The following is a 61,811-nucleotide window of genomic DNA, read 5'->3' as shown; positions in this document are numbered from 1 at the left end:
GGCTGGAGCAAGGACAATGGGCATCCTGTGGTGATGGACTAATTGGCAAAATGTTGCCTATGGCAACTTGAAAGATGGAAAATGGCCCTAATAAACTCTAGAAAACATATGATAAGAAGACCTTCAGACAGAATGTTGAAACTATGGCTGCATTTTTTCTAACCAAATGTCCAGGGAGAGAGAGATGAGCAGAAGGAGGAACTGTTCAGCCTACAGGCAGAATCTGGAGGGGACACGGGAGCCCAGGGATGTGCTGGTTTGGCAAATATAACGGCCTCTTACTCCCGTTTTTTTCCAGCTGGTAAACATTTCTCAAAGTTAGAGGAGGCCGAGGGCAAAAGCCGAATCAACGGTATGGCTGCGAGAACCCTCGCTCACACCCCTGAACGACATGAGGTAAATCCCAAAGGACCCTCTGAACTATTGAGGACTCTCTGAGAATATTAAGGATGTTCAATACTTCCTCAAAGTATCACCCAAAAGACCTTGATTGTCCTGCCACGATCACGGTGGCACACCACAAAGTTCCCTGGTGTCGATGGCTTCATGTGCGTTGATCACTTGAATACAAGAGGAGAGGAAATGAACCCTGAAATGACTCAGGGGCTTGCCCTGTCAACGACGATGGGGGGTGGGGCGGGGCACGCCAGCACACCCGCCCCGAGACAGTTACTGCACCTTGCTCGTCCTGCCACTCAGCGGCATGCTGCTGGAAGGCCTCTGCAGCCCTTGGAGATGGCACAGACGACACTGAGCAATACTGCGCCAGCTGATGTGCTGGGAGACTCTGAAGACGACAGGTTTCGAGGGAGGCCCAGAGCAAGAACAGCCTCTGTCTGCAGCAGGTTCTGGCTGTAGTTTAAGTGGTCGTAGGACCAGTAGATTCCATGGTGCTGGCGACATGTGTTGTAAACGTGCATGTCATGTCTTGCAAACTCCATTTAAAAAGCTGCAGTGGCCCTGACCAGTGTGGCTCAGTGTTGGCGTAGTCCCACAAGGCAAAAGGTCGCTGGTTTGATTCCGGTTCAGGGCACATGCCTGGGAGATGTCCCCGGCCAGGAAGCAGCGGGTTCAGTCCCTGGTCAGGGCATATGCGAGAGGCAACCAATCGATGTTTCTCTCTCACATCAATGTTTCTCACCCTTTCTTTCTCCCTCTCTCTAAAAATAAGTAATAATAATAAAATCTTAAAAAAATAAAAAGCTGCCATGTACCCCTCAAGGTTCTGCTGCATGGCCATGCCTGCAACAGTTAACACTCTCAGGAGCAGATCGCAACCAGGGACGGAAGGAGAGTTGGCAGACAAATATCCCAACGTCCTTGCTCCTTGCATGGGGCAACTCTGAGGTCTGTCCAACACCAGCTCCCAGGGCTCCCTGATGGAATAAGACCCTGGTTCCTCACAACTCACCCTTTATTGGCTTTCATCCTTTTTCTCCCACGCCTCTGTTTCCCTGCTGGTGATCCTTTCCCCAAATGACTCCTGGTGCTCTAACCCTTGTCTCAAGGTCTGTCTCTGGAAGGATCTAACCTAACCAACCAATGGCTAGAATGGAAAAGATCTTGCTCATCTTTGGCTTCTACCCAAAACAGAGCTTTAAAAAAATTTTTTTCCCCCAGTGTGGAAAATTCCTGTGACGTAGTGCTTTGGTTTACTGATAGTTTGATGAGTTTTCTGTCGTATTGCCAGTGTATAATATATTCTCTTGATCACCGTGAAGGTCTGCCAGAAGCTCCCAAAGTATCGGAAGAGAGGTAGGCTGATTCTATTTGCACCGAGCTTTGGGTCTGGTGGATACCAAGAACTTCCACCCCCAGATGCTTTCTGGTAGATACTGTACCAAACGTTGTGCATTAGGTTATGTAAGCCTCACTTTACAGGTGAGAAGGTGAGCCTTAGCTCAGAGGAGTTAAATCACTCCCCTGAATTACATCTCTGGTCAGTGATGATCTGGACTTTGATTCTGAGACTGTCTGGCCCCAGCTTACGCTCAACCTAATTCTACTTTCCTCATGTCAGTAACCACAGTTTTACTATTTAATAGACAGTGTATCCTTCTTTTAAGAGTAAGTCCCCCTGCTCAACTCTACTTGCTCTCCCCTCCTGCCCTAAGAAGGCAGGGGTGCAGTAAAGAATTCTGGACTGGACAGTATTTACAGAGAAGAGTCAGGACTGGAAGCATGAGATGGGCACAGAAGTGGTGGGGATCCTACCACAGCTGAGAACCATAACAAGACCACAGAGCTCCCCCAAATTGCATCTCTCTGCCAGGTGACTTGGGCTTTTCAAGATATGGGGGAGTTCTACTTCAGTGCCTTAGGTGGGAAATGGAAATTCCTAGTTAAACAAATAAATGAAAGAAGACAGAACCCACTATATATATATATATAGTTATAGTCATAGTCATAGTTATAGTTATAGTTATATATGTATACATGTATATATGTACATATGTGTATATATATCATTCTCTATATATATGCTAATAAAGATTATTAACATCAGTAATGGAAAAAACAATAAACACACTTAGGAAATCTCATATTTATAAGTGAATTTCAAAGATCAAATGTTGGTTTGAATGATTCTGTCTATTTGCCTTGACGAACAGTAACTCAATAAATAGTGTGTGTATGTGCATTGTGTGTGTGTGTTTTATACTAGTTTCCTGGGATGAGAGGCAGGAGAATAGGTGTGAACACACTTCTATTTATTTATTTATGGTCACTAGTGGCCTATAACCAGGGCACAACCTTCTAGGTAAACGTTTAACTTTGGAGCATTTGTAGAAGATGACTCAATAACTTTTACATTTTTTTCTTTTCATATGTGAACCCTATCACTTTAGGTTTGTAGCTTTGAAGTCCATGCACTCAAATACAGGTGCAAATAAATTCCCTTATATTATTTACAGCATGTGATGGCTTACACCAGGGCTTCCTAGTACAAAGGGAGTTGTCAGTTTTGCATCTCCAATTAGTTCCTGCCAACCCAGCCACTAAAGCAAATTCCTTTGTGCAACAGGTTCCCAGGCGTGACCTGGCGATTGTTTTAGTGGCTTTTCAGTGAAGGGTGACATTTGTGCCGCACGCCCTGCAGACAGTCCATAAATATGTCAACATAAATATGTTGACTGTCAACAACCCACATAGAAAAAACCCAAACACGGGCCATTTCGATAGTCTCTTTTCCCTCACAGTCTCCGTCTGAAGTGCAGGCATCTGTAAACACTTGAGGTGAGCGAGGTGCTGCGGCAGTGGAGCAGGGTTGCCCACTGAAGCACTCTGGGAAGGCTTCCCGTGTCCAGGACTGTATGTGTACCTGGGATCTGCCTGCCCCCACATGAGGGGGGGGGCCGCTGAGAGAAGTAATGACCCAGCAGGCTAAAAGGGCAGTTTCCCACCTACGTGAGAGAACCTGGTATTGGTACAGACACTTCCATTTTCTGTGTAAGGTGTAGGTCTGCTCTCACCTTGGCATTGTGGTGGATACTTCAACATTGTTGGTATCTGCTGTATGTAACTTGAGACATCTTCTCCTGCTTTTCTTCCCAAACACTGAGCCATCCTGTTAGATATAGCTATATATCGTATAGCCATATTAATATATATATGTGTGCGTAACTCTTGCTATAGGTGTGGTGTGTTGAGTGTCACCTGAGGGTCACAATCATTTGGGTCACAAGCATAATAAAGACTATTCACGTGCAAACTGGAATTCAGTAAGATAGCTCTTGATGGGATTCTAGAGTCAAAATAAAGCTTCTGTTTTTTACTTTGAGAAAAGTTCCCTATGCACAACGGGACAAAGAACTCCCGGGTGGCAGGAAACAAGAGGACGCCTGCAGATGGGCGCCCGCGAACAGGTGCTGGGGAAAGAACCCAGGTGATATTCGGGCGAGTGGCTGGGGCTGCCATGTCTTCCACGTGGCGTCAGAAACCTCTACTTTGAAGTTACATTCTTCACATTTTTCTAGTTAAGGAACCCTTTTTTTAAAAAACTTGCACAACAGGGTGTACCTCTTTTTCAGAATGAAAAACTAGAATGTTTCGACAAGCTCTTTGTCACTGAGAAGAAAGGTAAGGAATTGCTCACGTACATCAGCGGAAGTTGCAAAGTTATTTTCAAGCGACTGCTCTCCCTGCCTCCACTCCGGAGCCACCTAAAAGGAGAGACATGTCTCTCTGCTCAGGGCTTTGATTTGAAAAAAGTCGTCTAGGCCCGGCTTCAATCATAGGGTTAATTCTCATTATCGAGGCAACGTCTGCCACCTGGTGGTAAGAAATAAAATGCCATTAGCTTTTTCTCATCAAATCTCTATGTTTAATTCCATTTTTGCAAATCCATCCTTAGGCTTCGAGGTGGGGCTTGTTTCTTTGCCACCAGCCAAAGGCTCCTAACTGGTAATAATGATATTGACGCCTTGGAGAGAATTTGTCAGCAATTCTCTGCAACCGAGCCATATTAAACCAGCCTGGAAGTGTTTTAGAACAGCTGGGAGGGAGAAACAAAGGTGAGGAGGGACTGGTAGGTGAGGGTTTCCCTAAAGAAAGTGAGCATAAATGCATTCACTTGTACGCAATCATTCATGGAGGCACTACTGAGTACCCAAACCTGTGCTGATTAATTTACAAATAGAAATGTGTGAGACAACTGCCCTGCGCCTTTAGTGACAGTGACAAGGAGTCGAGTGTACAACCGGCTTAGGTGGGGAATATAAACCAGGTAATTCTGGCTTCCTTGGGAAGGGTGAGGGGAGCAGGAAATCATGGGGTTGATTAGGGGGAGTGCTGAGTCTCCAGCAAGGAGACACAAACTGGGCTAACTCTGCAAGAGGCCCACAGTTCATGGGGGACTTAGCCTCTTGTCCAGACAGTGTCTGTCCATCACAGACAGTGAGGACACCCCAGTGCCCTGGGGAACATGGACTTCCAACGACCTTCCCCAGCACTGCAAAAACTTCCATTCTGCCCTGGCTGGTGTAGCTCAGTGGATTGAACACGGGCCTGTGAAGCAGGGGGTCACTGGTTCGATTCCCAGTCAGGGCACATGCCTGGGTTGCAGGCCAGGTCCCCAGTGGGTACACATCAAACACATTGATGTTTCTCTCCCACTCTTTCTCCTTCCCTTCCCCTCTCTCTAAAAATAAATGAATTAAAAAAAAAACAAAAAAAAAACTTTTGTCCTTTTCTCTTTCATTGGCCCTTACCTTTCCTTCCCTCTGGAACCTCAAAGTGTGGTCTTCACGGCTGTCGTCCCCCCACCCCCGCCCCGGGGGAAACTCAGAAATGCAAATTCTCAGGCCCCTGCCCCAGACCAAACGAATCCGACACTCTGGGTGTGTTTTAACACTCCCCACTCCGGGTGAATGTGATGCACGCTCAAGTTGGGGAGCCACTAGTGGAGAAAACCGTGTGCGTATGGACCGGGGGACCGTGGGGGTGGGGTTCAGGTAAGGAAAGGAGCAGTGGACCCTGCAGGCCAGTCTAGTCAGCTCCGCGGAGTGTGACAGAAAGCCGAGGAACCGCTACAAAGGGAGGTGACAGTCGCTGCAGAGTCTTTGGCCAACTCAGTTTGTCGCTGGTGTCTGACACTAACCCCCAAATTCGCCCTTAGAACGGTTACGGAACAAGATCTTCAGACTGGAGACAGGACTCAGCCTCCACCTCACAGTCCTCCAGTGAGAGAGCCCCCCAGTGTCCAGAGCGGGAACGACCAACCAGGGCTGCGCCCACTGCACCCAGGCTCGGCTCCAGCTCTCTCCACTTTCTCCCAGATCCACAGAAGTCTCGGCTCGCCTTCCTGGCCCTGTGGTGCAATGGGGAACCCTCCAGGGGCCGGTGTCCCCGGAGTGAACGCGAACCCCATCAAGCCCCCGGAGGCACTCTGCTCCCTGCTGCTCCCTCCTGTTGGTGGAAGGAATACTACCTCCGAAAGAGAAACGCTACGGAAGCGCACAGTGTCGCATCGCGCACGACACACCACGAGGCGGGCGTTATGCCTTAGTATGTTTCTCTCACCCTCCCCGCATCCCGTCTGTCTTTGCCTCCCTCTCTGGCATTTCTAGCTCAAAATGGGCACTTAACAAATAATGTGAAATAAACAACTGAAGCATGCTTCTGCTATCTTCCATATTTTTTACCAGCTGCTGCCAAAAAGTGCCAGCCCAGAGCCAGGGGCGCAGACTTCGCCAGTCTGTTGTGAAGAAACCAGTTTTGGGGGGACGGGGGCGCAGTACTAGGCTTACGCAGGCAGCTCCCTGCCCTCCGTGCCGCATCCCCACCCTGGGCCCCACAAAGAGCGGAAGCCGGGGTGGGGGCGAGGCTCAGTATTGCCAAAGACCGGGTCACCTGGGCCAGCAGTCCCTCTAACTCAGCTGCAGACCGGAGGGCGGGCCTGAGTCCGGAGCAGAGCGCCAATCTCCCCCTCGCCCCCCGCCCCGCGCCCCACCTCCGGGGCCCGGTGACTGTCAGGCCGCATCTGCTCCAAATTTATAGCTCCTCCTCGGGCCGTGGCCGGCCTCTCCACGGCCTCTTTACCAAGTGCAGGCCCAGCTGAGACCCCTCCCGCGGGGAGCGAAAGGACACACCACCCCGGCCCCGGGCTGGGAGCGGGAGCAGGAGCAGGTGTGAAGCGGGGTTCGCAGCAGAGCGCGCGGTCACCCTCCAGAGCACCGCGGAGACCCGGCTTCACCCCCGCACGCAGACAATGGCGCGGGGGTCTAGCCGAGGGCGGCTCATTACCCCGACCTGCCTGGAGCGGATGATGGAGGAGGCGGGAGCGGGGAGGGCCGACCGCCCCAGCGCCTTGCGCAGACCCCAGGGCGGAGCGCAGGAGCGAGCAGGGGGTGCGGCCCGACGGAGGACCCAGCGGATCTGGGGCCAACACCCACCTCCACCGAAACCCTAAGGCCAGCGCTGACCTGGGCTCCCACGGCCCGGGAAGGAGGACCGGGGAACAATGCGAGATCTGCGGGGCCCATTGTCCGCCTGCACCCCGCGGCCGTGTCCCCCGCGCGCGCCGCACACTAGTGCCGGGGGGGAAGGGTAGCTGACTGCGGAGGGAGCGGGGGTGGGGTGCGGGAGCTCGAAGGGGGCGGGGAGCTAAGAAGAGACCGCGCAGACACAGCAGCTAGGGCTTCCTCCAACAGCCTCCCAACGCCTGTGGGTAAGGGGGGCTTCCCCTCGCTCCCCTTCCCGCCCCCAAAGCTCTGTCTACTCAAGTCGAGGGCTCTCTGCACTGGCCTGAGGTCTTGGGAGCGGAGATCCCCGCCTTAATGATTGCTTTTTCGTGGGCAGTGCTGCCTTTGTTTGGGCTCTGGGATGCTGAGGTAGAGGCGGGCGTTCATTAAACAACAAAATAACACCTAAATTTATCGCACCTAAAAGAGAGAATCAATTTTCAAACTCCCCAACTTTCTCAATGATTTTTCTTCATTGTCACGGACAGTGTTCAGATTACTGTAGGATCCACATGCGTCCACAGAGTGGAATGTCTCTTTGAACCGGACGTTTCCCCCTTAGTCTCCTTTTCCCTCACAATGTATTTGTTGAAGAAGCGGGGCCATTTATTCTGTAGAACTTCTACAGCCTGGGTTTCATTGGGTGTAACCCTGCAGTGTCATTGAACGCGTCCTTCCGCCTCCATACTTTCTGTGAATTGGTTGTTAGGCATAGAGGCTTGACTAGTTAATACTGAACTTTTTTTTTTTTTTTTGNCACACCACCCCGGCCCCGGGCTGGGAGCGGGAGCAGGAGCAGGTGTGAAGCGGGGTTCGCAGCAGAGCGCGCGGTCACCCTCCAGAGCACCGCGGAGACCCGGCTTCACCCCCGCACGCAGACAATGGCGCGGGGGTCTAGCCGAGGGCGGCTCATTACCCCGACCTGCCTGGAGCGGATGATGGAGGAGGCGGGAGCGGGGAGGGCCGACCGCCCCAGCGCCTTGCGCAGACCCCAGGGCGGAGCGCAGGAGCGAGCAGGGGGTGCGGCCCGACGGAGGACCCAGCGGATCTGGGGCCAACACCCACCTCCACCGAAACCCTAAGGCCAGCGCTGACCTGGGCTCCCACGGCCCGGGAAGGAGGACCGGGGAACAATGCGAGATCTGCGGGGCCCATTGTCCGCCTGCACCCCGCGGCCGTGTCCCCCGCGCGCGCCGCACACTAGTGCGGGGGGGGGGGGGGGGGGGGCGGGGAAGGGTAGCTGACTGCGGAGGGAGCGGGGGTGGGGTGCGGGAGCTCGAAGGAGGCGGGGGAGCTAAGAAGAGACCGCGCAGACACAGCAGCTAGGGCTTCCTCCAACAGCCTCCTAGCGCCTGTGGGTAAGGGGGGCTTCCCCTCGCTCCCCTTCCCGCCCCCAAAGCTCTGTCTACTCAAGTCGAGGACTCTCTGCACTGGCCTGAGGTCTTGGGAGCGGAGATCCCCGCCTTAATGATTGCTTTTTCGTGGGCTGTGCTGCCTTTGTTTGGGCTCTGGGATGCTGAGGTAGAGGCGGGCGTTCATTAAACAACAAAATAACACCTAAATTTATCGCACCTAAAAGAGAGAATCAGTTTTCAAACTCCCCAACTTTCTCAATGATTTCTCTTCATTGTCACGGACAGTGTTCAGATTACTGTAGGATCCACATGCGTCCACAGAGTGGAATGTCTCTTTGAACCGGACGTTTCCCCCTTAGTCTCCTTTTCCCTCACAATGCATTTGTTGAAGAAGCGGGGCCATTTATTCTGTAGAACTTCTACAGCCTGGGTTTCATTGGGTGTAACCCTGCAGTGTCATTGAACAAGTCCTTCCGCCTCCATACTTTCTGTGAATTGGTTGTTAGGCATAGAGGCTTGACCAGTTAATACTGAACTTTTTTTTTTTTTTTTTGCAAAAGCACTTCACAGGCACTAATGTGTCAGGAGTAATGTCTGCTTTTCTGTGCTGTTGTTGTTCTTGTTGTTGTATTAGCACCCAGTAGTGCTCGTTGGACACACCCATTTGTTCATTAGAAGCTGCCGAATCCTGGCCTTCTATCCCTGTGATCCCATTGTCATGTGTGAGCTGGAAAACCTTCCTACAGAACACCTGCCGCCAACTGTCCATCCCGAGGTGCAGTTTGCGTAGGAGAGGTGGGGTCAACAAACTGCTTCTTTTCCTTTACTCATTATTTCTCAAAATTGTGAGTTGGTTCCCTAGCATCCTCTAGAGGTGAACAATGATGATTTTAAAAAACACCCTTAGGAACCCATGGGTTGAAGTATATTGGATGTGTTTTACACCAAGCATGTTTTGATTTTTTGGACATTTAAAACTAGAGGAGCTATATTAAAACATACGGAGCTGTGGCTCAGTGGGCTGGGCAACGTCCTGGAGACTGTAAGGTCGCCTGTTCGATTCCCTGAACAGGTGTATAAGAGGCGCATGCCTGGGTTGTGGGTTCACTCAGGTGTATGAGAGGCAGCTGATTGATGTTTATCTCTCACTTCAATGTTTCTCACCCTCTCTTTCTCCCTTTCTTCCTTTCTCTCTAAGAATAAACAAATAAAATCTTTTTTAAAAAAATTACCGAGTTCTGGCTTCTCCCCCAGACGACCTACCTGGCAGTCCCAGCTGCTCCAGCAGGGGCAGAGCCAGCTCTGGCTGAAGGGCACTGCCCTCCTCAGTGGGTGCTTGTTCTCACCCTGCAGCTGTGAGTGTGTAGCCCGGGGCCAGTCTGCGTTTAACCTCACAGACTAGAGCACTGATGGAGTTACCAGGGCGACAAGGCACGTCTCCCGGGAGGAGAGCTCCAGTCGGCCTCTGCCTCGCCTGCAACTTGGGTTGAGTCAGAGACCTTAGACCACCTGAGAGAACCGTCCCCCAACCCCCAAAACACCCATGGCAGAGGGGACTTGAGAATACTCCCAACTCCTCTTTCTCCCTTGCCTCCCACACCCAGTCAGTCACCTCGCCTGCTAATTAGCTTCTCTGCCTCCATTTCTGTCCCCCTCCAATTTATTCTTCTCACACATACAAAAATCCAAAACATAAGTCTTATCATGTCACTCTCTGGCTTTAAAATCTGTCAGTAACTCCTCATTGCTCTAGGTTAGATGCAAATCAGCGTTTCTGGCCTGCCTCACAGGGTCCCCCGACCCAGCCCTTTCCGGCAAGGCCTCAGCCTCCCTCACAGGCCCTCCGTCCAGACCGCATTATCCACACAGTGCTATCCGTGTGTTGTCCTTGCATTTGCTATTTGCTTCTGTGAGCACCCACCCCTCCCCCAGCTAACTCCCACTTACAGTGTAAGTCCCACTTCAAGCTGAGGTGTTCTTAGGAGAACCTTTCTTGGGGTGCCCTGGCTGCATTCGAGGTCCCACTCAGCTTCTCTGGAGCGCCCTGTGCTTTCTTTGAGAGCAGCACCTCACCTGGTGGGTTTTTTTGTTTTGCTTTTGTTTTTGTATTCGCTTTTTCAAGTCAGGTTTGTTTTTTCTTTGATCTCCCTCCTGGGTGATGTAGGAGCTTCCTGAGGCCTGATAGGCACCATGTCTTTATCTCCAGCACCTGGAACCATAGCGGATTTGATTAGTAAATGAAATGAGACCAAAGAACTGAAGGTGAGTGATCTTTTTTGGACAGAAGGAAGTTCCCCCTTCCCTTGTGGGAAGGGGACTTGATGCCAATGACCACACCACAGTAAGCTCGCCGACAAGTGTGGGGAGATGCTGGGACTGCCTGGGGCTGATGTAGCTTCCCAGGAACTGAGTCCAGGGTCTGCGGCCCTGGCTGAGTCACATCATAGGCCCTGCCTTGGCTGGGCCATCCAAGGACTGGAGTGTGTGTGTGTGTCTGTATGTGTGTGCCTTGTGTGTATTTGTGCATGGGTGTGTGTGTTTCTCTCTGTGTGTCTGTATATGTATACATGTGTGTTCCTCTGTGTGTACATGAGTGTGCCTGTATATGTATATATGTATGCATGGGTTTCTGTGTGTATATATATGAGCGTGTGTCTGTATATGTATGTGCTTCTTTGTGCATGCACTTGTATATCAATGTGTGTGTACATGTGTGTTTGCATGTATGTGCACATGGCTGTATGTGTGTGCTGCAAGTGCACATGCATATATGTGTCTATGTTTCTCTGTGTGTGAGTGTGCAGATATGTATGCACACGTGTTTCTGTGTATATGTGTATATGTGTGCATGAGTGCCTACATGCATGCATGTTTCCGTACGTGTGTATATGAGTGTGGGCAGCACCTTCCTTCTCCCGCTGGGAGGATAATTAAAGCACCAAGCTGCAGAGCTGGCAGGCAGTATTCCCCAGGGTGCGTTTCATGGGGTTGATTAATGAGGCCAGGGAGTTAATGAGGAGAAAGCTAAACGGAGGGAACTGAGCAGTAGAGCCTCTCACAGACCCTGGGGGGGTGGGGGGCTCCGAAGGCATCTCCACCCTCTCTTTTCAGGGAGGCCAAGCTCAGCACACAGTGTGAGGGCTCTGCATGGCCCTGGCCCTAGCCCAACAGAGCAGGGGCCACCGCCTCAGACTGGCCACAGTGGGACCCCACCTTGTCTTTCTCTGCAAGCGCCTAACCCCGGGGAACCAGAGGAAGAAGAGGCCCTTGCCACCTAAGACGCAACAAAGGACCTCAGGAGACTGCTCCCTTCTTTTCACCTGGGGGAACAGTGGCCCCAACCGGCTGCAGGTTTCAGTCCCCCCCTGAACTGAGAACCAGCTCTGTGGTTAGTGAGTAACCTCAGACAAGTCACTTCGTCCTTGGAGCCTCGGTTTCTGCACCTGTCAAATGGGATCATACTCCTTACCCCACTGGTGAGAACTTAGCGCACACCAGACCTTACTCTAAACATTCGGTGTGTATAATCTCATTTATTTTCCCCAGAAAGTCTAGGAAGGAGGCTTTATCATTATCATCTTTATTCCATAGGTAAAGACTTTGAGATGGGGAATGGAACATAACCTGCTTGAGGTCACCCAGCCACGTGCTGGGGGTGACCCCAGAACCCATGTCCTGACGCCGTGGTGACAGTTTGCAAGGTGGCTTTGAGGGTCCAATCCCATGACCCACCAAAAGGACTTTGTACATTGTAAAATGCTAAGTAAATGTGAGAAGACACCACTATTATTATTTTTCATCCCTAGCTTTTCAAGTGTTTGTAATATTTGTAAAAAGATTTTATTTATTCATGTTTAGAGAGAGGGGAAGGGAGGGAGAGAAATATCAATGTGCGGTCGCCTCCCGCACACCCTCAGCCAGGGGGCCTGGCCCGCAACCCAGGCCTGTGCCCTGACTGGGAATGAAACCGGTGACCTTTAGGTTAGCAGGCCTGCACTCAGTCCACTGAGCCACAGCAGCCAGGGCTCACTTTGAGCCCAGGTGAGAGACAAGGCAGTGAGGGAATGAGCCCCTGAACAGGGAGGGGACAGCAGTGTGGCCCCTCCGACAGCCTGTGGTTTCTGTCCTATCCTTAGTGGCAGAGCCTTGAAGACTGTGACCTCTCCTGAGCTCCCCACTTGCACCCCTCAGGGCACACGCCTCTGCGGTCAGACTGTGGACACAGGAAATGGTCCCCATGTCCCCAGAGCAGTAGTAGCCTCGATGTCAAAGGACAGAGCATGGGGCCACGGGACGGGGCTGAGTTTGGACCACAACCAGGTTGCAGGAGGAATCTTCGATTGCCCCGAGGTGTGCACCTGGGTGAGATGCTTGAGGACGCCAGCCTCACCTGGCGCTTGGGAGTAACTATTGCACTTTCACGCATTTCACAGGATGCTGTAGAAGGACAAACATAAAGCTTTGCATGTGGAAGGCCGTTGTAACTTTGTGTTGTGCTCTGTATGTAGAAATGGTTGGAAAGACGGTTCAGGTCACTTCCCGGGGTGTGCTGGGGCTTTCCAGCAATAGGCAGGAGGGCACAGAGCCTGGGCCCCTGGTGAACACACCTCCATCGCCCTGGCACCCTGACTTTGGGGTCCACAACAACTCACTGATCTCTGGTCAAGAGCAATTCGAGAATAGGAGCCCATTAGCTCCATAAAAGTCTTGATGAGTCTGAAATGCCCCGATTTCCTCGGGCTGAGTTCCTCCTGCTGAATCAGGGAAATTGAGGCTGCCTAGGACAACTCAAAGCCACTCTGTCTGCCCCGTTGTCAGACCCCACCAGCCTCCCCAGCCACCACACTCCTAAGCCCTGCACCTCACTAGTGTTCCCCCCCCGTGCCCCGCCCCCCCCCCATGGCTGGCTGTGGAAGAGGGCCAGCACTGGCAAAACAGGGCACATCCCTGATTTTCTCCAAAGAAGCTAGTGCCTATGGAAACCAATATTTAACATCCCCATTTACATTGAAAGCGGGATTCTGATTATGAGATGGTAATGAGGGGATTAGCCAGTGGAGAGAGCCCCCCTGCCTGGCACCCCCTCCATCACCCTTTAGTGGGCTGATTCCTGAAGGAGATGGTGTGGGGGAGGGTGCGGGCACTCCTACTGGGACAGCATCAGAGATGCCAGAGCAGGGCAGGGGTCCTTCCTGACCCCTTACTCATGCCTGGAATCAATTAGTCCCAGAAAAGGTGATGGGTGAGCTAGGAGACCCCTGACAGGGGTGATGGGCAAGCTAGGAGACCCCTGACTCCGAGGGCCCTCCTGTTGCCTTCCCCCAGGCTGGGCTGAGGCTTCTGCTCTCTGAGTTTCTCCAGACAGGGCAGGTTCATGTGACCGCGCTGCCTCCGAGCTAGAGGACCGAGGCCATGCAGGTCTCTTGGTAGAATTTTTTCTTGGCTCCAGGCTTCTCTGGCTTAACCTCAAACCCCATCCCCTCCACTAACCTCATGGTTCTCTGAAATGGCATCCTGGTTCTCCTTGTCCCTGGCTGGGCCTCTTAACCAGGCAGCAGATTATCTCTGGCTCTTCCTTTGGGATGGAGGGTAGGGGAAGGACGGAACCCAAGGGGGTCACCCATCCTGAGGCCCATTTGTTGGTGGACAATTGCGCTCCGACGCAATAATTCAGTGTGTGATTGCGGTCACGCCCCCCCCTTTTGTGCCCCTTTCAGAGCCAATCTCCCAGGCCCAGATGGGTTAATCCATAATGCAGAAGAGCAAGTAATTGGCTGTCAGCCCGGCCCCCTCACCCCTTCCCCTATTAGTGCCACTGCCCTAATGAAGCCCAGCTTGGAGAGCCCCCTTCTCAATGAGGCGCCAGCCCCAACCCAGCCAGGCACACATGTGTCTCCACTGCTCTGCCTGAAGCCTGGCTCCCCTCAGGGACCTCCAGCCCAGCCTCCCCGGGGTGACCCAGCTGCCAGGGCTGCAGCAGCCCAGGGGGAGGCTGTGATGGATGGGAAGGAGTTAGTTAATAGAGCCCAAAACACATGGGCCCTGTCCCCACATCCACCCTCCCCCTCACACACACACACACACACACACACACACACACACACTTTTGCAGCTTCCTCTGACAGCAGCCCCGGCCCTCTGAAAGAGCCCGTGGGATATTCCCACTTCCACCTCCATCCCAAGCAGCCCGAAGTAGGACCTGAGTGGGAGGTTGTGAAGCTGCTTCTTAGGACAGTGGCCCAAGTCATGGCTGCCACCCCAACCCCAACCTCTGCTGATTTAAGTCCCCTTGTGGGTTGGCTCAAGGCTGTGTTCAAAGGTATTCCCGGCCCTCAGTCTCCATGTCGAAACTAGTTTGGAATCTTACTAAGAGGTTTTCTTTTCCTCAATTCTCAGGATCCATCTCTGCTTCTGATCCTACTTCTATTCCTGCCTTGTTTCCAACCAGTTCTTGACTTAGAGGCAGAAGTGGAACCGAGCCTCCAAGATGACACACGGATCTACAGACCAGAGCCCTTATCCTGGCTGGGAGTCTCCTCATCTTGTCCTAGGTTTCCTCATTGGGTTTTGAGCTCCGTGCCCTGGGAGGATTCAAGCTAAGCCTGGATGAGATCTGTTCACAGAAAAGAGGCCTGGGGAGGAGATTTGCACAGGAACCTACCATTCTCTGAGTCCCTGTGCTTTCTTCCTATTCCCACTTCTCCGTTCCCTCCTGCCTTCAACACAAAGAGCGCCGCTGACCATTCTCCCAAACCAGAGGAGAAGGAGAGGCGGGGCATGGCCTGGATGTGAGTTGCTCCTGGTGCCCATGGCGGGCAGGAGCTCTGAGTACCAAGGAGACCCCTCAACCTACCATCCATCTACCCTGCTTTCTCTGATTAACCCTCTAAAAACAATACTTTTATATTTTCCATTATTAATTAACAAAATAGTTTTTAATGGGAGCAAGAGAAAAAATATACATATTTTTTACATATATACCTTCACACTTCATTCAACCATTGGTTATACTTTGGTTGACTCACGCCACCCCCACCCCCCATTTTTACGTGCATCTCGGACATCATCCAGCACAACTGAAGTATATTTGTTCAATGTCTCCCATGTGCCGGGTGTAGTGCTGACAATTTTTCTACCTGGATCATAACTCCAGATCCATTCCTAACTTTCCTTTTCCTCTTCGAATGCCAGGTTATTGCCATGGAGTAGATAAACCTTCTCATCATGGGATATCTGGAAATTCTCACACTTAGAGGCAGGGTCTCTGGGCCTCTGAAGATGGAAACCCACAAGGGGTACCAAAGCCACCACAGGCAGCCCCTTTATGACTGAGACCATGGGGAAGAAAATAAGGCCCCACGCTGATAAGTGAAGGCAGGGCTCAGGGGGTGGAGGCAGTGACCCTGAGAAATGTCCAGCCCCATTGTTGATTCGATGGGGGAGCAGCGCTGAGTGGTGAAATATTCAGAGGTTGCTTATAGGGAAGGTTGAATATTTATGAGCTATGCAATCAAGGCCTAGGCGGGAAGGCTTTATACACAAACAGGCAGCAGGATGGGGGGAGGGAAGCTGGAAGGAGAGCCATGCGAAGGAAGCAGTGGGAAAAGAAGAGGAACACAAGGAAGGACGTGAAGGAGAAGTTCCCACGACTTGTCAGAATAGTACTTCTCTGCCTGACCCTATCATACGGTTGCATCCTACCTGTTGTATATAGATGGGAGTGAGCTCACGTTGGGGCCGAACTTTTCCAGGTCCCATTGCGCTTCTCCGTGGAAGCCCAGAGACACCGTGGAGTCATCTTTACTTTAAGGAAATGAGCCCCAGATACGAAGCCCTTGGTGATGTAGGAAGAGCAATGTGGGCAGAGGGACCCCGAGGCAGTGGGCCCTGCAGATACTGGAGGTGGGTACTGGAGAATACAAAGAAATCTGTGAGCACCCACACAAGCAACCTAGAAGGCACAGAGTGAAGACTCAGTGATGGAAGGTGGAAAGCCTATCATATACGCATTAAATGCAAAACCTTTTTAATTTGAATGCATATCATCAGAGTCCATGTAACATTCTTTTTAATTGAAAAATGAAACATCTTTTGTTGGATGCAGGGGATTTGAAGATCTTAATTGGTCTCTTCCTTTGTGGATTTGGTGCTCACCTACAGAGAGAGGGAGAAAGTGGGGGGTGGAGGCAGAGAGATGGAGACAGAGAGTGATTAAAAATAGAATCTATTTCTGACTTCTCGGAAACTGCAAAAGTGCCAGGAATTACAGAAGGGAGCAGATACAAAGAGCAGCAGGTTTAATTATTGATAGGTAGCAGGGACTAAGGGACGTAGGAACTAAAAACAGAATGGTAACAAAGGATCCAGAGGTCTTAGCGGATTATCCGCAGCAGAATGGTTGTGGAAGTCATTCTGTTACTAGAATTATACGTAAGCGTAGAATGCTGGGGAGGAGGTGGGTCAGGGGCTTCCTTCTGCTGTTCTCAGATGCAGGCCTTTCACAGAGATGCGGGGACAAAGCACACAGGTGGGGGGGCCGTACTGAGTTTAAACCCCAGGTCCCCCGTTTAATAGCCAAGTAACTTTAGGCAAGGTCCTTCACCACTCCGTGTCCAAGTCTCGCCCTCCATAAAGTGAGGGTACAAACAGTAGCTATTCACAGAGTTTTTAGGATTAAATGAGTAAAGCACTTAGAACAGCCCCGGTAATGGTAAGGTCACAGTAAAGGCAATCTACCGTAATTCATCTCTTCATTAACATTAAATGGGTACCAACTACATGCTACACCTTAGGTCAGGCACCAGGGGCACAAAGATGAGTGAGTGTAGTGTCTGTTCTCTAAGAGGAACTGGCAGCTTATGGGGGAAGATAGGCGTGTGAGCAAATTATGAAAACATCACAACTTAAACAGTAGAGGAATAAACCACGTGGTCTGGGAGGACCCTATGGTCTGGGAGAGCCAGGGGGATGTCACCAAGCAGGTGACAGATGCTGGATTGCCAGGGTGAAAGGAATCCCGCAGGTGGAGAATGGAGGGGGAGAGGGCACTTCGGAAAGAGGGCCTGGCAAGAGCAAAGGCATAGAAGCAGAGAGAGCACCACGCATTTATGGAAAACACAGCTTGGTGGTGGGAGAGAGGTGGCTAGAGGGGATGGGGTGAGGAGGTCGGGTGACAGGGAAGATCTTGGAAGGGCAGACAGCATCCAGACCATGGTGATTCTGTTTTTTGAAATCCTCATTCAAGAACTTCTTTTTCTATTGCTTTTAGAGAGGAAGAAGGGAGAGAGAGAGAGAGAAATATTGATGTGAGAGAGGAGCATTGATTGTTTGCCTCCCATACGCTTCTGGACTGGACGCAGCCCTCTGGTTCTGGAACAACACACCTAACACCTGAGCCATTCTGGCCAGGCCAGACTACGGTGATTCTTGAGTGCCGTGTGTGGGGTCCATCCAGTAGGAACTGAAGAGCTATTGTATTTTTAAGTAGGCGAGGGACATGATCAGATTTGAACATTAGAGACAAGCACGTGGCTCAGCGTCTGGCACTTAGTCGGAGCTTCCTAACCCAGGGTTGAGCAAAGTCATGCCAGCTCCCCGAAGCAGCAGAGCGGAGGATGGATTCTCAGTGGGAGACGGAGCGCAGTGAGCTAGTTTGCAAGAGCTGGAGTGAAAGATGGTGAGAAGCCAGGCTCAGGCCGTGGCAAGGGAGATGGGCAGGAGGTACAGAGCTGATGGAACCCCTCTCAGAAATTCACCAGAGCAGCACACTCAAAGAGAGAGGTATAAAGAGGCAGAGAAGGCAGGTGGGTTCTGAGGGAGCGGCCCTAAGGACCAACTAATTCATAAGATGTTTCCCGTAAACCAGTATGTATGAAGTGCTTGCTCTGTACCAAGGTTTATATAAGGAACCAAGAATGCTCTCGTCCCTCAGCCGCTGCTCCGTTTGTACGAGGATGTGCACACACGTCTGTCCACTCGCCTCTAGATTTCCAGACGTGCTGGAGCGGGGAGCAACATTTCTCCCCATAGTCTCCTCCGCTGGACCCCTGTGGGGAAAGGGGTCCTCTTGGGCAGGGGGCCCTGGCTTATTATTTCAGCAGCTGCAGGGGTTGAGCCAACAAACGCTGGCTCCCGCCAGGGGCAGGCCCCAGCTGCTTGCTTTCCTGTGGATGTCTGCTCTCTGCTTTCCGAGTCCCCCTCCTGTTTGGCCCTCTGGCTCCTGCTGGCTGGTCACCGGCCCCTGGCATCATAACTATGAAGTCAGCAACCCTGCGGGCCATTTGCAGGCATAGCCTAGTGAGGGTGGGGGACAGATGTTAGTTCCTTGTCTCTCCCCACCTCCACCGCCACCACCAAAATACACACATATGCTCAGTGTGTCTCAGTGCCCTGGGAAGGGGTCCAGGCAGAGAGAGTGATGGGAAGCTGCAGACTCTAGAGGGATGTAAATGGACGAGGAGGGGTGTGTGTGCATGCATTGGGGAGACCAATGGCAGTAATCAGCATGAGACTGGGGGGCAGGGTATTGTCCTCAGGCTGCCCTCCTGGGAAATTACATGCCAGCAGCCTCACCCACTACCAGCTGGCATGCAGGCCTGGACCACCAAGAAGCCTCCCATGCAGCTCTAGCCCGGTCACTGAAAATTCCCAGCTACATTATCTGGCCAGTGTGCTGTCACTAGGACGAGGGAACCAGCCTGGCGGGGTCACTGTTCCCTCCCTCAACACACATACAGGCACGCGCACACACTTCTCCCCTCCAGATGCCATAACACTATGAGAACGAACTTACCCCCTACCTTACAGACTAAACTCTTCCCAGCCACCCTGCCCCCTCCGCTCTCTCTTCCTTCTGCCAGGGCCCCTTCAAAGGCTCCTTTCCTCTTGTCTGCCCTTTCTAAGGTGCAGACCGTTGTCAGCATAACCCTTGAAAGGAAGCCGTCTCCCGGGGCAGGAGAAGGGAGGGGCTCTGAACTCAACTCTGAGTTTTTCTTCAGCCTGAGATGGAAACCTACAAGTCACCTGTACGGAACCCCAGAAGAGGGCCCTCAGGTCACAACGCACATACAGGGAGTGTTTTAGCTGCTACACAAGCACCCCCATGCGGCCCAGGATGGCTGTGAATGCGGTCCAACACAAAATCACACATTTACTTAAAACATTATGAGATTTTTTGTGTGTGTGATTACGTGTCGCAATGTATTTAACATGTGGCCCAAGACAACTCTTCTTCCTCCAGTGTGGCCCAGAGACCCCAGAAGGTTGGACACCCCTGCACTACAGAGTAAGAATGGAGACAGATGCAGTGAGTTACCTACCTAAGTCACAGGTAGAAGCAGAGTCGCATGGGTGATTTGGGAGGAGTGGGCAGGCAGTGAGGAGATAGGGAGGCAGACCCCTTTCGGAACTGCCTACAGACACAGGCCAGAGAGAAGCTGCACTTGAAAAGGCACAGGGTCAGGAAGGCAGAAGAGGGCTGAAGAGAGGCTGGAGGGTGTGACCCCTGCTGGGCCTCCTCTGCCACTCTGCCCACCCCCTAGTGGGCCCAGGGCCCTAGGAACATGGGTGGGGGGAGGCAAAGTTAGGCTGTGGGGGGTGGTATTTGTTCTCCGGGACACCCCGATCGAGTGCTCCACACTCTTTTGGCATTAGGTGTGCGTTGGTTTGAAGGGAGAGCATTCTGGAGATGGAGAGAAGTAGAAAGGAAAAAGAGCAGAGAGAAACAGGAATGAAAGTGGAGAGAGGGGAAGGAGTATGGAGAAGGTGTGAGTGTGGAAGAGGTTTGGGCCCAAGAGGGCTGGAAAGGAGGAGAAAGACCCCACCGGCTGTCCAGCCTCCACACCCAGATGACGGAGATCAGGAAGCAGCCTTGCCCAGGGGCTGAGTCCCAGCCTCCACTCAGGGAACCTTGAGCAAATACTCCCTGATCCCCACATAAAAGGCCAATTAACGGCGACGTCTCTGTGAACAAATCCACTAACAGGGTGACAAGCCCCTAGACACCAGCAGTCCCCATGTTTGCCGAGAGGCTGATGGGAGCAAATTGGGGGATTAGGATGGGGCAGGAGCCACAGGGCAGTGTGCCGCTTCCCGAAGCCCTCCCAGTCCCGCAGGACCCCGAGTTTCTGTCCCGGTTCAGCCTCTGGCGTGATGGAGCCCAGCCGACTCAGGACTGAGATACCTGGGGCCTCCACACGGAGCAACTGAGGTCCAGAGTGGTGGTGTCTGCTAACTGGGTTGGTCATCCCAAAGCTATCCCTCTAACCTGAATGCAACCTGGCCCTGAAGCAAGGGACCCACATCAAATACCATCTCTTAATATACTGGTGCTCCCAAAGGAAGAGGGGTGTCCCAAGCCCTTTTCCCACCTGCCCCACTCTCAGCCTCAAGGTCTGCTGGGATTGAAGCTGTCAGTAGGGGGCCAGACTCCCAGCCCAGCTCCCACAGGGAGGTGCTGCCTCTCTCCAGGGGCTGTCGGGCCCTAAGCCCCCAGCACTTTATGTTCCAGCCCTGCAATGTCACCAGCAGAGCTGCAGCAAGGGGGTAGGAAGATGCCTAACCACTGGTTAGAGGCCCCCAGGGCTGGTGTGTGGATTGAGAGAGGACGACTCCCCCACCCCTTGAGAACGTGTAGGGTTCCCTTGAGGGCTGTCTGCCTGAGATATTCCAGCCCTTGACTCCGCTTACTCTGGAGTCTACCACGGAGGAGCATCCTCTTCTCTGGGGTGAGACCTGTTCACCTGCCCCCCTCCCCCATCAAGGTGGCCTCCCCACCAAGGTGGAGTCATCACACAGAACCCAGGGCTGAACGCCACCCACCACTCAGCAGTCTGCAGGGCCTTACAAGCCCAGATAAGAAGACTCTCTCCTTCCCTGACGCCCCAAGGTCGTCCCAGCCCAGGAAGGTGTGTGTGTTGGGGGAGGGAGGCACTGGGAGACACTGGGGTGTAAAAAACTCCAGGAAAGTGGGAAGCAGTCTGGGACTGGGTGAGGGGTCATGTTTCCCCTCCCCACTCCGGAGAACGACGCTATCAGGTTTGAACAGATTTGCACAAGTTTTGCATCGACCCCATCTCTTCTCTTGCACTTGCCTTTAGAGAAACAATATTGCTCTTCGCCTTCGTCCCGCATTCCCTGTCTGCCCTTCAGTCTCCCCCTAAAAGGTGAAACAATTTAATAAAACATGTCGTAGGAGAGGGATGCAAAAGTAGGCAAATCGTTGGGACCTGCCTACTTGCCCCTGGGCTTCTCCCTGCAGTTTTATTCCTGTTCTGTGTCTCTCCAGGAACGCCCCAGCTCATCTCCTGGCCTCTCTGTTGCAAACCGGGTGCTGCAGGCGAAGGGGCGGACGCAGGTGGAATTGTTCTCCACCCACCCCCAACCGCTGCCCCAAACCACCCATTTCCCGCGTTTCCTCGAATAAAACTCGGGACCTGGGGGGGGGGGAATGGAAGCCAGGGTTTCTAGAGTTCGAGGAGCAACCCCGAGCTTTGCCTCTGGTCCCCCAAGGGCCAGGAACAGGGAGGAAGGATTTCTGTTCTAAAGTCAGGCAGGACGGAGCCCGACAGAGCCGCCTTTCTCAGCTCGACTTCTTTAAGAAGGGAGGGCAGCTCCCGCGCGGTCCAGAACCCGGCTCCGGACTCGGGGCGGGGACTCTAGCTCGAGCTAAACTGCTCTGGTCTCCGGCCCAGCCAGTGGCCGTCGGGGAGGGTGGGAGGTGGAGAGTGTCGGATTAATCCCTTAATTACGCTGTGATCGGCGTGGCACCTGCTTTCCGCCACCCAGCTCCCGGGGGACGAGCGGTGGAGAGAAGGACGAGGGAAGGAGGAGGCACGCGAAGGCACGCGCGTCACCCGGGCGCCGGCCGGCGGGACAGCGGCACCGTGGCTGGGGCGGAGCGCAGAGGCTGCGGAGGGGCTTGCGGCTCCCGGCCCGCGGGTCTCAGACCCAGGGGCCGGGCCCCGAGCCCCCAGCCCCGGTCCCGGCCGGGTCGTGCGATGCTGCGCTACCTGCTCAAAACGCTGCTGCAGATGAACTTGTTCGCGGACTCCCTGGCCACGGACATGTCCAACTCCAGCGACCTGCTCTTCGGCTTCAACTCCTCGGGGGCGGCGCTCAACCACAGCCTGCTGCCCCCCGGAGAGCCTTCTCTCAATGGTAAGCCCCTGCCCCGCGGGGATGTCAGGTCCCGAACGGGGTGAGTGCGAGGGCGGTGTGGAGAGGGGGCCAAGAGCTCCAGCCCCACGTGTGGACTGAGGGGCGCCCTCCAGAGCCTCCCCGGGCGGTGGGCACCAAGGGGTGGTCGGGGGCTTTGAGCACCTGAGTGGGGGGTGGGGGTGTCCGCGGAGAGCGAGGGTCTGGGAGCAGATGGCGGCCGAGTCCATCCCTCCCCAGCTCCCCAGCTCCCCTCCCCAGCTCCCCAGCTCTCCAGCCAAACGCAGGACGTCCCAGCGAGGAGGGCTGCGGCTGGGGGTGGGCAAGATCGAGCTAGAGGCTGCCGGCACCCCTTGCAGGGAGGGCAGCGGAGGGCCGCGGTCGCCGGCGGGCCTGGGCCGAGCCGAGCCACTTGGGGACCCACCCAGGCAGCCGGTTTTCCTCCGGGAACCGAAGTTTGCCAAGAATTCACTTAGGACGAGAGTGAGCGAGCCCAAATGTTGGATGGGTTGGCTAAGAGCTCGACGCAGGCGGCGAGCATTTCAGGAAACTTAACGAGTTTGCCCTTTGGAGATGAGCTCGCAGCCGGCCCACCCGGCAGAACTGTGGCGGGCGGGCAGCGCCGGCGGCCGGGTCGTCAGAGCTAATTACCCTGATTAATAAATGGCTGAGACCGCGCGCTCCTCCCGCGCCGCGGGAACCCGGGAGAGGCCAGAGCTCGCCCTCTGGCGGCCGCGTCGGGAACTCCCGCCTTCCTTGCACCCTGGCCCTGGTTCTCCCTGGTTCTTTCCCAGCCGGGACCAATCGGCTTCCTCCAGCTCGAATTCGGGGTGACTGCTGTGCTGGAGACCCCAGGGTAGGGAGAAAGGAGACCTGAGCGCTCTCTCTCTCTCTCTCTCTCTCTCTCTGTGTGTGTGTGTGTGTGTGTGTGAACTCCAGGTGCTGGGGGGAAGCCCCAGAGCCCCATTAGCATGACCGTTAGCTATTCATTAGCTTCTGTCGAAGCCTCTCCTGAGACCTAGAATGACAGGGATGAAATTCCAGAGAAAGGGCGCTTGCAGCTGTGTCTACAGGAATTAGGGGAAAGGGCCGACCGTCAAGGTGGACTACGTAGGAGGGAGCGGGGAGGAAGACGGGGAAGGAGCTGGGATTATGGTCTCCTGACCTCCCAGATTCCCAGGAGGTTAAGCCGGGAGCCCCGCTCGAAGACGCCTCACACACGCCCGTGCCCCCTAGCGCTCTGGCAGTGTTTTCGGTCTGCGCTGTCGCGGTGAGGTCTGTGGGGAAGGAACTGACGGGAGAAACAAATTCAGGGAGGATGACAATACCCCGATGGTCACCAAAGCAGCACAAATCTTGGCAAAACAGACCCGCCTCTTCCCATCCCGTGCGATGGCTAAGGGCAAAGGGGAAGATTGGGGCGTGGCGCAATCTGATTCAGGCAGAGACTGTAGGAACCAAGGTAAAGTCAAGTGAAGAACCCTTAAGTAATCTTAGAACTGCCACATTTATGGAGCTTCTCCCAAGGGCTTTGCACGCAGTATGATCTTAGGACAACCCCATCGCGACGTCCTCATTCCAGATAAAGAAGCCGAGACTCAGAGAAATTTAATAATTTGCCCACGGTCTTACAGCAGTCAGGGTGGAAGTTTGAGATTCCCGCGCTAGTGGGTTCCAGCCAACCCCCGAATTCTTCATCATTTCAGTGCCGCTCACCATGGGCTTTACCTGAACTGGGCCTGCGATGGGAAGGAGGGGAATTGGGTGAGAATCGGAAGTTTCCATCCAGAAGGGAAGTCCAGAAAATTGCCCTCTTCCCTAAGATTGGAAGAGGGAAACCGATCTTCTCGTCCCTGACCCGTTAAACACACTCTCCCCAGAAGAGCGGCCACTAGGCAACCCACCCAGCTTCCTCTCTATCGGAACTCCTAAGAGTGAGGGCTGGAAGTAAAAAACCCAGTCCCACACCGAGGCTGCAAGCAGAGGTCCCCGCGGATTCTGGAGCGGAGTGGGAGAGGCGGAGTCGGGGTGGGGAGGTGGGGAAGTCTCCTAGACCCGGGTTAGTAAAGGATAGAGATTGCGCGAGACGCAGCGGCGCCTACTGGCCGCCAGGGGTCGCAAAGCCACTTTCGATGAAGCTGGGGTGCGCGAGCGGGAACGGCTCCGGGCTCCTGGGTCGGAAACCACTGCCGAAGATAAGCGAGCAAGTCGTACACCAGTGAGGCGCCGGGGCAGAACAGGCGGCGAACGGATCAGAGAGAACCGGGGAAGGGGAGGAATTCCTTTACCAATGGTTCTTAGCCTCTCTTGGCTACACCCACCTGGAGAACAACCTGCTGAAACCTGTGCCCCCCAGAAAAGAGTTACTCACATTTCCACTATTATTTGCATTGGTTCAATTCCTGAGACTTCACAGGACCCCGAGACATGGTTGTCTGGGGTGTCAACAGAAGGGCTCTGTGCGGGCTCCCAGGCTCCGAGGCCCAGCCCATCGCTCACGCCTTCCCTGTCCTGAGGGACCGCAGGCCTGGCCACATTCTCCGTATCGCTGCCCAGGCGGAGGAGGAGAACCCAGTGCTGGCCTTGGCGTCCAAGTCGCGGAGCAAGGACACCTGTGAGCCAGCGCGGCTGGGGGATGAAACCAAGCAGCCAGAAGCGCGGGCGGCCCTTCACTCCCCACTAGACCTGGCTGGTGGGGACACAGGTGCCTTGACTCCTTGACTTATCTGCCCGTTTTTGGCGCCTCCTTCCGAGCCCAAGAACGTGGGGCGTCTTCTTAGAAGAAGATACCGGCCTCTACAGAGAGAGAGACGGGGGGCAGACAGGGTCCTTTTTTCTCCGGAACCTCCATCTTTCCCCAACTTCCCGGTCTGAAGCTCAGTGTTCCTCCCATCCCCCCAGGGACAAGGGTCGGGCCGGAGGACGCGATGCCGCGCATCGTGGAGCAGCCGCCAGATCTGCTGGTGTCCCGAGGCGAACCGGCCACCCTGCCCTGCCGTGCCGAGGGCCGGCCCCGGCCCAACATCGAGTGGTACAAAAATGGGGCGCGCGTGGCCACCGCGCGCGAGGACCCGCGCGCGCACCGCCTGCTGCTGCCCAGCGGTGCCCTCTTCTTCCCGCGCATCGTGCACGGGCGCCGCGCACGGCCGGACGAGGGCGTCTACACTTGTGTGGCGCGCAACTACCTGGGGGCGGCGGCCAGCAGGAATGCCTCGCTGGAAGTGGCAGGTGAAGGCCTGTGCTCAGCTGGTTGCTCTGGAGCCTGGGGGCCCGCGGGAGGGCGCGGGGCAATCCGGTCCAGAACTGGTCCGGCCTCCGCCGATTCAAAGTTTTCCTTTGGGGCCCTAACTTTGGTTTCTAATGCCCACGCTGGGCCTTTTCCTTTGGGGCCCTAACTTTGGTTTCTAATGCCCACGCTGGGCCTGGTATTTTCGCACCTGTGACGGCGTGGTGGGGGCGTGGGGACCGTAATAGGGGTGGGCAAAAGTAGGTTTACAGCTGCACTGTGCCTTCTTTTGAGTCAATGAAACTATTGTAATAATAACCTACATGTCTTTTTCTATATGAACAACTGTAAGCCTGCTTTCGCTCATCCCTGTTTCCTTCCCCCCCCCCCCCCCCCCCAAGTCCTCCGCGATGACTTCCGGCAGTCTCCTGGGAACCTGGTGGTGGCCGTAGGGGAGCCAGCTGTGATGGAATGCGTGCCCCCGCGCGGCCACCCGGAGCCAGCGGTGTCTTGGAAGAAGGGCAACGTCCCAGTCAAGGAGGACGAGGGCAGGATCACGGTGAGGGCCTTGCCCGGCGGCAGTACGGAGGGGCGGGGTCCCACACCAAGGTTCCGACAGGCGTCTCCTGGAGAAAGGCGAGAACCTGAGGGTCTTGGAAGGCAGGGAACTGTGCTTGGAGCGATAAGGCAGATCTGAGATCAGGGATGAGCTGAGTAGAGGCTGAGGGCGAGCTGCTGAGTGAAGGATACACGAGGACGGGTGAGATGAATTTGGTACTAGACGGCAGGGAGCGTGATGCCCTCGGGACCCCTGGGGGAAAAGACAGACAGGATCCCCACCTTGGGCAAAACAACGGTTCCTTATCTAAAATGGGATTCCTTCCCTAGTTTCTTCCTGAGTTTGTTGTAAAAATCAAATACATAAATGTGTTTTGATGGCTATGAAGGACTAAAGTTACTGTTGTGACTCCACAGATCCGTGGAGGGAAGCTGATGATGTCGCACACACACAAGAGTGACGCGGGGATGTACGTGTGTGTGGCCTCCAACATGGCTGGGGAGCGGGAGAGCGCGGCCGCCGAACTCGTGGTTCTGGGTAGGCGCGTGCAGTTCTGGAGTTCCAGGAGCGGAGCCTGCGGGGTAGCAGCGGTGCAGACCCGCAGCTGTTCGCTCACTCCCACTGCACAGAGCGCCCCTCGTTTCTGCGGAGACCGGTGAATCAGGTGGTCCTGGCTAATGCCCCTGTGGATTTCCCATGCGAGGTGCAGGGGGATCCCCCGCCTCGCCTGCATTGGCGCAAGAACGACGGAGAACTGCCCACGGGCAGGTGAGCATCCCCTTCCTCCCACCTAGGAGGAGACCCAACCTGGCTCAAGAGTGTGCCCTGCCCTCGAAAACTGGAAGGCAGATACCTCCTCACACAGAGAAGTCTGTGTGCAGAGCCTCTGGCCCCGCCCTCCCCAGTCCCCTCCTCCACAGTCCCCACCTCCATTCGTGGAGCTCCTGTCCCTGTAGAGGCCAGCGGGCCTCGGTACCCTGCCCTGGCGTCCGTCCTGGGGGAGACAGAAGGGGTCTGTAGCCATGGCCAACTCAGCCTGGGGGCGGGGAGTGGAGCAGGTACGAGATCCGGAGTGACCACAGCCTTTGGATTGGCCGTGTGAGTGCTGAAGATGAGGGGACCTACACCTGTGTGGCAGAGAACAGCGTGGGCCGAGTGGAAGCATCTGGCTCCCTCAGTGTTCACGGTGAGGCCCCGCCCCTGGCAGGGGTGGAGCCAGGGAAGGTGGCGGGTGGGCTGCAGTAGAGAACGAAGGAGAAAGGACGAGCCAGACCTGTGGGGTCACCTGAGTCTTGGAGGAGAAAGAGGAGACAGCTAAACAGGCTTGAGTAAGAGGTGGATGAATATCTGCTCCTACTTAAGCCAAGCTTGGGCCTCTCTCTCCTCTTCCCTCAGCCTCCTTCTTAGCAGCCCTGACTCCCTGTTCCGTTTCTCTCTCTCCTTGCCAGTGCCACCTCAGCTGGTGATCCAGCCCCAGGACCAGCTGGCAACCACTGGAGAGAGCGTGACTTTCCAGTGCGAGACCAAAGGAAACCCCCCGCCTGCCATTTTCTGGCAGAAGGAGGGAAGCCAAGTAGGTGCCAGCTTCTCCTCTGGGTCTTAGCCTCCGCTCTTCTCCATTCTGCAAACTTCTCTCGGGATCCTGCTTTACCTTCGGTCCTCCCAGGAACACTTGCAGATTATTTAGGAGGATTAAATAAGATTATAATTATAAAAAGACCTGGGGTGTATACAATGCTTTTAAAATAAATGACACTGTATTTAGGTGGTAGGGAACAGTCTTGTATAGTAATTCCTTGGAATCTTTCTCTGTGGGTCAAGTCTGTCCCATGGATGCAGCAAATCCAATTAGATGCCCCTTCCCCAGACCCCCGGTGCCTGGGCTTTCATACACTGCTCTGGAGAGCAAGTGGCACAGCGCCAAAGTCGCTCAGGGCAGAACTCGGCTTCCTCTTCTAGTTGTTACAGGCCTCCACCAGGGGGCGCCCGTAGTCACTCTCTTCAACGTTAGCAAACAAATCCCAGAACACACAGCTGGATTGAACATTAACTGAAGTAACAACCTAAGTGAGTTCCTGTAAGGGAAGGGTGGAATCTTGCTACTAAAAAACAAGATCAGTATAATAAAATGAGTTGCATTAACCCCACCCCCCTGGGAAACCAGGCCACCTATGACCTCATTCCAAATCCGCTGCCGAAATTTTCCCAACGTCTCTAGCATCCAAGTCTGTTGCATTTTCGTTAGATTCTGAAATGAATAAAACCGCTGATGGTAGTAGAGGGTGGGAATGGGTGTCACCCAGGGGCTCAGCATGGTGCCATTTACCCTGAGACCCAAACCTACCTCACTACGTTCCAAGTATGTATCTAATGTAAGATGTTAGAGCCAGAAAGAAGGGGAAAGTATTGAACATTTATCACACAGTGTAGTAAAAGAGTTTCGCATGATTACTTCATTTAGTCTTCATGACTATCTAAGAGTCATATTTGGGAGAATTGGGCCTCAGGAAGTTTAAACAGCTTGTACAGAGTTGGGAAGTACATCCCAGGATCATCTAATAAAACCGCTCATTTTTGTGAACAGGTTTAACTAGTTTGTGCAAGATCATGGACTTGCCTGGGGACAGAGCAGGAATTGGACCCTTAGGGAGGCTCTGGCTTCGGGCATTGATGGGAATGGGGAGCCCTCTGCCAACCGTCTGCTCTTTCCCTACCTTGGTTCCCTGCTCTGTCCCCAGGTCCTGCTTTTCCCCAGTCAGTCCCTTCAGCCCACAGGGCGCTTCTCAGTCTCTCCCAGAGGCCAGCTGAACATCACCGCAGTGCAGAGTGCGGATGCTGGCTACTATGTGTGCCAGGCTGTCAGTGTGGCTGGCAGCATCCTGGCCAAGGCCCTGCTGAAGGTGAAAGGAGGTATGTGCGTATGGTGATAAGACAGGACCTGTGGCCTGGAAGGAAACGGTGGCTTAAAGAGATCTGTTTTTCTTGGATTCTCCACAATATGTCTGTAAGGGGTGGGGCGTGCTCTTCAAAGACAGGTCCTTGAAATTTGGAAGTTAGGCATGGCAGTCACTAATCAATGGCTGGTTCCGGGCAGAGGCTACAGCTGGTTATGGAGGCCACATCTCTGGGGGAGGGAGAGATGTGGGGGAGGAAGAGACATGAAGGAGCCAAGAACGGGGACAAGGCACTGGGTGCCTGAACCAAGGATCCTTCTCGGAGACACCCAAGTTCTTCCTCTCTCAGCCTCGATGGAAAGGCTGCCTCCCATCATTCTCCGGGGACCAGCAAATCAGACACTGGCACTTGGCTCCTCTGTGTGGCTGCCATGCAGAGTGACCGGGAACCCTCAACCTAGTGTCCAGTGGAAGAAGGATGGGCAGTGGCTGCCGGGGTATGACCCCCAGCTCAACCTGATGGCCAATGGTACCCTGTATATCACCAGCGTGCAGGTAGGTCTCACCCTGGGGCCCAAGGAGCTGAGAATGCCCAACTCCAGGGAATACCTGTTGGGACTTGAACTCCATTTTAACCCTCTGCTCCCTTGGACCGCCTAAAGTGTGCAGCCTCCTCCTCGTCCTTCTGAATACCCGCCTCCACCCTCACACCCTCCCTTGTTCCATGCCCAGTTTGCCGGTCCTCTCCCCTCCCCGACAGGAGGCGCACATGGGCTTCTACAGCTGTGTGGCCCAGAGTTCCACAGGGGAGGCGACCTGGAGTGCTTGGCTTAGGAGGCGGGGTGAGTTTCTCCTCCGTCCCCTTCTTTGCTAGCACTTTTCTCCAAACGTCCTTCAAGGCAGTCAGTACTAGCCGAACCCCAGGGCTGGCTTTATCTTCCCAATGCCATGGCCATGGTAGTGGGAGGAGGGAGGCGGATGTGAGTAGCACGTGCACTGTGTCCCTTTCTACACCATCACTGTCACAGCTCCTCTGTGTTAGTGTTCACGGCTCCTCTGGGGAGAAGGTGGGTTACATTCTTTCCCCATTCTTCTACTTAAGCATTATCTCCTTACTGCAGAAGATGGGGGAGATTTACCAGACCCTCCTACAGAACCCAGTACCCCTCCAGGGCCTCCCTCTCAGCCAGTGGTCACCGAGGTCACCAAGAACAGCATTACCCTGACCTGGAAGCCCAACACACAGGCCGGGGCCACAGTTACCTCTTATGTGATAGAGGCCTTCAGGTACAAAGTTTTGAGTGCAAGCCTGGAAAGTTAAAAGGAGGGAACCCGGTGTCCTTAAGGTCTTTGCTGTTGTGGGGAAGGGCTTGCCAGTTCCCTCTCCAAGGGTGAGGAGGTGTAGGGGGGGGGTCATAGAGAGTGGGTGAGCCCCGGCTGGTGTGGCTCAGTGGATTGAGCACCAGCCTGCAAGCCAAAGGGTTGCTGGTTTGATTCCCAGTCAACCCACATGCCTGGGTTGTGGGCCAGGTCCCCAGTAGGGGGCATATGAGAGGCAACTACACATTGGTGTTTCTCTCCCTAAAAAAAAAGAGAGAGAGAGAATGAGAGGGAATAAGCAGGTTGCAGGTCCCTGGGCTCAGACAACTTTGTTACTTCATTTCCATTGCAGCCCAGCAGCCGGCAACACATGGCGGACGGTGGCAGATGGTGTGCAGCTGGAGACACACACCGTCAGCGGTCTGCAGCCCAATACCATCTACTTGTTCCTGGTGCGCGCCGTGGGAGCCTGGGGCCTCAGTGAGCCCAGCCCCGTCTCTGAGCCCATCCGCACCCAGGGTCCCTGGCTCGTGGGTACGACATGTCACACTGCACATGGCACGGTGGCAGCTCTTCCCTGCTGTGCCAGGGCTACACTGGTGGCTGGCAGGTCATGCTTCCCTCTCACTGAGTGAACAGGAGGAGAATGAGGAGGAGGCAAAGGAAGGGGAGGGGAAGAGGAGAAGGGGAGGGAGAGGGGTCAGGGAAGAAAAAGGAGGGGAAGAAGAGAGAGAGGCAGTGGTGGGGGGCGGGGTGTGATTCAGCCACCTCGGTGACTCCTCACTTCTGAGTCTCTCATCCATGGAGCATGTAGAGAGTCAGGACTCCCCCCCCCCCCAAGCCCCTCTCGACCCTGGGGTGTGCCCTGGAGCACTAAGCAGTGCAATCTGTGGGGCGGGGCCAAGGCAGGACTTAGCACACGGTCAGTCCTGACTGCCTGTGCCTGCGGGACCCTGCTGAGTGGGCTCTTTGGTCAATAGACAGCAACCCTTCCAGGCCAGTGGAGGACACGTGGAGAGGCCAGCCAGGACTGGCAGAAGTGGCTGTGCGAATGAAGGAGCCTGTAGTCCTTGGGCCCCAGACCCTGCAGGTGTCCTGGACTGTGAGTGTGCCGCAGGGATGAGGTGAAGGGCACAGATAATGGTGGGGGATGTAGGGGCCTCCAAGAATGGGTACAGGAGAGTGGGCAGTGAGCGGCCGGGGAAGCTGGGTACATGGGGGAGGGGCTGGGCTGGGAGGACTTGTGTGGCCCTAGCTTCTCCTGGTGTGCTTCCTCTTGTTTCCTACAGGTAGACGGCCCCGTCCAGCTGGTGCAAGGTTTCCGGGTGTCTTGGAAGGTGGCAGGTCCTGATGGGGGGAGCTGGACAGTGCTGGACCTACAGTCCCCAAGCCAGCAAAGTACTGTGCTCAGAGGACTCCCCCCAGGGACCCGAATTCAGATCAAGGTGCAAGCCCAAGGCCAGGAGGGGCTGGGTGCTGACAGTCTCTTGGTGACTGGGAGCATTCCCGAAGAGGGTAAGGGGGTGGGGCACCAAGCTGCTGGATGTACAGGAGGGAGGTGGGAGTGGGAGTTTGCAGGGGCAGAGCCAGGCAGGTGGGTGGGAAGGGGGTACCTTCGTTCCCTAAGGTGTTAGAGCTGGGAGGGGGGAGCTTGGGGCCTGAGGGGCAGCTTGCAATGACTGTGTCCTGCTCACCGAGTTCCACCCTGGCCAGCCCCCAGTGGTCCCCCCCAGGGAGTGGCAGTGGCCTTGGGGGGTGAAGGCAACAGCAGTGTCACTGTGTCCTGGGAACCTCCACTCCCCTCCCAGCAAAATGGGGTCATCAAGGAATACCAGGTACAGGGTGTGCAAACGGACTGGGCAGGAGGGAGAGGAGGACCCGGGGCTACAATTAGGAGCATCTAGTGCTGGCTTTGTGGCTGGGGATGGGGCTTTGGGAGGGGAGAGAGGTTTCAGTGTTCCATCTAGGCTGAGTTATGCCTGGCTGAGCCCCGGTGTGCCGTTCAGAGCGCCGAGTTTCCACGTGAGGCCAGAATCCCGTTTCTGACTCTCACCCTGGATCTCGGCTCTCCCAGATCTGGTGCCTGGGGAATGAGAGCCGCTTCCACCTCAATCGGTCCGCGGCGGGTTGGGCGCGCTCTGCGGTGCTCCAGGGACTGCTGCCAGGTGTCCCCTACCGGACCCAGGTCGCAGCGGCCACCAGCGCTGGCGTGGGTGTGGCCAGTGCCCCGGTGTCTGTGCAGCTGCGTGAGTCTGGAGGTGGGGGGTGGTGGGCGGCCGGGGCTGGAAAGTGAAGGGGGTCCCGGAATGGCTCCTGGGTTTCCGGGCCGCTCATGGCTCTGACCCCCACAGCAACCCCACCGGAACTGGAGCCCGCGCTCGAGGTGGGCCAGGGGCTGGCGGAGCGGCTGGCCAGGGTGCTGCGACAGCCGGCCTTCCTGGCAGGCGGTGGTGCAGCCTGTGGGGCGCTGCTCCTCGGGCTCGGTGGCGCCCTCTGCCGGCGCCGCAGGCAGCGCAAGGAACTCAGCCACTACACAGGTGAGAGCGGCGCGGGGCACAAGATTGAGGAGCCTTCGGAACTCCTAGGGAAGAGTGGGCGTGGAGGGGGCGGGGCGTGGAGGGGGCGGGGCCTGAGTCTGGGGGTAGGGTAAGACTTGACCTTAAGATGCCTTTTTTTTTTAAAAGTCTGGCAAGGATTTATTAGGATGCTTATTAGTCACAGTGAATGAAAAGCCATGGACAGAAGAACCAAGATCTCCAGATTCTGGCACTGGGCTTAAAACACTAGTTAGAAGCTAATAAACACTATCTTACCTAAGTCCCAATCTTACCTCAACCAGAGACACCATGAGCATAGAAATGAGATGCCCACACACTCCCCAGACTGCTTACCTAGGCAGTCAGTGTCCGTAAATGGGGGCCAGTCTGGAGAAGAAACACACTCGTGGGGGCGGACCTGGTAGGAGGGGTGTGGCCAGCAGCCCAGGCAGTAAATTGCTGGGAGGGGGTTTGGGTGGAGCCCTCCGCCAGCTGTAGGGTGGAGGCCAGTTGTACTCGTCCTTTTAGTAAAGGACGAGTCTGGAGAGATCTGAGAACCTCTGGATCAGTGGTTCGCAATCTTGGCTACACATGGGAATCACTTGGGGAGCTTCAAAGAAAACACCAATGTCCAAGTCCCTCTCACTCCTAGGAATTCTGATGAAATTGGTCCAGGGTGCAGCCTGGGTGGTGGAATTGGATCGGGGCCAAGGAGTGGCTGAGAGTGTGGATATCTCTGACCCTTTTCCCATTCCCCCTCTTCTTTCTCCCCTGGGATCCTTTTCGGTAGCCTCCTTTGCCTACACACCTGCAGGTAAGCCACCATGGGCTGCCTGCCCCGTGGGGTTCAGACCCTAGCACAGGCTCTTCTCTGACCCAGTCTCCCCTCATCCTCCCCAGTGTCCTTCCCACACTCGGAGGGCCTCTCGGGAGCCGGTTCCAGGTGATTCTCTCAAGTCATCTCCCAAGCATCGTCCCTTCCACCTTGCTCTCCAGGCCTCACTGCCCCATCTGCCCCAGACTCCATCACTACTGCTGTCCTACCGCCCTTGACCCTCTCCGTCCTCCCCCACTTTCCCTGGCCTCCCAGACTCTCTGCCCCAATCTTCGCATGCTCTCCCTCAGGCCACCAGTGGGCCTTGGCCCTGCTCCCTACCCTTGGCTGGCAGACTCCTGGCCCCACCCATCTCAAAGCCCCTCAGCCCAGGAACCCAGGGGAAGCTGCCGCCCCAGCAATCCCGACCCAGACGACAGATATTACAATGGTGAGGAGTTCTAATTCCCTCAAGGGCCCACCTGGCCCAGCACCCTTCTCTTCTCTCAACCTACTGGGGTACACTGAAGGGAGCTGAGGAGCCCTTGTTTTTCAAGGCTGGTGAGCCCCCAGGAGGATGTGAATTGGGGGAGTGAACCCTGCACCCTGGCTTGGGAAGTAAGGTTTGGGGCAGGGAAAGAAGCGGCCTGGTGGGCTTTCCTTTTGCCCCCCATTCTCCTGTTGTCCTCTGTTTTTCCGTGTCTTCCCTTGCCTCCTCTCCTGCACCTCCCTCTTTCTCCTCCTCAGAAGCTGGAATCTCCCTCTACCTGGCTCAGACGGCCCGGGGCGCTGCTGCCTCTCCAGAGGGTCCTGTCTATAGCACCATTGACCCTGCTGGGGAGGAGCTGCAGACCTTCCATGGGGGCTTCCCCCCAAACTCCTCAGGGGACCCCGGAACCTGGAGCCCCTATGCTCCCCCGGAATGGAGCCAGGGAGACAGCGGTACAGGTCCAGTTCTTTGTGCCCCACGCTTCCCCTCTGGGACCTAGCCCAGCACTTCTGACAAGTCTCACCTCGGCCTCCTTCCTGCCCAAATCTTGGTGTGCCCTGTCCTCCTCTCCTCAGGACCCAGGGGAGGCAAAGGGAAGCTTCTGGGGAAACCCGTGCAGATGCCTTCCCTCATCTGGCCAGAAGCCTTGCCACCCCCTCCTCCTTCCTGTGAGCTGAGCGGCCTCGAGGAACCTGAGGAAGAGCGTGAGGACGGGTAAGGATGCATCCTACTACAGACGCCCTACGCATGGAGCCAGCCCAGGGCCACCTACAGGGTGGGGGCAGAGAGCTGAGCGGAGAAGGGAAGTGGTGACAGGAAGGCCATCCCCACCCTCCTGCCTCTTTCCCCCAGCTCAGAGCCAGAAGAGTGGTGCCCGCCAGTGCCTGAGAGGAGCCACCTGGCAGAGCCCAGCTCCAGTGGAGGGTGCTTGGTCCCTGTGTCCCGAGGGGAGACCCCTTCTCCCACACCTTCCTATGGACAGCAGTCCACAGCCACTCTGACCCCCTCACCTCCTGACCCTCCCCAGCCCCTCACTGACATTCCCCACCTCCACCAGGTGCCCAGGTAGGGAGGCCTAGAGCCCCTTGCACATTCTAGGCCCTCAGTACATACCTGTTCAGTGGACGGATGGGTGGAGGGGTCTGGGCTGCAGAGGTCTCATGGCTGTATGAGGGTGGAAGTGTGGTTCGGGGAGGAACCTGGAGGCTAACGAGGTCTCTCACCCCCTTCGGATGGTTTCTCCATTGGAGGGACTTTGCAAGCTCCTGGGGTGTTTCGAAGACGTGGCTCTCCTCGTGCTCCGCGAGCCCAGGAGCCCGGGTGGGGCTGGCTCTGTGTCGTTCACCTGGGTACTAGGCTGAGTGTCTGACACAGTGCCTGGCACGTAGCAGACACGCAGTGTTTGTCAAGTGAACACATGCTAAGGCCTTATGTCATTGCAGGAGGGTGCCCCTTGAACCAAGTTCCCCTCTCAGTGGGTCCCAGCCCGCTCTGAATAGCCATGAAGCGAGGCCGGTAGGCCTGGCGGCTGGCCCCACAGCCTCCCAACACTTCAGCCCCAGCCCTGTCCCCAGCGCAGCCAGCAGTGCCCCAGGTGAGTCTGCAGCGCCTCAGCTCGTCCTGCCACCCCCACCCCAGAGCTTGTTCCCCCCCCAGATCTCTCACGTTGCTCCTCTCTGGTCTCCTAATGTCACAGGGAGGACCAGACAGGTGCCTGGGGAGAGCACTCCTCCACTCCAAGGGGCCCGTGCCCAGATGCGGAAGAAGCCTAAGGCTGTTCCCTACAGGCGGGAGCACAGTCCTGGGGGTGAGGGGGCCATGGGCCTGGGGGATGGTGACGGTCAGTAGTGGAGACAGGGAAACCAAGGGTGAGCCCTGGAGGCTGGGGGTGGTGTGTGTGTTGGGGGGGAGGGCGGAGCAGGCCAACCCAAATCTTGGGCTGTTCAGTCACAGCCTCCTGGTGCCCTGGAATGGGGGTGGGAAAGGCTGGTACCAGGGAAGCAGGAGGCTCTGCTGAAACAGGCCTCTCCGCAGACTTGCCCCCACCACCCTTGCCGCCACCGGAGGAAGAGGCAAGCTGGGCCTTGGGGCTGAGGGCAGCAGGCAGCATGTCTTCCTTGGAACGGGAGCACAGTGGGGAGAGAAGAATGGTGCAGGCGGGGGCCCTGGGGGTCCATCGGGGCCCTCTCCCAGATGGTAAGGAGGGCCAGGACAGGCTGGAGGGCCACTGCTATGTGAGAAGTCCGGCTTTAGGACCGGGGCTTGAAAGGACAGTACAGACCGTGCCATCGATAAACTAGCTCCAACCCAGTGCAACCCTCGCTTTCAGCTGGGTCCCTGAATTTGATCAGCAGCAAAGACACTTGTCTCTCCAGCTGCCCTTGAGCAAAATCCCCTGAGGTTCCCAAGGACTGAAGCCCCAGTGAGGAAAGAGCAGGGATGGGTATTCTGTCCCTCCTTCCCCAAGGACAGAGTTCCCTGCAGGTTTCTGAACACACATTATATCAAGGCCTTGGGCTGGGCACTCTGATTCTGAGCCCCTGGGATGACCCGAGCCCTTTGCCCGTCCTCAACTCTTCTCCCAGAGCTGGGATGGCAGTTGGGGTGGCACAGCGACCGGGTGGTGGCATTCTGCCACTGCCCAGGCCCAGCTGCCTTTGTCTCTTGTGCTGCAGAAGAGGCCTGGCCCCCTTACAGCCGACCGAGCTTCCTGTCTCGGGGCCAGGCCGCCAGCACCTGCTCCACCGCTGGCAGCAACTCTTCCAGAGGCTCCAGCAGCTCTCGGGGCTCCCGGGGCCCTGGACGAAGCCGCAGCCGCAGCCGCAGCCGGAGCCAGAGCCAAAGGCCAGGACGGAAATGCCGAGAGGTGGGGGCTAGGGCTCACGAAACTGGGAGCAGAGGGCTAGGGAGGGTGGACCAAGGAATGACTGGAAGAGGAGGATGAGGAGGCTTGCAGGATGTGAAAAGGAGGGGGCCCAGGAGTGAGGAGCAGGAGGAATCCTGGAGAACGGTGGCAAAGGTCAAGGCAAGATGACACATTGTACAGGAGGCTGGGGTCCCATAGAAGTGGATCAGGGGCACATGTGCCACTGATGAGAAAAGAGGCACATCCCCTCTTGTGGCCTGTTTGCTCTGGGCCAGGCCTTGCAAAGCATCCTTTCTCTCTCTCTCTCTCTCTTTAGGAACCAAGATAACCCTTGAGATAACCTTTCATGAGAATATCCGCAGTTCCATGGGGAACAGCTGGCTTGTCCCTGGGCCAGGAGCCTGGATGGCAGCCCCTCCCTTGGTACACGAGGGGCTGGGAAGAGGAGCAGGCAGCGGTCTCTTCCCTCCCAGCAGTGAAGTAGGGCTCCCTGAACAATTGGCCTAGGAGCCAGAGAGACAGCTCCTTCATTGCCACCTCTTCTGACCTGAGACCCATTTGCAAAAAAGACAATAAAGAGTCTGATCAGAGTTCTTGGCTGTTTGTCTGCTTTTTGCAGGATGGGGGGGAAGGCAGCCGCCAGGGGGCGTGGATCAGTGCACTTCCTTTTGAACTTCTCTGTCAAAACTCTGCTTGAGAACAGGGCTGAGACCCGACCCGTCCTGCCTCCCAAAGGAGCCGAAGTCACTGTCCCCTCAGTTACAATCAGAGGGACTTGCCAAATGACCAACCAGAGGAAACTTGTCCTGCCCTTGGAGAACTAAGCCAGGCTCTCCCTTCGTGCCTCCTCGGGGCGGGGGGTGTGTGTGTATCTTCTCTCGTGCAAGGAAACATGCCCTGGTAATAATTTTTACAACTGAAAGAAAGGGGGAGCTGATGAAGAAACCTGGCCAAGAAGGAAAAATAGGCTTTTCAAACCCCTGGCCCCCTCCTGACAGAGGGTGTGTGCACAGTCACCGCCTGGCCCAATTTGGCCAGGTGGTGATTGGTTTGGCCATGAATGCCATAGTCCCTGTCATCCCATCAGTCAGTGCCACTCACTGGTTGGCTGAGGCCTGTTTCCTCCTTGTCTGTTCTGCCCTGGGCTCAGCAGCCTTCCTGGGCTCTCAGGGCATTGCCCTGCCCTCTGGGCCCAGGCTCTGACTTTTCCAGCCACTTTGGCCTAAGTGCGTACAAATCCCCTTTCCTCTTTCCGTCTATAGTGAGCAGGGCTGGAATGTTTTTCAAAGGAATTTTACCAGGAAGCTAAAAGAAAAGCAAAATCCTTACAAGGAAAAGCAGTGAGAGAGGGAGGTGTACCTGCAGCACTGGTCCCTGCCCCCGCCCCCCCCCCCCATGCCCGGCTCAGCCTCCAAAACAGAATGGCCTCCAGTAGAGTTTCTGGGGTTTGGGGTGTCATCATCCCCTTTCAATGGACCCTCCCTGAAGGTGTCTTCCTGTTGCCCGGCCGTGTTCAGTACATCCCCCCAACTTGAGAATTCGCTCCTTGACCTTTCCTGTCGGGTGAGGAAGGTGCCGCTCCCTGTCCCCAGTGACCTTCCATGGCTTAGGCCCTGGGAGTCCTGCTCCACCATTTGTTTTGGTGGAAGGGTGCTCCCTGGCCAACCGGGACAGCGGTCCCACCTTTTGTGGGATGAGCTCCTTTGCCTCTTTTCAGGAACCATCCGGGACTGGTCTTTGGGGAGAGGCTGGGGCTGTTGAAAGCTAGGGCTGTCTTCTCAGGGGAAGTCGCTCAGACCCTGACAATGCCCCAGCCCTCCCTTTTCTAGATTCTGCTTAAAATTTGATGGATGACCTAACTCTCCCCTTAGTCACAAGACAGAGGTGAGTGACACTCCCAAGCGCCAGCAAATACTTGCTTCCTTTCTGGCGAAGGTGACTCTCCCCGGATCCCCAGGGGCCCTCCCCGAACGACGAGATGATCAGGAAGAAAGAGCTCACAGAACCCAAGTCATTGTTGTTCTACAGCATCAGTTCCTTACGCTCACAGTGCCAGCAGAGTGAGGAGGGTGTTTCTGTCCCACATTCCGTGCCTCCCTCCCTTTAGCTCCCTCCCTGGGTCCGTCTGGAACCTTGGCCTTGATGCTGGGTTCCACCTCGTGGCCTCAGGGGCCCGACCCTGTATTCCCTTTGCATGGTACTGTGGCGACGGAGGGCCTGCCTGGAGCAACGGTCCAGTGAGGCTGAGGGGAGGCTGGGGGAGCCCCTTCCTCCACAAGCTGCCATTGTCCCCCAGAATGACCCCTGGCCCCCCACATCTCATGATCCTCATGGGTGGGAGATCAGGAGGTGGGTCGCTCCTGAAGCCCAACAGGCTGGCTGTGGCACTGGACAGAGCAGAGGAAAAGCAAGGGTGGCAGGTGGCGAGAAGCTCCAGGTTGGTGCTCCAAGCCTCTGCTGCCGAGGCTCCAGGTCGGCTTGGCTCTGATTTTGTGTTGTTTCATTGGTCTTCACCATCAGGGAGGGAGAGCTCTCCTGCAGGCCCGGCAGCGGACAAGATGCACCCACCTGCAGAGGTGCACAGACTGAGAGCTACAGTCCAGGGCCCAGCCGTCCCTCAGGGCCAGAGGCTTCAGGAGAGGCAGTTCCAACTCTCTTCTCAGGAGTCTCAGGGGTGTGACTCAAGAGGAATCTATAGGAGAATCGAAGGACGGTGGGGTTACCCCCTGCCCCTGTCTCTCCTGCCGCATCCCAGGCGCCCTCGTGGCTCCTCCCCAGAACCACACGAGCCAGGCCCTCGGACACTCACTGCCAGCCTCGGTGCAGGACAGCTGAGATGACTTCTCTGGGGAGAGTTCTAAGAGTCAGGGGGCCAGGGAGGCAGCCCCCTTTGCAGCTGCCGGATGTGGTTGCTCTCCACGTCCTCTAGCCAGTCTGACCTCCACTCCCACAGGGGCAGGGAGAGGGCGGGCGTCAGGAAGAGGTCATCCCGGGGGGAGGGAGGTGGTGAGGCACCTGCATTGGGGGGTAGAAATATTTGCGGAGGATTGGTCTTCACCCCCGGGAACCAGTTTAGGGCAGAAAGCTGGAGGCCAACTTAAGGCATACACCCAACCCTAAACATAATCTAAACGCAACTTGGCCCATCCGTCTCCGCGGCCCCAGCCCTGGGGACAGGAAGATAGTTAGTTTGTTTTGAGAGAACATCTCCACCTGGTCTTTTGCCCATACTCTCCCTTCCCTCTCCCACCTCCCTTCTCCCTCCAAATGGGAACTTCTGCCCTGAATACTCCTTGCTCTCCTGTCTACCGCAAGCCTGGCTGTTTTTCTTGGGGGCAGCGGGTAGAGTTAGGGCTCATAGGATGGGTATGGGGGTACTGATAGAGCAGGTGAGGATGGGAACACCAAAACTTCGAGGGAAGCCCCAACTGCCTCTGTTGACACGGAGATGAAGGTCCTACTCTGCTAGAGGTGTGAAGGGTCAGCCCGGTTGTGCCCCCCGCAGCCACACACAGGTGAGAAGAGGGGCTTGGAAGCACAGCAGAGGTCAGAGAGAAGACAGGACTTCCCCCCCCTTGAGGAGGACTCCGAAACTGGGCTGGAGTAGATGAGAGGCTGGGAGCCACCTCCCCTGGCGAGGCGTGTGGGTGGAGAGGGAGGGGAATGGATGATGCGACTGGCTGCCCCCCGCCCCCCCGGGGCCTTCAGACTTGGCAGCCTGTCCTTGTCCCCATGGGGACCTCGGGCCTCCCGGGTGACCTCGGGCAAGTTAATGAACCTATCTGACTTACAGTAGCCTCATCTGGAAAAGAATAATGACTATGCCCCATAAAGGTGTGGTTACTGAATGTGTATAAAGTGCTTATCAGAGAGCCTGAGACGCAGTCAGCGTTTAATAGAAACTAGCTGTGTTAGGGACCATGGCAACAACAGTGAGACCATGAGTAGAGGGAAGCCTTGCCTCTTGGTTGGAGAGGAGGGGGTCTTACAGGAGCTGCATCCACTCTAAGGGTGGGGGTGAACTAACGTACCTGTGAAGACGCAGTCTGCCTCCCTGGGCTCCAGACCAAGGCCAAGGCTGTCCACAGCCACCGCCAGAGCTCGGGCGAAGTGGGCATCCGCGAGGAAGGAGCCGTCGGAGGAGCTGACCAGGCTGGCTCTGGCACTGGGGGCGTTGTCCTCAGAGGCCGAGCCCCAGCCATTGGCCAAGGAGCCCTCACTGGGGGTGGGGGTGAGGCAGGGCCGAGGTGGGCACAGCAAACCCCTCACCTCGGACTCTACCCTTGCTCCGGCCCTGCCCATGTCCGCGAGCTCTGATGCTGTTGGAACGCTGATGTACCCGTAGGTGCTGGGAGGTGAAGGAGCCCTTGGCATAGGAGAGACAGCGTTCCTAGGAAGAGGCAAAATGGGAGAGAGTGAGTAGGGTGGAAACATTCCGTCTGAGAAAGGGTGGAAAGAGGGCATCCTCGAATCCTTCTGTTTTTACTCGAGCCACTCACCTGGGCGTCTCCTCCCCATCGCTGAGCTCCAGGCACAGGGCCACCTCCTCAGGAGTCAGCACACTGTCCTGGTCCTCCCCCAGGGATGACAGGGAAGAGCTGGACAGGCGACTGGAGGTGGGGCTGGGGTCAGAGAGGGAAGAGGCCTGGTGGCCAGAGTGACAGGCGACACCGGAAGGGATGGGGGCTGCTGGCGGTGGGAAGGACAGGGGAGCTTGGAGCTCCACTGCGTGCCTGATTGGGGTAAGACAGAGATGGCAGGCTGGTTGGTGCCATTCTGAGTCCCTGTTCACCCCTCCCCCAGCCCCTTCCAAGCTCAGCTAATATTCCCCACCCCTCAACCCCCCAACCCTGCTTTTTGACCCCCGTGTCCTCTTACTGGGTCTGTTGATTCTGAGTGGGGGGTCCATGAGAAGAGAGGGGTGCTGGTGGGAGAGGGCGAGTCAGCTCATTGGAGGAGCCGAGGATCTGTGGTCCCAGAGCCCGCCAGGCAACCAGAGCTCGGGGCGCAGCTCCTGGCCGTGAGAATGGCAGAACCCCCATCAGCCCCAGACCCCCGCCTGCTCCGGCCCGCCCCTCCCCTCCGTTTCCTGTCCCTATGCCCCGCCCACCCAGCCTCCTCAAGGACAGGTGAAGCCAGTTGTAGGGGCTGGTGGGCCCTGGCACCCCACCTCACTGCCTCTCTTCCTCTCACCTGGGCTCTGGGACAGGCTCTTGGACACTTTACTCCCCGCCTCCCAGGCGCAGAGCTCCGCAGCGTGGCTGGCCCGAAGCAGCGGGGAGCTGTTGGCCTGGTGCAGCTCTGCAGACGGAGAGGCCACGTGAGAGGGGAGCCAGGGTGGGCCTCTCAGACCCCGACAACAGGCTGGGCCTTCAGCCTTGTCATTCAATCACACTCTAGGGCCCCTGAACGCAGGGAAAAGAGGGAAGAAACCCCTCCACCTTCTCCCCACCCCATTCAGCCTGCCGGCTGTAATAGGGTGGGAGGAGCACTAGGCTTAGAGTCAGAAAACGGACCCTCCTGGTCCAGCTGAGCCCTGCGCCAGCTGTGTGACCTTCAGTAACTCCATGAACCTTTCTGAGCCTCAGTGTTATTTGTAAGCACCCACTTCAGATGACAGCTTTTCTCCTAAAATAAAAATAGATCAGAGCCCCAGGCAAGACTCAACAAATGAATACAATAGTAAGTGGAACAACAAAATCGGTATTTCTCTTTCTCTCTCTCCCTTCCTCCCTCTCTCTCCCTTCTTCCCTCTCTCTAAAATCAATAACTAAAAATTGAGAAAAAAAACCCTATTCTTGTCTTTAAAAAACAATAGATTGGGAAGTTCCTGGCACCTAATGGCTTCTCTTTTACTGCGTCCATTCCAGTCATCCGTCCTCTACCCTCACGTGGCCGCTCTTCTCAGCTGTTCTGGCCCTGCGAAGACACACGCTCCTTCTTTTCTTGGAGAGAGCCTGTTAAATTCTATCTTTGACACTGTGACAACCTCACACGGTTCTGGTCAGCCCTGCCCTGAGAAACCTGCGTGTCTCTCACCCGGGGAGATGGGTTGGACTGTGAAATTGTGCTGAGTGCGGCGGGTAAGACAAAGACAAGTCAGCCCAGGCCAGGCCAGGCCAGGTGGGACGGGCAGAGGGGCTTCAGAGGAGGAAGGTATTTGGTCTCATCCAGAGAAGCAATGCCCCGCCCATAGATAGTCAATGTTTGTTGAATAGATGAGTGGCTGATGGATGCTATTAGAGACGCAGGTGTTAACTCGGATGCCCGTGACTCACACAGGTGAATCACATAGGCGCTGGCAGCTTTCCCCCCCAGAGACGAGGCTGAGTGAACTTGACCGTAGAGAAGCTGAGGGAGCTGAAAGCGGGCCTGGCCGTGTGCAATGCTTCCTGGTCAGGCCAACAACTGAGTGGATCTAAGTTTAAACCAGAGAGGAACTGGTCCCAGAAACAGAAAACAAGAGATTTCCCCAAGACCAGGAACCAGGACACCAAGCAGAGGAGGGCAAAGGAGGAAAGAAAACAGCCTTCAGATTAGTCCCGTGATCAGAAGCCCAGACCGAAGACCAGGCAGGAGGTGTCTAGTCTGACCTCGCAGAGCTGGGGGCCTCTGTGGGCAGTTCAGAGCAGGGGCGAGACTGGGAGCCCACCGGGGCCCTGGGAACCCAGGTGCACAGTGGCCAGACGTCTACCCCTGGGGATGAAAACCCACACAATGGCTGGACTTCCTCCATCCAAGATGGCTTTTGTACTTTGGCTGGTTTTGTTTGTATACGTTCCCTGTAGTTGTCGGGTGACCTAGGGAGACCAACTTCAGGTGCTCCAGCTCCACTGTCATCATCTTCCTCTTCCCTAGTGCCTGGCTTCTTAAGGAAGCTCCGAAATGGGGACCCTTGTTGGGTGGGTGGTGGTACGGAAAGGGAACAGGCCAATCCGGAAAAGGCCCTGTTTGGTCCGGCCCCTTCCGTCTCCTCCGAAAGACCCGGCTAACAAAAAGCCCCCTCCTGCCTTGCTTGGAATTACTTGGATTTTAGTCTCAATGTTCTGTGAATAATCTACACAATAAAAGTATTTTCAAGGTTAGACCAAATCTCATTGGCTATATCTGAATTGCAATAAATATGTGTTTAAATAAACGATGAGGATTAATGTTCTAAGAGGGGCTTTACCCTACATTCAAGGCCGTGCCGTTCTCCACTGGGGAGCTGGTTTCTAAATGAGATTTATGCAATCTTTTTTTAGTGGGTATTGTCTCGCCACTGAGAGTTTCTAATGCAATGGCTTTGAGGCAAAGCTGTGGGAAAAAGGCCAGCGTTGCTAATAGTTAGTGTCATAAAATTTTGGATATTGGATAAGCTCTTAATTACTCTGGATCCATATTTGCCTTCCTAAAAGTTCGATGACCAGCTTTAAGAAAATTGGCTGCTGGACATTTGTAGATCTCCCCGGTTGGTACCGAGGGACCATGGAGAGAGGGGATGGGGAGCCGGCCGAGGTTCGGAGGTGGGAGGAGCCAGCGAGAGGGCAGGCTTTCCCGAGGATGCTCCCAGGGAGGTCAAAGTGGCCTTTCCAGGCGGACCCCTCTGAGTCCAGGGTTGAGTTCTGCAGCTCACGGATGTGAAATTTTGAACAAGGTACCCAGTTCTGCCCCTCTTCCCCTGTCTGTAAAATCTGAGAAATCCTATCAAGCCAACCTGTTGGGAAGATTAAATGGCATAAAGATAAGCAAAGCCCCTCACGTAGTAGAGGTTGCTAAAGAAACAGAGCCTGGAATTATTTCTCTCCGGAAAGTCAAAGCAGGCTGCTGGAAGTCGGAGACCTTTGACAGAAGGGGAGCGGCCCTTCTCAGGGAAGCGAGCGGGGAGTTGGGCCTGGTGGCTCGTGTGCATGGTTCATGGGGGGGGGGGGCTTTGTGCCGGCACTGTTCACATTCTGCCAGGTTCTAGAAAGACTAATGTGCCAGTCAGGCACTTTCCNTGGTGGCTCGTGTGCATGGTTCATGGGGGGGGGGGCTTTGTGCCGGCACTGTTCACATTCTGCCAGGTTCTAGAAAGACTAATGTGCCAGTCAGGCACTTTCCTCAGGCTTTGCACCCTGAGAAGGCAAGGACTGTATTTGGGGTCGCTTGGGTCCCGTGTCTGGCATACAGTGGCGCTTATTAAATGTTTGTCCAGTTGTAGAAGCAGGGCCCCCTACTGGTGTGGCCAAACTGAAACGAGAATGCAGCAGAAGGGAAAGCTGAGGCCAGTGACTCCTGGTGGGGTGCTTCGGCGGTGGGCACCCCCTAGGACAGGAGAGTCAAGGCCGAGGGTGGGGTGCTACTTATGCCTGCCTTCAAAGCCCCAGGCCACACTCCCACCACACCCCCCACTCCTGGTTCCTGCTCCCACCCTCGCCAGGCTAGGTCTGTCTTCCCTATCCTTACCCTGCTTCTTTTTGGCCTTCCAAGCCCCTGCAGGGTCCCCAGAAAGGCGTGGGGAGGAGAGCCCCCTGCGGCCGCTGAGGCTGTCTGAACTGGCCCAGGGGCTGGAGAGCCGGGCCAGGCGGGCTGGATGATGCCTGATAGCTGAGGCCTGGGGGCTTGGCCGGGCCGGGGGGCTGGCGGGCACCTCAGCGATGAGCGAGCCGTAGAAAGTTCTGGTGTCAGGAAGCAGGGGTACACCAGGGCTGCGGGGATCCCAGGAGAGCACTGCCATACAAATTGACAGGAGGCTAATAGTATGGTGAACTCATCCTGCCCCTCCCCAACCCCTCCCGCAGCCATGGGGTGTCTGCTGCACTGCTGGCCCTGTCCCCCACTGGGCAGGCTCACCGGAGCGGCGACGGTCTAGTGGGTCCCGGGGGTCCATCCCCAGCCGGCTGCTGAGGCTGCTACTGCTGCTCAAGTCCCGAGAGCCAGATGTGGACCTCCAGGTGTCCGCCAGCCAAGGGGAGTCACTGTGGTCCATCCTGTGGTGGTGGGTCAGTGGGAGGTGGGGCATGAGAAACAGGGTGGAGTGAGAACCAGGGGGTAGCTGGAGGGGGTGAGGAGATGGTGGTAGAGGCTTTATTCTGCCCACTTTTCAGCCCTTCCAACACCTTAAAACCTCTGACCCAATGCCCTAAACTCAGTATCCTTTGCTATCCTGGAATCAGAGGATGCCCAGGTTGCCCAGAGCTAGGAGGTATTAGAGAAACAGCTGTGTGCCAAGATGAAGAAAACACGTATCGGGAGCCAGACAAACCCAGTTTGAAAACGCCCGTCTGCCACAGCCCAGCTGTGCAGCCCTGGGACTGAGTCTGTTGGCCTCTCTAAGCCCCAGTTTCTGCATCTGTAGAAGTAACAGCAGGCCTTTCATGGATGGCTGATGCTGCGAGCTGGGATGGAATGTGGGATTGGTGGCCGGCAGAGCAGGAGCTCGCTGTGTGAATGCTCACTTCTACCTCTGTCTAGTATCTTCCCTTTGGATGGGTGTGGGGCATGCTGGCTGCCTGAGTGGGCTTTCAACAACAGGGACCAGAGCAAAGCCCTTCTCTGCCCAAAACCTCCAGTGGCTCCCCACTTACCCAGAGAGAGCCTGGCTGCCTAGTGTGGCTCCGGGGTTCTCGCTGGTCTGGCTTCCAGCTTCCCCGCCTTATCCTTTGCTCTGACCTGTCTCGCACGCTACACCCCAGCCAGACCAAACGGCTTTTCTTTCCCTGGGAACGCACAGGCTGTTTCTCACTGCCCTCTTTGTCCTCCTTCTCACCGCCCAGGTACGTGTGAAATCTTCCTCCCCTACTCCCTACCCTAGTCTCCTCCAAGTGTCTTGTATATGCACTTCCAGCTGCGGTTGCATTCATACGCCAGCATGGATGTCTCTGTCTGGACTGTCTGAACAGTCTCCATCTGTTCCTGGCAGATGGAGGCTATTCAAAAGGAATGAATGACTCTCCCTCAAGGACAGGGATACAGTCCTGGGGTGGAAGGGCAGAGAAAGTTCAGGGCAGAGCAGACAGAGTCCAGGGGTCACTAACGAGAAAGACCGGTGAGCACAGAACAATGCAGGAACACGGCACCAGCTTGGGACCTTGCTCTGAGCTGAGAAACTGACAGCAAAATGGCCTGGCACATAGTAGGTGCTCAGTAAACTTCTGTTGAAAGGTGCAGCCCTGGGATGTGAAACCTCCCAGAGGACATCTGATGAGATCAAGAGCAGGAGGGTGTGGGCAGATGAAATGGTTATTTGGTATAAAGCTCAGCCAGCAGGATTAGAGAGGATGCTTTCTGTCTCAGGATTTTGTCTCATACCCGCAGGCTTGCTCTGGTGGCCAGTCACACTTGGAGCAGAAGTACCTGCAACTAACTCCCAGTTATCGAGAACAAGGAGTAGGAATCTATGCTGCAGGGGCAGAGTGCCCTCTACCAGAACGGACAGGCGGGGGGGTTACTGTGAGGGAAAGATGGCTCCATGGGTTGAGTGATTTACTGAGAGCAAAGGCACCGCTGGGTGAGCACTGAGCGGACAGAGAAAATCAGAAATTAGGCTGGTCCTCCCACGCTGGGTATTCTCCACCCAGGAAACGAGTCGGCAGGAAAGTGTAGTCAGTGCATTAGTGACAGAGAGGCTGGCGACAAGAACACTGGATTAGGAGTTCAGAAGGCCAGCTGCATGGCCCTGGGCAAAGTCACTTAAGTTGATGACTCTCAGTTCACTCTCCTGTCCAGGGGTGTGACACCAGCATCGTTGAAAGAGAGAATAAGTCTCAGTTGGAGCTGAGGAGAGATCTGGGGACGTGGACTCCACACTGCCTGGATTCCGTCCAGTGCCCTGTCCTAGCTCCGCTAACCCTTGCCCCCCCGGCCCTCCCTTACCTCGGTCACACCCCTGTCACCTCTCACCTGTGTTTTAGGATGGCATCCTCACTGGTGTATCTGTACAGACCTGAGAGTGGGCAGGAAGAAGACTAAGTCCAGAGTCCCCAGCATCAGGCGGGAGATCTCACCCCCAACGGTGCTCTGATGGGACCCAGGGAGTCCTGACCACCTGCAGTCCACTTCACGGTCTCACCTGGGCCCAGGTGCACCCCAGCTCGGCGCCGGCGGTGGACACACACAGTGATGCCCAGCAGTAGTAGCCAGAGCACAACACCCCCGGTGGCAATGACCTCTGGACGCCTCAAGGTGGCTCTTAGTTGCTCCAGGGTCCACAGACCATGGTCACTGTGTTCTTGGGTGGCTTGCTCCATGGCCTGCTCTGTATGGGATGGGAGCTCAGGGGTAGGGGCAGGGGAGGCACTGGGGGTTGGGGAGAGAAGGGAGAGGGGCTGGAAGTGGGAGGTGGGAGCAGGCAGACAGGAAGGTGGGGATTGGGGCGGAGGGATACAGGGGGGACCCACGGTTGCTGCCCTCACCTAAAATGAGGCAGACGGGACTGCTGGGCTCCCCAGCCCCAGCCCCAGTGACTGCGGCCACCTGCACACAGAAGGAACCTGATAACTGGGTGGCAATCTCCAGCTGGGTCTGCTCGCCTGCCACCGTCCAGTTGGTTGGAGGCAATGAGGCGTTTCCCAGGCTCCACACCTGAGGGCAAGAAGCAGAGGTGAGCAGTGCCCCCAGGGCACTGTCCCAGCTGCTGAGCCCTGCCTCTGTGGATCAGACTCTGGGCTGGTGGCCACCCTGTTTGCTCTTTACCAGGGGACATTTCCCTTTCCACCTGCACCCACATTTCTGTTCCTGTCTGTGCCCTATGTTTCCGACTTTAACCTCACTGTCCACGTCTGCAAGTTGGGGATAAGAGCCCAGGCGGACTGTGAGATGAAATGCAATCAGGTCTGTAACCGCTTGGCAGCATCTGGCAGACACACTTAGCAGCAGGAAGTGTCCCTTGCTTCTCAGCACAGGCACCTTTCTCGGTGCCCAGCGCCAGGGCGTGCAGGATGCCAGGGGAGGGAGAGGTGCTGCCACCACTAGGAAGGGGCGTGTCAGCCTGCGGGCGTACCTGGTAGCCACGGATGACGCCATTGTGGCTTTTGGCTGGTGGTGGCACCCAGTTCACAAGGATGCTGCCATTGCCAGGTTTGAGGGTCACCTCCTGAGGAGGGGCACTGGGCACTGGGGAGAGGGAGAGAGGCTTTTAGGAATGCTGAGGGAGATGACTCGGGGAAAGAGCTGGGATGAGGACACAGGGCCAAAGGCCACACTGATGACAATGAGACCTCTGCTCACCTGACCAGAGCAGAAGGGAGTCCAGGAGCAGGACCCACCATCCCCCCAGCCTGGAGAGTCCTCCGGGGCCCCCAGGCAAGAAGGGGCCAGAGGGTCTATTATAGGGTCTCGGGGCAGCTGTCCCTGACCTTGTTCGGGCAGCCTCAGGAGCAGCACGTTGCTGTCAGGGCCTCGAGCCCGGCCAGAGGATGGCCTCACCTTGAACTCGTAGTCTTGGCCCCAGAGGAGGCCCCCCAGCTCCGCGCTCTGCCAGCCTGTCAGCAGGGCCTCTGCCCACGCGGCCGCCTGGCCTCCTGGTGTGGTCTGGGCCCTGAACAGCGCTGTGTAGGACTGAGCAGGCGCAGCAGGGCCACTCACCTGGGAAAGCGTCCAGAGAGAGGCGTGGGGCTCAGGGATTCATGACCAGTCCTTTGTTGAGCCCCGGCCTGGCTCCCACCCCTGGGTCCTGGGCCTCACCTTCCAGCTGAGCCACACAGCAGGCCCAGCCTTGGTGCCCTTTGAGGGGTCCGGGTTCAGCAGGGTCACGTTTTCTAGGTGAATGCGCACAGCCAGAAGCTCCAGGGGCTCCCTGTAGCCCTGAGGCTCTGTGGGAGAATGAGGCTGGGGTGGGTCTATAGGCCCAAGTGAAGCAATGAGGAGCAGAGCACCACTTGGCCCCCGAGAAACCCAAACGCCCTGTCTCCCAGGACTAGAGCACAGCTATGTCCACTTCAGGCCGGGGAAACCTCCTCTGCAGCGGGGTCCCCACCACTCTGACGCTGACGCCAGCATGAGCCCCCCACACCCTGACCTCAGCCCAAACCAGGCCACACCGGCCTAACCGGGCTCCCACCCCCACCCCTCGCCACACCGGCCCTGACATTAGCCACCCTCCCTTACCCTGGACAGCCACCCTGGCCGCCCGGCTCTCCCGTTGTCCTGCATCGTTGGTGGCCATGCACATATAGGTCCCTTCGTCACTCTTCTCTGCTCTAAGCATCATCAGGGAACCCCTGGACACCTGTCAGGGCCAGGTGCCTTGTGAGTCCCCCACGTGGGGAGGGGCTCTGTTGGGGAGGGAAGTTTAAGGCCTCGCTGTCTTTCTCTCCTCAAGTGCTACAGGGGACTCAAGGCCGGAAGGGGGGGTCAGTCCCTCGGAGTGAGCCCGCGAGTGCCCAGGGCAGGAGGAGGTGTGGGGACGGGAGCCACACTGACCGTGTGCCGCCCCGGCTGGAGGGCCAGTGGTTTTCCATCCTTCCACCACGAGACTGTGGGCTCTGGGTGGCCCCGGGGTGGCTGGCACTTCAGGATCAGCTGCTCACCCACCGTGGCTACTGTGTCCTGAGGCTGGATCTGGAAATCCTCCTGAAGGACTGCGGGGAGGACAGAGGCTCTGCAGGGAGCCATGTCCAGTCCTGCCGTCCCCAAAGGTCCCCCCTCAGTGTCTCCTGCCACACCTGCCCCATTCTGACTTGTGTCCACAATCAGAGTTCCGCCTCCCAGGGGTTCCACCCAGGATCAGCCCATCCAAGCACTCGCCTCTGTTTCTCAGCCTGGGCCGCCCCTCACAGATAGCCCCTTAAACCTCCCTCACCACTGGTATCTCATGCTCTATACTGGCCTCCCCTCCCAGGCCTCACCAGGCACAGACAGTCGGGCACCGCGGCTCACAGCTGTGCCCAGCTGGTTGCTGGCCTCACATGTGTAGATGCCCAGGACTGTGGAGAGGGCCTGGCTGTCGCGGGCACGTCCCCGGGCTGGGGGCTGCCACAGTAGCAGGGTTCCATCAGGGAGGAGGTTGTGTATGTCTGGAGGCTCCATGCTTAGGGGCTGCCCGTTCAGCATCCAGCGGATGGTGGGAGGTGGCCGGCCTGAGGCTCGGCAGCTCATCTTGGTGGGGCCGGGGTCCCGGAGCAGCTGGTCCTGTGGGTGGACTAGGATCTGGGGTGGGGAGTCCTGGGCCATGCCTCCTGGAAGGGAAAGGGGGTGGAGCCTGACCTGACTGCCAACACCACCCCCCCCCCCTCCCCTGCATACCTCATCTGCCCTCTCATCTGAGGATCAATTCCCAAATAACAACCTAGCTGGAAGGAGAGCAGGAGTTTTGAACTCTCAATCTGTCTGTCTCTCTGCCTTACATACATACATCATCTCCATCATCATCTCTAGTGCCCCTACAGCAAAAGGAGGCAAAGGAGCAAGGGGGCCTCCTCTTCCCCGGCCAGGCCGTGGATCAGGGAACAGGGGCCAGGAGAGGGGACAGCCACACTCACCCGTGCTGAGCAGAAGCAGGAGAGGCAGCGGCCACTGGACCCCAAGGAGGCCTGCCCCTCCAGAGCCCATGGCCACTCTCAGGTCTCTGTCCTGGTCGCCAGCACTTTGTCCTGCTGCTCTGAGCTCACAGCCAGGGAAGGAGGGGCAGGCGGGCTGGTGGTGGGTGTTTGCGGCTGAGACTGCCCAGGAGGGAAGCAGCTTTGAGGAAACCGATGCTTCCTGCCTGGCCCTCCTGTGCCTTGAAGAGCTGGGAGGAGCCTGGAGGAGAGAGGTTCTCTGACCTTGACCCTCTAGCCATTACCCCTGACTCCAACCCCAGCCCTACGGTGTACCTGGTGACCTAGTCTGGGATTTCTTTTTTCTCTTTCTTTTTTATTCTATTTATTTATTTTTAGAGAAGGGGAGGGGAGGGAGAAAAATATCGATCGGTTGCTTCTTGTACATGCCCCCACTGGGGACTGAACCTGCAACCCAAGGACATGCCCTGACCAGAAATCGACCCCATGACCTTTCACTTTGTGGGACAATGCCCAAACCACTGAGCCACACCAGCCAGGGCTAGTCTGGGATTTCTTAAAGGTAATCCTCACACTAACCAAAACTCTAACCATAGCCTTGATCCTTTAACCCTAAGCTTCTATTTAAACCTTGACTCCCCACACTTATTCCTTTGCTTCTGAGTGACCCTCGCTAGAGTGGAACAGAAACCCAGAGGTAGGAGCTCTGGGCACAGCGCGAAGGAGCCGAGGGCAGGAGAAAGTGGGCTGTGGCCTAAGGAAACGAGTGGGGTGGGGCGGTTGTGGCTCGGTCCACTCCCCAAGGATAGCTGGGGCTGGGGTGGGCATGGGACAGGAGACAGGAAGGATTCAGAGGCTCTGGACAAGCTGGAGAGGGCCACCGTGTGTTCCTCTTCAGCTTGGAGACAGGTGAAGTAAGCTTCTGGGAGACCTTGGGCACGTTCGTTAACCTCCACAAGTCCCTTTCCTTACCTATAAGTGGGAATAATAACTGTAGTGTGTACCTTGATGTCCAGAATAAGAATGAAACGAGATAAAACATAACTCATTTAGTGCAATCACCTAATGCATTATAAGTGATCAGTGAGTTTAATCAATGTTGTTATTTTCATGGACAGTCCATCACTGAAACTATTCAAGCATCCTCAGCAGGGACGATTTTCAGGCCCTGGAATGGGGGTTGGAGTCCACAACCTCTAAGAATCTTTCCAGCCCTGAAACCTCGTGTCTACTGTGGACAGGCCTGTAGCCTCTGAGCCCACAATGTCAGCGCTCACACCAGCCCCCTCCCTAGAGAGAGGCTGCATTCTCTTCTCAGAGCCCACCTCCTGTTTACAGGTCTCTTCCTCCCAAATCTGGAATCTCAGCCATTTCCTGGAGCTGTTCCCGGAAAGCCAAGGCCGGGCTCTGGGGGCTCAAAGGAAGACTGTCCAGCCTTTGTTTCCAGTGGTTCCTGGCCGGCTCCTCTGAGGGGCCCCTAACCCAGCTGACTCCCTCCCTTCCTCCCCCTTCCCAGCCTGGCCTCACTGCCAGCCACAGCCACAGCCCTAACAGCCCATCAAGGGTTGGGAAGACCCCCTTTACAACTCCCTTTTCCCCTCAAATGCACACCAAGACTGAGGAAGACAATTCAAGCAAGAGAACACCCTGGTTTCACACCCTGTGCACGTTCAGGGGGTGGAGAATAGAGTGAAAGGAACAGGATGACAGGTGGAAGGATAGGACTCAGGGTCAAGTATTTAAGCTTGGTGTTTCAGACATGGAGGAGCCAAGGGCAGTGACAGTCCACGGCATGAGTGCCGGGCAGAGTGGAGCAGAGTGCAGGGCCACGGAGCTGCAGAGCCGGAGTGACAAAGGAGGTGTTCGTATGGACACTGAAATTGGCCAAGGACGTGGTGAGACAGATGGATTTGGTGCGCACACTGCGAGCTGTGATTTCCCGAATGCAGAGCCCTGAAGGCTGCCTGGCCCCAGGTGCTTGCTCCCCAGGAACGTTGCCGTCCGTGGTCCCTCATTAGTCTCTTCTGCTTATGCGCTGGACTTGCAGACATCTCCATCAAGTTCTCAGCTAATGATTTTAATGCCAACTCGATTTTACTCAAATGTGTATAATCCAGAAAGATGGTGTGAACTTCCCTCAGGGGAAAAGATGGCAAGTGCCAAAGGAATTCAGATTCATGGCTGGTCCTGTCCTCAGCCGAGTGAGAACGGACAGGTGATGCAGCTCAGAGACTTGCCAGGGTGGTACTGCAGGAACAGAGCCCCAGGGGCTATGGCAGCCCGAGTGACAGCCCCACAGTCCTGGCCTCATCCCTGGAGATCGCCTGCATTGCACTGCATTGCTTTTCACTCCACTGCATTCTGCTGCGTTGTATTGCATCGCATTGCATTCCATGACTTTGCATTCCTCTGCATTCCATTCCACTGCATTCTATTCTAGCCTCTCCATTTCCAGGCTCTGGAGAGCCAAGTGCTAAGAACTGATGAGGACAGAAGGGGCCAATTACTCTGAGCTATTTCTGTGGCACATTAGGGCTCCTTCCCCTTACTTGGTTCAAGCATCGAAGGCACACAGGGATCCAGGAAGCGATGGCCATGGAGACTCGCCAACAATAAGGTGAGTCTGGATAGTTCCCAGAGACCACAGTGCTCATTTCCAACATCCTGACTGTTTCATTTCCACACACTGGGGAACAGCTGACTGCATGAGTCAAATGGATACTTAGTCAAGGGGAGTTGCCTTCAAACTCAAGGAAGCTCTGCTCCTTGCCCAGGTGATGTGCTGACCCAGTGACCAACTGAGAGAGTACCTTGCGTTGCCCTCTGGTTTTAATTTTGTGTTTTGTGAGTAACTCATAGTTGCTGGTAAGAGGGGAGGGGGAGGGGGAGGACAGGGATGGAGGCCCTTCCAAAGGACCTTCCAGAGGGAATTTTTCCACCTGTGGCTCCTGCCTTCTTATTTCGTGTTCAATGAAGATACAGCTTCTTATTTCATTTTCAATGAAAATTTGGGGCAGGGGGACTGAAGCCAGTTCCACTGGGTTGAGATCCCGGAACCACAGGCAGAGAGACCTGGAATAAGTCACATAACCTTTCTGAGCCACACTTTCCTTGTCTGGGAAATGTCTGTACGAACCCACAACATTTTGGTGGATAGGATGACGCTCCGACCACCTGAGCCGCCCAGCCAGGGCTCTCCTTTCTGATTAAAAAAAGAAATCTCTACACTCAAGTCAAAACTATTCTGACATATTGTCTTCTTAAAGCGTAATTTTTTCACATGAAATCTTCGATCTATCACTAATTGATTATTTTATATGGCTTGAAGTAGGGATACATTTTTTCCAGGTAGTAACCAACGATCCCAGCAGTACTTATTACTTAGTATCAGTGCCCGGTAATGATTTTTTGGTCACACATCAAATACTCATATAAGTATAGCTTGTTTCCCTGGTCTGTTTGTCTGATCCTGCACGAACAGCGCAGGACCTCAACCCCTAGAGCTGTGTAATAAGTTTTGATGTTGTGGTATAAGCTGCAACAGGTTTTTTTTTTTTTTCGTAAAGCAAGTGCCTTACTGAAGCTTTGATTTTCAAGGCATCTATTTCAGAGTGCCATCCACTTCCATGGAGGGTTTTTAATTTTATTTTATTTGAAAAATTTTATTTATTTATCTTTAGAGGAGAAGGGAAGGAGAGAGGGAGAGAAATATCAATGTATGGTTGCCTCTCGTGCGTCCCCTGCTGAGAAGTGGCCTGCAATCCAGTCATGTGCCCTGACTGGGAATCGAACCACGATCCTTTGGTTCCCAGGCCCATGCTCAATCCACTGAGCAATGCCAGCCAGGGCGAGGCTTTTTAAAATAAACACATTGCCAGTGTTTATTTAACGCAAAGGGTTGGGCTGCCTCCCCCGCTGAGATTTCTTTGTTTCAGAGATTTGACTGATTTCAATAACAGACCATTTTGGGACACTTGTTGATTTTTTTTCTTCCCTGCTTTAAATTTTTCTCTCTTATGTTTTAAATTCACCAATCAAGAGCGAACCCAGGCAGCCCCGGGCCCACAACCTTCCTGTGTGGCCCCGAGTGGGCTGTGTGATTCCTAGGTGTTGGGAGTAATGACCTTTATTTTTTCAAAGTTTCTTGGAGGCTGTTGCCGAAGGGTATCTTGCAGTCGTAATAAGAACCACAAAGCTGGGTCCCACCACATCATTCAGGATACTCTGAGGGCAATGCAAAACAGGTATCTGGTGGCTGATCCCTGCCCCCTTCTTCTTCAGAAGGGTCTTGGCTATATTTGTGCCTTTCAGCTTGTCAAGTTCCTTGAAAAGCTTATAGAACTGACTGAATATATAGAAAGAACTGACACTGTATAACAGTAACTCTGCCTTCTCATGGACCTGCACACCTCCTTCTTTATTCAGGCCATCTTTGATATTTTTTCATAAAGTTTTATAATTTGCTTTATATAGATCTTCCACACATTTTGTGAAATGTATTCTTACTTAACTTGTTAAATCTCCTGTTGAGATTATTTGCAGATTGTTGCAATAATCCCTGCTGTCCCTTTGCAATGCTTCCTGCCCCTCCAGTAAAGAAGTGGAATATTTTTCTGTACCCTTTGGAGCTAGGCTGCTTTGTAAATTGCTCTGACCTGCAAAATTTGGGGGAAGTGACACCATGGAGCTTTGAAGTCTAGGCCTCAAGAGGTTGTGCAGCTTCTGCTCTTGACCTTGTAAAACACAGCCCTGTGACTACTATGTGAAGAAGCTGTTTAGCCACAGAGAGCAGCAATGAGCAGTTCTAACTGAGAATTTGAAAACTTATTGGCCAACAGCCAGTGTCCATTGACATGCCTGTGAGTGAGGCCGTTGTCAGCATCCAACTCCAGCTCAAGTTGCCGGGTGACACAGTCACGTAAGTGACTTCACACAGCACCAGCAAATGAGTGGCCAGGCTGAGTCTGGCCCCAATTACTGACACAAAGAATGTGTTGAAATAAAACGATTATTCTTTTTTAAGTCACTCAGTTTTTGAGTGGTTTGTTACAGAGCTGTGAAGAACTGAAGTATGCTAGTATTCTGTCTAATAGTTCGTAGATTCTTCTGTGTTTTCTACACAGAAAAATCATGTACTCTAAATATAATGACATTTTTGGTTTTTCATTTCCCCCATTTATACCTTTTTGTTTCTTTTTTAAAAAGATTTTATTTATTTATCTTTAAGGGGGGAAGGGAAGGAGAGAGGGAGAGAAATATCAATGTATGGTTGCCTCTTGTGCGTCCCCTGCCGGGAACTGGCCTGCAACCCAGGCATGTGCCCTGACTGGGAATCGAACCGTAATCCTTTGGTTCTCTCACAGGCCTGCACTCAATCCACTGAGCTACATGGCCAGGGTTTTTTGTTTATTTTCAATGTTGAATACAAGGGGTGATCATGATTTCATATTTTTCATCTCCTTGTTTGTGCGCCTTATTCTGAATCATTTCTTTACATACATCTTCCAATGAACAAACTCTCTTTGTCTATACTTAATGTGCTAACTCTTTCATTTACACTTTATTTCAATGAGTTATATTTTTACTTATAAAAATTGTATTTTGTTTATGTTCAAATCTGGTCACTTTTGCTAGTCCTTGGCTGCTTGTTAATTTTTGCGATTTTGTCTTTTATTTATCCAATATAATTGCTTTATATTTTATATCTGATAAATCTCAGCATCCAAAGGCCTTGGGGGGTCTGAATCTATTGCTTCTTAGCCTGCTGACTCTTATTCACAGTGATGTGTTTCCTTCTGTCTTTACTGACCTTTCACCGCAAACGCTCCTGTGGTTGGTCTCAATCTCTGAGAATTCTAGGATTTGCTTTCCTCCAGAGAGGATTTGCATTTTTATTTGAGAAACCTAGGCTACTGCCAACTGGGGACCCCTTCCAGCTAATGCAGGAGTCTCAGGCTCAGCTCCCCCACTTTGTCCCTGGCCCACTACCAGGCTGTACAGACATTTGTCCCTGGGTCACCCACGTTGTGTGAGGGCTAAGGGCAAGCTCTCATACACGCTGCTCCTTCTGCGTGGAACATGTGGTCTTTCATCTTTTTTTCTCCACCTGAGTAAGTAATCTTTCTGTTGTAAGACTAAGTCCAGGCCCATTCTTTCTCTAGATACTGTAACTGGGTTAGACAGCACTCATATGCTCCCAGCACAGCCCACACCTACCTCCGCCATTGCATCCTCAATCCTATATTGTAACAATCTGCTGATGGGTTTACCCGTCTATCTTCCTCCGAGAGACCTCATTTCCGTAGGAGTCAGGGCAGAGTTAGGCTGTTTCCCCAGTGTCTATCACAGGGTCTGGTCCAAGGTCATTAACAAGCGATAAGTGAAAAGAATACCTGAATGGGCCAATGGGTGAGTGAGTGATGGTTTCGGAATGGACAAATTTGGGGGGTTGCAAAGAGGGCAAAGGATGGTGAAGGAAAAGGAGAAGAAAAAAGGGAAATAACTCGTGTTTTGAAGTTTGTTTTGTTCTCCTTGCTTAAGTGGGAGAGAGTCGTCATTTCATTTGGTCAAAAGTTTATTGAGCATCTAGGTTGTGCTAGGCACTCTGCTAGATGCTACAAATACAAAGATGAAGATCCCAACAAAATAAAATAGAAACAAAACAGACTTCCTTACTCTCCCACCCTTCAGCCCGCTCCACCAACCCACCCCAGGCAGATCTGGCTGGAGCCTGGGAAGCTGGGCCTGGGCCCCAGGGATTCAGCAGCAGGACATGGAGCGCAACAGGGCTCTCAACTCCTCTCACGCTAACCTCTACCCCTGACTCTCAGGGCCAACCAGCATGCACCCCATCTCCAAGTGCCGCACCTCTCACCTGCCCGAGCAACCTGCCCTGCGTGTATTACCTCTGGGTGAGGCACCTGGCGAGGTCAGGAGAGCAGTTCTGGTTCCACGGGGAACCACGGGGCTGCAGCCCAAATGAGCAGGCAAGGGCTGCTAGGCTGGGGAGGGGGGGTGGTGGTGGAGCGGACAGGGCTCAGCTGGAGATATTTTTACTCTTGGGACTGGGACAAAACTTGCTCCAGTGTGAAGGGTGGGGCACAGGGGCCTTGGGAATTGCTCTGTGAGGTGGTGGAGAGCTAGAGCTGGAATTTAGGAGGTTGAGCAGGGGCCAGGGATGCAAGGACCCCTAGAGGCAGCAGGGACAGAGGTCAGAAGACCCAGAAGGTCTCCTCCTTCAGCTTTTTAGTTGCCCTCTCTCCTCACACAGTGGATTATTGTCTCTCCTACAAACTGTTCCATAGGCGGGGGCATGGGCAGGGCCTGGCTACACAGTGGCCAGCTTCTCTGAATGCGGCTGTTGGTGTGTTCAGGGAGTCTGCCCTTCTCTTGTCTCTTGGGATCTGAGTATCTGGGAGCAGTGCAGGGAGGAGGCTGGAGGCCAAGGGCTGCATCATATCTCCCTGATGTCCTGGGGAGCAGTGAGCCTCCCCCCTCCCCTTTCTCTGCAAAGTCAAATCTTATTCTCTCACAGCTGGAGGAAGCTCCATAGCCTTTCCGGGAGGAATGATTGTTTGAAAGGCTTGTGTTGTAAGGAAATGGGAGAAGGCCTAGGCGTAAGGGCTTAAACACAGTCCTTCACTTCATCTAGCTGCCTGGGCCAGGGGAGGGCGAGCGAAACCCCTTCCCTCTAGGAACAGACGCTTAGGAAACAGCGCTCTGCATACCCTGGAACTGGCACTGGATTTCCGCTTAGTTCAGACCGTTGTGCGTTTGGGGCAGAAGGCCTCTCTCATCTGGGCTTGGGGGAAAGAGTGCCCTAGTCCTTCAAAGGGGAGGGAGGTGCGGGGGAAGCAGGAGAGCTCCCTAGGCAGGGCACGGGATAGTAACGGGAGTTAGGTTACTGATGTTAGTTTCCCTAAGACCCTTGAAGGACTGCACCGGAAATGTAATAATCTACGTGGTCCTAAGGCGTACAATCTGTATCCACCGGGAACACTGCCAGCGAACCGGAATCAAACGCGACCTGGTTTCCTCCCCAAATCACTCTCCGGCGCCCCTCTGCGTCCCCCATCTGCACTCGCTCACTCAAGTCCTCAGACGAGACCTGAGCGCCCCTTAGTCCCGTTTTGCAGCCTCTCCCACCACCCTGGAGGGCACCCGTGCGGGAGGGCGGGTCCTGGGCGGTTCAGGCGCTGATCCCCACCGGGCCGGCCTCCTCCTGCTCACGGATCAGGCGTGCGCCCGCAGTCCGGAGTGCGCGCGAGCGACTTGGCGAGCCGGGGCCCCGGGACGGCGATGTGTGCGGCCGACCCGGGGCAGGGGAGGGCACCGGAGAGCGCGGGTACCGGCGGGCAGAGCGCACCGGCAGCCCGGGCGAGCGGCCGGGAACTGCGGGTGACACGGAGTAGGCGGGCGGGCCGGGCTCCGTCGCGCTCCGGGGCTCGGTCGCAGGCTCCTCCTCGGTCTCCGGGGAGTCCTGCAAGGATATGCGCCAGGGTCAGCGGCCAGCGGCCGGGTCTAGGGGAGCGACTGGTGTTCCAGGGCGCCAGGAACATCGAAGTGGATGGAGGAGATAGTTTTCTATAGGATTCCCACCTCTTGGGAGGTGGCAGACAGAGGTCTGATTTTCCTGTTTTGTTTTGTTTTGTTTTGTTTTTGTTTTCAATGCACGACACTTAGCATGGTGCCCGGCAGATAGTATGTGTTCAGTAAATACTGAAATGCATTAACTTGAGTGCTTTGTCTCCTTATTGTCCCCTTTCCACCTGTCTCCGACAGCCTGGGGTAGAGTTAATTATGAAATAGAGTTGGTGTCCAAAGACCTAGGCTGGAAGCCTGGACCTGCCACTTAGTTCCTTCGCTGATCCTGGGCAAGTCATTTCACCTTTGTCAGCCTTATTTTTCTAATCTATAAAGTGGAGATGGCACGAATATTTCTCTTGTTATTCTGAGTTCCATGAAGGGATATCCCTGTGGTATGGCTTCGTAATGCCAGGACACGGTAGGGGCCCGCGGTGCATGTGGGACACCCAGCCCCGAGCTGCTCACCTTGTCCTTCAGAATGTAGAGTGCCATGGGGTTCTTCCGCTCCTGCTCCGCACTCCGGGGAAGGGCATCTGCTGCACAGGACAACGAATGGGGTGGCTGGCCCGGTACAGGCCCTCTCCCCACCAGTCAGCACCTATATTCTGCTCCCCGACTGGCCAACCAAGGCCCCACCACAGCCTCTGCCAAAGGCTCTGCAGCAGGTGGGCTCCTACCTTGGCCGCACCGCTCCCTGCTTTGCAGTCTTCGCGCCGTTGGTGGAGGAAGGGGCCCTGCAGAGCCGGCTTCCTTGTGGCCCACTTCTGCCTTTTCCCAGCAGCCTGCTGGTCTAGGTGAGGACTGGACCGGTGAGTGGGCCGCCGGGAGCTCACCTTCTGGTTTCAGGCCATCATCATTCTGATCCATGTATTCCAGGGAGTTTTGTTTCTCCAGTTTCCTCTTCTTTCTATAAACCCACCCAGCGCCCCATGAACACAGCTGCCGAGTGTGAGGAGGAGGAGTTCTGGGGTGGGGGACACAGGCAGTGTGATGGCCTTAAAAGAGGCCTGAAAACAGGAGGATGGGCTGGAATGAGTCACATCTAAGGTTGTGCCCTGCTGGTTGCTAGCGTGGTGACTGTTGGCGAGCCATTTAACCCACGTGAGTGTCATTGTCCTTATCTGTAAACTGCAGGTGGTCCTACGTAAAAGGTAGTGCACTAACGCCAACCACAGTGCCCAGCCCAGGAAAGGTGCCCTGCAAGTGGAACCATTGTTAACAGTGCAGGGCCATCAGGGGCTGTGAGCGCAGGGGATGATTCCATTCATGGTACACACAGTGGTGAGAGGGGTCTCCTGGGAAGAAGTGCAGGGCACTGGGAAGAAAGCCATTTACAGAGACTTAAGAGGAGAGCTTGGGGTTGTGGATGGAAGGGTTGGGGTGCTCAGAGTGTGGAACTTGAGGAGTTACCCAGACTTTTTGGAGGGTTTCCAGCAGGCACAGACCGTCACCAAGGTCACAAGGAGAAAGATGCCTCCTGTGGACAAGATGATGTAGAGTGAGCTTCTTCCTAGGGAGAGAGAAAGGCGGAGAAGTGAGAGAGACTTCAGAGGAGGCGCCAGGTGGGGTGAGGAGGGCTTCCTGCAGGG

General features: G+C 55.2%; 3 protein-coding genes across 7 annotated transcripts in view; 1 reads left to right on the top strand and 2 right to left on the bottom strand.

Moving 5' to 3' along the window:
- The first annotated feature begins 22,229 nt into the window (after window positions 1-22,229).
- Window positions 22,230-37,758, top strand: ROBO3 (roundabout guidance receptor 3). 3 transcript variants are annotated; one of them, XM_037038251.1, is made up of 28 exons: window positions 22,230-22,474; window positions 25,373-25,699; window positions 26,099-26,256; window positions 26,673-26,793; window positions 26,886-27,024; window positions 27,315-27,442; window positions 27,705-27,829; window positions 28,995-29,166; window positions 29,500-29,705; window positions 29,911-29,992; window positions 30,272-30,437; window positions 30,823-31,004; window positions 31,451-31,572; window positions 31,760-31,985; window positions 32,184-32,305; window positions 32,545-32,716; window positions 32,822-33,007; window positions 33,798-33,821; window positions 33,908-33,950; window positions 34,133-34,272; window positions 34,569-34,763; window positions 34,887-35,025; window positions 35,164-35,235; window positions 35,754-35,905; window positions 36,008-36,118; window positions 36,346-36,507; window positions 36,987-37,177; window positions 37,494-37,758. In XM_037038251.1, the coding sequence occupies exons 1-28, from the start codon at window positions 22,315-22,317 to the stop codon at window positions 37,503-37,505; spliced, it is 4,035 nt and encodes a 1,344-aa protein (XP_036894146.1). In that variant the 5' UTR covers window positions 22,230-22,314; the 3' UTR covers window positions 37,506-37,758. The 3 variants fall into 3 exon arrangements, with proteins under 3 accessions (XP_036894146.1, XP_036894145.1, XP_036894147.1); XM_037038250.1 differs by having other exon boundaries at window positions 35,164-35,376; XM_037038252.1 differs by lacking the exon at window positions 34,569-34,763 and having other exon boundaries at window positions 35,164-35,376.
- A 1,416-nt stretch (window positions 37,759-39,174) lies between these two features.
- ROBO4 (roundabout guidance receptor 4) lies at window positions 39,175-51,783 on the bottom strand. Of its 2 annotated transcripts, none has more exons than XM_037038230.1 (18): window positions 51,619-51,783; window positions 50,986-51,315; window positions 50,561-50,718; window positions 50,246-50,366; window positions 49,823-49,977; window positions 49,495-49,723; window positions 49,140-49,252; window positions 48,553-48,721; window positions 48,210-48,395; window positions 48,041-48,083; window positions 45,992-46,128; window positions 45,605-45,868; window positions 42,371-42,478; window positions 42,056-42,191; window positions 41,677-41,910; window positions 41,209-41,567; window positions 39,987-40,192; window positions 39,175-39,869 (listed from the first exon to the last, which is right to left on the bottom strand). In XM_037038230.1, exons 1-17 carry the CDS (start codon window positions 51,686-51,688, stop codon window positions 40,035-40,037), a joined length of 2,970 nt encoding a protein of 989 aa, XP_036894125.1. In that variant the 5' UTR covers window positions 51,689-51,783; the 3' UTR covers window positions 39,175-39,869; window positions 39,987-40,034. The 2 variants fall into 2 exon arrangements, with proteins under 2 accessions (XP_036894125.1, XP_036894126.1); XM_037038231.1 differs by having other exon boundaries at window positions 49,823-49,950.
- Window positions 51,784-58,266: 6,483 nt separating this feature from the next.
- HEPACAM (hepatic and glial cell adhesion molecule) overlaps window positions 58,267-61,811 on the bottom strand; it is a 14,799-nt gene continuing 11,254 nt past the window's right edge. Inside the window, exons 4-7 of one of the 2 annotated variants that reach the window (XM_037038272.1) lie at window positions 61,633-61,732; window positions 60,900-61,129; window positions 60,688-60,758; window positions 58,267-60,115 (exon numbers count right to left, since the gene is read on the bottom strand). In XM_037038272.1, the coding sequence (XP_036894167.1) occupies window positions 59,825-60,115; window positions 60,688-60,758; window positions 60,900-61,129; window positions 61,633-61,732 (692 nt within the window). In that variant the 3' untranslated portion in view covers window positions 58,267-59,824. The remainder of the gene's footprint in view (window positions 60,116-60,687; window positions 60,759-60,899; window positions 61,130-61,632; window positions 61,733-61,811) is intronic. The other variant, XM_037038273.1, reaches the window with a different exon arrangement.

The sequence above is a fragment of the Sturnira hondurensis genome, unplaced genomic scaffold (genome assembly GCF_014824575.4).
Source record: "Sturnira hondurensis isolate 20B ecotype Veracruz unplaced genomic scaffold, ASM1482457v3 Scaffold0024152, whole genome shotgun sequence".
In the NCBI taxonomy this organism is placed as follows: Eukaryota; Metazoa; Chordata; class Mammalia; order Chiroptera; family Phyllostomidae; genus Sturnira; species Sturnira hondurensis.
Note: the sequence above shows the minus strand (reverse complement) of the source record. Positions and strands in the feature narration are given on the sequence as shown.

What these genes read in the sequence shown, in the direction of transcription:
- ROBO4 (XM_037038230.1), bottom strand. Translation starts at nt 51,688, where the DNA reads ATGGGCTCTGGAGGGGCAGGCCTCCTTGGGGTCCAGTGGCCGCTGCCT. An exon ending in GCGTCATCCGTGGCTACCAG is followed by an intron (nt 48,722 to 49,139) that starts GTACGCCCGCAG and finishes TCTTGCCCTCAG; the next exon opens with GTGTGGAGCCTGGGAAACGC. An exon ending in ACTAGACCGTCGCCGCTCCG is followed by an intron (nt 45,869 to 45,991) that starts GTGAGCCTGCCC and finishes TTTGTATGGCAG; the next exon opens with TGCTCTCCTGGGATCCCCGC.
- ROBO3 (XM_037038250.1), top strand. Translation starts at nt 22,315, where the DNA reads ATGCTGCGCTACCTGCTCAAAACGCTGCTGCAGATGAACTTGTTCGCG. An exon ending in AGGACGAGGGCAGGATCACG is followed by an intron (nt 26,257 to 26,672) that starts GTGAGGGCCTTG and finishes GTGACTCCACAG; the next exon opens with ATCCGTGGAGGGAAGCTGAT. An exon ending in CGCAGCCAGCAGTGCCCCAG is followed by an intron (nt 35,906 to 36,007) that starts GTGAGTCTGCAG and finishes CTAATGTCACAG; the next exon opens with GGAGGACCAGACAGGTGCCT.